General features: G+C 36.4%; 3 protein-coding genes across 3 annotated transcripts; 2 read left to right on the top strand and 1 right to left on the bottom strand.

The window, feature by feature from the left end:
- Nucleotides 1-8,721: 8,721 nt before the first annotated feature.
- LOC136224377 (uncharacterized CRM domain-containing protein At3g25440, chloroplastic) lies at nt 8,722-24,013 on the bottom strand. Its single transcript, XM_066012707.1, has 4 exons — nt 23,621-24,013; nt 23,185-23,518; nt 19,112-19,513; nt 8,722-9,223 (listed from the first exon to the last, which is right to left on the bottom strand). The coding sequence occupies exons 1-4, from the start codon at nt 23,704-23,706 to the stop codon at nt 8,825-8,827; spliced, it is 1,221 nt and encodes a 406-aa protein (XP_065868779.1). The 5' UTR covers nt 23,707-24,013; the 3' UTR covers nt 8,722-8,824.
- A 9,257-nt stretch (nt 24,014-33,270) lies between these two features.
- On the top strand, nt 33,271-39,375 carry LOC136221606 (protein FAR1-RELATED SEQUENCE 5). Its single transcript, XM_066008991.1, has 3 exons — nt 33,271-33,371; nt 34,008-34,453; nt 38,397-39,375. Coding segments are annotated over exons 1-3 (651 nt in total). The 5' UTR covers nt 33,271-33,370; the 3' UTR covers nt 38,601-39,375.
- Nucleotides 39,376-43,455: 4,080 nt separating this feature from the next.
- Nucleotides 43,456-47,376, top strand: LOC136224912 (protein FAR1-RELATED SEQUENCE 12-like). Its single transcript, XM_066013341.1, has 3 exons — nt 43,456-43,862; nt 45,595-46,135; nt 46,238-47,376. The coding sequence occupies exons 2-3, from the start codon at nt 45,602-45,604 to the stop codon at nt 46,439-46,441; spliced, it is 738 nt and encodes a 245-aa protein (XP_065869413.1). The 5' UTR covers nt 43,456-43,862; nt 45,595-45,601; the 3' UTR covers nt 46,442-47,376.
- Nucleotides 47,377-72,089: the final 24,713 nt, after the last annotated feature.

Here is a 72,089-nt window from a genome sequence, read left to right as displayed (position 1 = left end):
TCATTTCTTCTATGTTGAGCTCTATAGTGTTGTCGCTGGCTTCTTTGGATTCCTCTTTGTAACATTTCCATATCTTCTTGTTCCATGTTTTCTCTTGTCTTTCTCTTTGTCTCGACAAGCTTAAAATCCATCTCTCTAAATTTGGCTTGCCATTCTTTAGGCTATTGGCTGCAAATTCCCTTAATGCTTGTGAAAAACTCGGTTGGACCATTGCCAAAAGAACTCTCTGGGAAGGAAAACGATCGACTCTGATACCAACTGATACAGATTATTGACGAGTGAGTTAGTTTTGATCGTAAACTAACAAAGAGGTTATTCTCTAGCTAAACTAGAAGGAGAAAATCCCAATATTCACGAGCCAAAACCCGTAGGAATCAAAGATCCCCATTGATAAAAGGGATGAACCTTAATACTTCTCAAAGAGAAAGACAATAATTTGATTGATAAAGAGTTAAACATTACAAATGAAAGAGATGAATTTATATTATCTCAAATCCTAAAGAACAAATCATATAAAAGCCCAATTTACATAAATAATTAAAGGGGTAAGGTTAATGTTAAAATTGGGTAAGGGTAAAGGGGTGGCAAACTTGTAAATAGGGTGGTGGCATGAGTTGTAAATAAGGAGTGACAAACTACTAATAAGGAGAAATCTAGAGTGAGGGTTAAATATGATCTACAAGGCTTTTTTAAAGAGCCCACACAACATGTGAGATTCCTTTCGAAAGTACACACGACATGTGGGCTTGGTGTTGAGTCTCTGATGTTGAATTTTAAAATTCACACACGGTATGTGGGTTTTCCATAAAGTTTTCCACACGGCGTGTGGACCTGTTTTTCAGCAAAGGGTCTTCTATTTGCTTTGGTGTGTTGCCCCTTTGACCCGACTTCATCTACTACTCGTCTCCTCACATATTGTCGACTAAGTGTTGCATCAAATAGAATCAGATCAAACCCATTTTAGAAGGATAGAGAATTAGTAAGGTTTTATTTGTAGACAATACAACTGATGCAGAGCATCTCCCTCAAGGGTCGAGTCCAGGCGAGGCAAGTCGATGGAGGAATGAAGCATGGATGATCAAGCGAGAAAATGGACAAAACAGCCCCACACGGCGTGCCAAACATTCCACACGCTGTGTGGAATATGATCTTATCCGGGAGAGCTGGGACGAAGAAAATACACTCATAGAGTCAAAAACTGACCCACACGGTGTGCCACTTAAGTGACACGGCGTGTGCGAGTGCTCCTTCCAAAATGGCTGAGTTCTGAGCTCTCTACGGCATGACTCCATCTTTGGTGACGATACGATTCTTTTCAGCCACGGAATGTTGATTTTCAACGACATAATATTGATCTTTAGCGACGACGAATCAGCTTTTCATCCAACAAGAAAAAGACGCACAAAGTTAGGGGACAATGGGACCAAGGCTGTCAATTACTTACGCCCCTTAATTACAACTATGTCATTTAACCTTATTGTTTATACTTTTGATTTAATTTTCTAAATGCTATTTTGACATTTTTCTTCCTACTCTACCCCTTACCATTCTTTATTAATTGTAACCCTAGTTAGGCTTTTTGGTCTTTTGACATTTACCTTTTTTTTTTGGTACATCTTTTGACATTTACTTTGATGAGCTATATAAGCTCCTATTATTGTAAGAATATTTAACTTTTATCAAATCAAATTATCATCTTCTTCATTGAAGTTTTGTTAAGGTTCCTAACCTTCAACAAAGAGAGATCTTTGATTTCCTACGGATTTAGACCGTAAAACTCGGGATTCACTCCTTCTAGTTTAGCTAAAGAAGAACATCTTTGTTAGTTTACGATTAAAACTAACACGTCCCGAAACCAGTATAAATGTTCTTCATTTGTAATGTCTTTCTCCAGAAGGAGTGAATCCCGGGTTTTACGGCCCAAAGATCAATATTCTGTTATTCAAAATCAACCTTCCGTCGCCGAAAAGAATCGCATTGTCGTCAAAGATGGAGCCATGCCGCAGAGAGCTCACAACTTAGCCATTTTGGGAAGGAGCACCCTCACAAGCTGTGTTACTTAAATAACACGCCGTGTGGGTCAGTTTCTAACTTTATGAGTTTATTTTTTTCCGTATCACTCCCCCGGATAAGATCATACTCCACACGGCGTGTGGAATGTTTGGTACGTCATGTGAGGCTATTTTGCCTCTTTCCTTGCTTGATCATTCATTCGTGCTTCATTCCTCATCTGACTTCCCTCATCCGGACTCTATCCTTGACAACAATACAAAATAAATTTTGTAAAAAGAAGAAAACTTAAATCCATATCTACAAACTTTTAAATCACAAAATTCATTTTTATATTTTGCCCCGTAATTATTATTTATTTATTTCTCTGATACAGTGGGTCACTTTCGCTCATGGTTTTATCTTACTGGCTATATTATTACATATACACCTACCATCTTTTCATTAATATAATATTTTTCATTATAAAATATTTTTCTTTTTCTGTTACGTCATTAATAAAATATATAGCTGGCAATAATTAATATATATTAAAAAATAAAACATATTGCAGAGAGCTAACAGTCAAAAACATGGGAAGATCCCAACTGATACATGAGCCAAAAAACACCGATCTTGAAATATTTATATTAATATCACTAGTTGCAATATTAAATATTAAGCTTATGACTATTATATTTATTATTTATATACCATGTTATTTATTTATTTATTATTATATATTTATATATTAGGTCATTTAGCATGAGCATTATATTAAAAAAGAGTATTCCATGTCATCATTAGATGGCAATGTGCGTCCCTTTGCATATCTCCAACTTTGTCTAATTCTTTCTATAAAAAAAAGTTTGTCTAATTCTTTATGTTCAATTAATAATTTAATAATTATGTTTTTGTCATTTTTTATTCTCATAGAAGGATCCAACATATTACTTAAAAACACAAAGATATGTCTAAATAGAACTTTTGCAATAATTCTGAATTTTGTGGGAAAAATTTCGAGTTACATTTCTATTAAATAGGTCTATATATAAAGAGAAATAAGGAAGATGAAGATATGAATATCACGTATTCAAATCGGGTTATCAGATTACCTCTTATAATACGAATAATCTCTTATGTGATTTGCCGCAAAAAAAATACGGATTACTACGAATTTAGTATTACCGGTCACAACAAATCCATAAACTAAGAGTGATTGTATCTGTGTGAGAGAGGGTGGCGCAACACTCGGAGAAGAGTGAGGAGACTTTTCTATTTCTCAACTTAATTGTACTGTATCTTTTGTACATTAGGATTAGACATCTCACCATCTATTTATAAGTATAAATACAACGTACTACTATATTATAAGATAATGGTAGAAGTAAAATAATTAAAAAAATTAACAATTTAATGCAATTATTAATATGTCTCAAATCAAATAAAACATAACAACATAGACATAGTGATTACCAACAACTCAAATTAATTTGTAATGTAGTTTATTTAAACGAAAATAAAAACAAATAATATAGATTTAAACAACATATAGAAATTAAATATAATTTATAGAATTTTAAATAAATTAATTAATTGGCCAACCAGTCAGTCCATTGGCCAAAATATATACATTTAAATATTAATATCACAATAGAAATTGTGCAAACATATAAAAACAGTGTACCCTTTGAACTTATGAAAAGAACCCATTTTTTTTAATGAAAGAATGAATGGAATTAACGAACGGTAAGACTGTTACAAAGGAAAGGAGGTGGGATTGAGTACCACACACCCAAGTGATCACTGTCTATTACATTCTTGGCAAGAATATGCGCTGAAACATTGGTAAAGCGCCTGGTAAAAACTAACGAGCACCCCGAGAGGTTATCGAGAGCCTGCTTACAATCTCTGATTATGACAAAGAAAGGCGATACTGCCTTCGATGCGTGGACCATTGATTGAGTTACTATTTGGGCATCAGACTCGACAATTACCTTACTCCAGTTATTGTCTTTAATCCAGCTAAGTGCTTCGCGGATTGACAAAGCTTCGGCAAAAGTGGCATCCGGTGTATGTGGTAGGAAGCCGTTACAGGCCGCAACGAATACACCCTCATCGTTGCGAACAACACAGCCGTAGCTTGCCTTATTCGTTTCTGCTGACCACGCAGCATCAACGTTCAGCTTAAGGAAACCTGAAGCCGGTTTAGACCACTTACTTGTCCCAGCGGGGGTAGTCGATGGATTCCCGAATGCCGATAGCCTATTCTGAACTTCCTTCCATGCCTTCAGATATGCTACAGCTCCTTCGAACACGATTGCTGCAGGTGCTAGTTTCTGTTGCCAAACAAGCTCGTTTCTATTGAGCCAGATCTTCCAACAAAGCATTACCGCCACCTCCAGCTGCTGTCTCGGTTTTGCAGACACCGCCAGCCAAAAGTCCATTACGTCCGCCCGTGATCTTCCGATTTCTCCAACAGAGAAACGGCGCCAGACCTGTCGAACCCACAAACAACCAAATAATGCATGATGGATATTTTCCTCAGCAGTAGCACAAATGGGACAGATATCAGACACCGGCACATGTCTGTGTCGTAGTTCAGCCATAACCGGAAGACAGTTGGTTAGAGCCCTCCACATCAAATTTTTTGCTTTTGGTGGAATATGAAGCCCCCATAATAGGTTCCATACCTTAGCTTGCGTGGGTGACGGGTATGAAAAGAACCCATTTAAAATTGACATAATAGTTAATATTTAGTAGTGTTCAAATGTGTGTGACCAAATTTATATTTGAACTTTATTTCTTTCCTTAATAGTTTTGCATGTTGCTTTTTTAATTTTTAATGAGATAAAATTCAAATTTATTTTATTGTTTTCAAAGAAATGCATAATTTATCGGTATTATTATACCGATAAATTTATTTTATATTTAGCTCTCATTTTTTTAAAAGTATTAATTTTGCTCCTATTTACCATGGATTTACTTTAACTTTTTGATGATTTTACTGTTATACTTCTATGGGATCTTATCGAATATATAAATCCAAAACTTTTTGAATCTTATAGGACAAAAATAATTGTTGATTTGCTCTCTTTAAGGGTCATTTTCGACATTGTAACTAAAAGAAGCAAATAGAGATTACATACGAAGAATTTCAGAATCCTTGAAGTTATCAAATAGAAAAAGAAACAAAAAGAGTGCAAATTGAATATAAAAGAGAAAATAAACTTTTATTGTTACTAAAAAGGATGAAAATACAAATAATTCTTTTACATAAAAAAAAAAGGACATTGGGATGGGAAAAGTAGATAAAATAAAGACATTAAGATTTGAAATGTAACCAAATTTAGAAGCAAAAACAGCTAAGCATAAAAGCTTTTCAATGGATAATACAATATAAATATATGTTTGGTGTAATTAACATTCATGAAAATTGAGTAGCTTGGCTTGGCTTGGCTTTGAAGGGAAGATGCCTATGATACACTACCTAGTACTAGTGTGAGACCTCTATCTAAATGTTTGTTTGGTTTTCCTATAATAAGTCAACTCTTTTATATATCAAAAACAACTACTTATAAATATCACCAACTTTTAAAAAAATTTCCACACATGTAGAAATTGTCACAATTTAAGGAAAAATGGTTCTATCTAGAAGATATATTGTTTCTATAATTTGATGTAAACCTTTAGTTAACTAGAAGAGTTTTACAACAACAAGCAACACACAATTAAAACTATTAACTTTATTGGCATCGGTTCAGATTTCATTAATTTTAATAGATTATGAGGTCAATGTTATCTAATAATATGAGAGTTAATATTAGTACACGTGTCTCTATATTAGGTAATCAATGGCGTTCAGAGCACTAGGAGTCGTTAGATTCAACGAAACATGAATATTGACATTCCTCTAACACGTGGACCAATAAGGGAGTCTCTAAATCCGACTCAGACTTCATTTGCTAGATTCACCTAGAATCAAGATAGTTCAAAACGAGTAGGATATGATTTGCCTCAATTACGTCCAGCTGTCTTTTGATAAATCTAAGGACAATGATTCCCTATAAATACGCCTCGAAATCACACCATGAAGGTAAATATACGTATTATGTGCAATTACCCTCAATTGTTAATACTTCATCTTATACATCACTAACTTAGACATTGAAGTGTTATCGTCAATTCGCCCTGGCCAATTTTCTGTCTTATCTTAGGCACCAGAAATATCCATTCAGTTACCAAAGTATTACTTCACAAAATCTCGAATATCAAATTGGTGCAGTGAGCGTGGATCAAATTAAAAATGGTCATGACTTAAAATAATTCAAACCCTGCATCTTCATATCAACCTGGTACTTTCCTCGACGCTAGTAATAACCCTGTACCTTTTTTACAAATCACGCCAGAAATAGACCAGCGCATGAGCGCAACTTTGGGCTCCCTAGAGCTAGTGGACATAGAATTCATGGACTACGTCACAAAGCAGCTCCTCTACAATATGAGCATCATCCAGAAGGCCATGAACGAGCAAACCTCCACAATGGTTGAACTACAGGATAAACTAGTTGCGGCAGAAGAGGCCATTAGATTAGAAAAAGACCAAAATTGCTCCACGATGCGACCCACATATCATAGATGTTCAATAAAGAAAAATATCTCTCAGGATTATTTTAGAGAGGGTGTGGGAGGAAGAGCTCATAGTAAACACAATCGGCTAAAAAAAACAGAGTCAACCGATTCTTATCATGCTCTTCCTCAAACTTTGAAATTAGTTGGAAAGAATCCTTCAGGGAAGATTACTCCCCCATCACCTTCAACGGAATAAGGAGGAACAAACTAAATCCCCTATCCGAAGGAGCCAGATATCACGACTACCATGAGAGGATATATCTGACATCTTCAAATACTTAGAGAGCAACTCTGTATCTAGTAAGACTTGTCGGTATCCTGAAAAATTGTGGATTGTGGAAAAGGAAGAGGGAAAGGTACCTCAACATCTTCATCACTATTATTTTGTCGATTCTACCTCTGATCTACCAACAGTCGCCTTCACATATTCTTTGGTTGAAATATATTTTTATTGTTGTTTGTCAGGTGAATCTTTTCAGTTTTGATTTTGGATGCGTCTATAGAGATAATTAGTTTGGTTCAAACGTGCTATTTGGATTTGTTTTCCTAAACTTGTGATCAATGAGTTTACCATCAGAGTTTACAATCAAGAGTATTTTTTATAGATCATAGTTTGTTTATTTCAATACTTTCAAGTGCACTGTGTAGCTCTTTTTGTTGATTGGATGTCCGACTGTCAATCTGACCGTCATCTGTGGGTAACATCCTCTTTCATTTATCAATAATATACTCTATTTTGATTAGTAATGAATTCGGTAATTTTATTTTCATCAACTAAAATAAAAAATAAAATTATAAATATAATAAATAAAAGTGAGTAGCTCACTAATTAAATAATATATACTCCCTCCATTCCATTATATAGGTCATTTTAGCAAATTGGTTTTTTCCCTAAATATAAGTCATTCTAGGATTCCAATGCTTATTGTCCAATAGTGACATGAGAGAGAATTTTTTTTAGTTAATCAATATATTTTTTAATTTGTGTGAAATACCCTAAAATGACTTATATAATGGAATGGAGGGAGTATAACATTTCTAATTTTTGTAAGATAAAACGAATAGCATAACAAGTAACAAGTATTCGAGAAATATACTTGTACCCGGTTTATCTCACGGATAACTTTGTAAATGTCATTTTTATCTCAAACTTTTTATATAAGTTTGGATAACCTTCTTAAACTTGAATAGTATCCGATAGCCGCAACATCTTATTTTATCCGTTGTAATTTCTAGGGATGGCAACGGGTAGGATACCCGTGAGTAATGCCAATCTCAAACCCTTACCCTTTTATTTTTTAATTATCCGTACCCGTCTCATTACTCTAATGGGTATACGTTTTGCATCCCATACTCGTCCCATTTAATTCGCGGGTACCCTTACCCGTTAAGAATCAATAAATAAAACAAAAATATTACAAATTTAACAAAGTATAAATTTAATAAATCATCTATCTAAAAATTGAACAAATTGAACCTTAATTAATAAGAATAAAATAGTTTAGTGGTATCACTCAATGGTTAAAAAACATAAAGATTGGAGTTCAAATCTCACGTCTTACATCTAAAAAACAATTATATTTATTAATATATAAAAAAATTATGACGGGTAACGGGTACCCTAGTAGGTATTCTCATACCCGTCCCATTACCCCAACGGGTAATGGTTTTGATCTCATACCCCAGTTAGTCCCATTAGGATCGGATAGTGCCGGGTACCCGCAGATATACTACCCGTTGCCATCCCTAGTAATTCATACTCTTTACCATCAAATGAAACAATAAAAATAAATTTGAGTGAACAAAATAACCCTTTATTCCTTGATAAGTACATTTTGTTTAATAATGAGTTTTGGAAATTGTGAAATAAATAAGAACGGACGAAGATGATTCACGTGCTTCATCTGGAAACTTGTGTAACACACACCCTTACGTTATTGTTGTTCACTTTGATTTTGTTTGGTAAAAGGTCAAATTACATGTGATATACTCATCTAAACCTGCTCTCCTTTTCAGACGGAAACGCCTCACCCCTTGGCGTTTTCTTCTCACACTAAAATACAAATAACAGCATAAACTTCCAATTTTTCATGTCAGCTCTTTCATAACCATCAGACCTTAAATTTTCTTAAAAGTAATCATTTTTACATGGATATTATAGGATCAACATTAACTTTAATACTAATTAGAGAGCATTAATTAATTAATATCCACACTTTATTTCTCTTTGACAATCTTGATCTTCAGTAAAGTTTTTCTTGATACCTTCACTTTCTGTATCAGTTATGGTATCCATACATTCTGATTCACTTGTGTACAACTCCTCGTCTTCAGTTTCCGATTCTTCGTCATTCTCGCTGGAATCTACTTCCGTCTCTCCTCGAGAAAACGTGGTAGATGACAAATCATTTTTCTCCTTTTTATGATTCTCATATTCCCTCAACGCATTGCTGGGTTTCTCCAAGATGGAAAGGGGATTCCTATCATTTGGATCACCATAAAGTGCAATGTGCCGGTAATACAGCTCTAGTTCCTTCTCTGCAATGGCGATGAAACGCCTAACGGACTCGAGCGATTGTTCATACTTAGATTTCTCCAGTGCCTGCAAGGAAAGGATGAGTAATAAATAATAATCGATTAGGCACCGGACAAGTTCGTTAGTGCTATGTGAAAACACATCATCTATCTTCAATGGCAGCAACACTATAGCATATAAAAGCAATAACAACAGTAAGAAAAGACACCATAATGGCATAATAATGGATAGGTTTTCCCATCAAAAGCAATAACAACAGATACCAGACAGATCAGCTCCCGTGCTTCACGTTGATCTTAGATAAACAAAGCAATGGAATACTATGTTGCACGGATACTGAAATGGAAACTGAAATGGAAACGGATACCGAGAAACATTATTTCTAGAACATAACCTTCGAATGAAAATTGAAATGGAAACGGAAATTGAAACAGGCATGAAACACAAGAATGCTACTAAAGAGTGGAGAAATTTTACAACACTTCGGGAGTAACTCCCGACCAATGAAAATCGTTTTGAATCCCACTACATGGAGATGATTGGTGGAAAAAAAAAAACTATATATGGATGTGTCGTGAATTCATTGGTGGGGAGTATTACTCCAAGAATGGCTAACAAAACACAATCATTAACCAATTAAATCCGAATGGCTAACAAAACACAAGAAGACAACTTGGTGCACCGTGCATTATCTTTCGATAAATCAAATCGAAATTATCACACACAAGAACTAGCAATTGTAGGAGACCACATAAAATGAATCAGTTTTCGTTCATAGGAATCTAAGGAAACATTGAATATATGAGCAATAAGTCATTGCATAATTATTAAATAGCTAAACCAGAAAGGCTAATCAAAGAGGAAATAATGCCAGAGGAGAACTTGAAGCACTCTGCATTGTCTTATCTATATATAACTAAATAAAATATTATCATTAGGGCTGTAATCGAGCCGAGCCGATCCGAGCTTTGGCCTGCTCAAGCTCGGCTCGCTATAAAATTAACGAGCTCGAGCCCGAGCCCGAGCCCGAGCCGAGCCGAGCTTTGGCTTGCTCAACGAGCTTGAGCCGAGCTTCGAGCTTGTTTCGAGCCCAAAATCCTCTTTGGACTTGGTTATTACAAAAATTTATCTAATCATGAATTGTTTGTGAGTAAATTGTTAATTATATTTGTGAAGTTTGCTCGCAAATAACTCTTTAATTGTGTACATAAACAAGCTCACAAGCAAAATTCGTGAATAAATAAACAAGATGCTTACAAATAGTTCGTCTATTACTTATTTATTATGTTTGTGAACAAACTCATCTAATAGAAAATGAAATAGTATCAAGTTTAGATATTTGTGAACTAACACAAAATTATATAGTTTTCTACAAAACTAAAATTTGTTCATAAATGTTCTAATCGAGCCTGCTCGCGAGCTTTCGAGCCGAGCTTTGGCCTGTTCAAGCTCGGCTCGTTTACAAATCGAACCGAGTCGAACCGAGCTTTTATCGAGCCGATCACCGAGCGGCTCGACTCGTTTACAGCCCTAATTATCATATACAAAAAGCAATAGCTACAGTAAGAAAACATGTTGCATATCTGTGATAAAAGTCTTTGTATGATGATTAAATCATGAAACCAAAAAGGATAACAAAAAAAAGAGAGCAAGAGTAGAATCTGATGCAATCTGCATTATCTCTCTACAACAACAACAAAGCCTTAGTCCCGAAATGATTCGGGGTCGGCTAACATGAACCATCATATAAAACCGTGAAAATCAAGTCGTGTCAGCGACACAGATTCGCTCCCTCCACTCCGTCCTATCCACTACCATATTTTCCTCAATTCCCAATAAACTCATATCACTCTCGATCACCCTCCTCCAAGTTTGCTTAGGTCTTCCCCTACCCCTCACCACTACATCCCTTTGCCACTCTTCGGTTCTCCTAACCGGCGCATCAAGCGCTCTACGTCTCACATGGCCAAACCACCTTAGTCGGTTTTCTCTCATTTTATTCTCAATAGATGTGACCCCTACTTTTGTCCGAATTATTTCATTACGCACCCGGTCCTTTCTCGTGTGACCACACATCCATCTCAACATACGCATCTCCGCCACCGACATCTTATGGATGTGGCAGTGTTTCACTGCCCAACACTCCGTACCATATAACAATGCTGGTCTAATTGCCGTCCGGTAGAATTTTCCCTTCAATCTATTAGTCATGCCGGGATCACAAAGGAAACCCGTAGCACTCTTCCACTTCGACCAACCAGCTTTAATCCTATGAGCAACATCTCCATCTACTTCTCCATCCGTTTGGATAATAGATCCTAAATACCGGAAGCAATCCGAGGCCTGAACAACTCTCCCATCTAGGATGATTGTCCCTGCCTCCCTACTCCTACGGCTGCTAAACTTACACTCCAAATATTCTGTCTTACTTCGACTCAACTTAAAGCCTCTAGATTCTAGAGTTTGCCTCCATAGTTCCAACTTCATCTCCACTCCTTCTTTCGTCTCCTCAACCAACACAATATCATCTGCAAACAGCATGCACCATGGTATACCATCTTGAAGTGAACTTGTTAGTTCATCCATAACGATGGCAAAAAGAAATGGGCTTAGTGCGGAACCTTGATGCACTCCAATCGTAATAGGAAACTCTACAAAATTAATTCATATAAGTTGGTTGATTTTTTAGAACAAACAAAAGTTTGAAGCAAAAAATAAGAAATCTAATAACTTCTTAATTGGTCAGCTGCTTTCTACTTTTTTTTAACAAAATTTCATTTCATCTTATCTTGTTATAGAATTTATTGCCACTTCAATACGGCATCAATCCATATAATCCAATTCGGATAGAAAAAGTAACAAGAAAGAAGAATATTCAAATGTGATACTTTTTTATTAAGCATGAATCCCTATCACTTATATTAGGGGTAAATTACACCCATGGGCACTTCACTTTTCCCTTGCTAACACTATAGCTACTCAACTTCAAAACCTGACATAAAACTCTCTCAACTTTGACCACTCCAATAACAAGTAACCCTCAATTGTAAAGCTTTATAGAAATGATATTCTAGATAACTTTAATTCTTGAACTTTTTGGTGTTGAGATTATTTAAATGTTGTTTGATTAGGAGAGAGTAGAGTAAGCGACTGTTTAGAGAGAGAAAGCTCAAAATAGTGATTTGGAAAATGGAAAAAGTGGTTCCATGGTAAATATGGTTCTAAACAATTTTAATTCTTGAACTTTTCCAATTTGAGGTCGCCAACGGTCATGTCATTTTGAGGCCGTTCACTTTCATAAGGGGCCATAAATGTTAGTAAAGCGAAAAGTTGAGTATGTAAGGTTTTGAAGTTGTGCGTCCATAATGTTAGTAAGGGCAAAGTTGAGTGGCCATGGTTGTGATTTATCCCTTATATTAGTAAAGAAACTTAAAATGGATATTTTAACTAGTAGGCTATTTAGAAGTAAATATACCTCTATAAGAATATTTGGCTTTTGGGAGACCTTGAATATTTTAGGTGAATGAACCTTATCATGGTTGTTGGTTAGCTATATTAAAATTGATTAACCACCAATCATTTAACCATTTTTTGGAGGTGTCCGCTATGGTTACTTTGTTTTTTACAAAGTACCGTTACTTGGTGCTCATTTTCACCATTGGATTAATTTTATGCTCCATCATCCAATGGTGAAAACCACACCAAGTAACGGTATTTTGTAAAAAACAAAGTAACCATAGCGGGCACCTTTTTTGGAATATAACTTTTAACAAATTTATATAATTAAGGAAAGTGTACGTAAAACTAAAAATTTAAAAATTCTGTTATCTTTACCATGGGTATATATATGAATATATGCACATATATGCATTTTTTTATTTCAGTTAATCATCAATATTTAAAATTAAAAACCTATACCTAGTTCATCGTTTTTTTTGTCAACACCTATTCTTTGTTTTGGTTACGGTTAAGTTTTCCAAAATTTCTTCAGCAGTCTTATCTGTAAATAACTGCTGATACTATCCAAATAGTTGAATGGCCTCTATATATCACATAAACACAGTACAGGGTTACAAACAGCACTGACATCTTAGATTGCTACAAATGTTCCACCAGCAGATTACGGTGGTTGTTATCAAAATCAGCAAAGAGAAGTTTTAATTTATTAGGCAGTCAGTCTATATGGCCTAATAATTAATTAAGAAACGGATAAGGGTGAAGTTGTAACATAAAAAAGACAAGTAGAAACTTTTTCTTTTTTTTTAAATAACAAGATCATCAGGCAGAAACCCAAGACTAGAGCTGTCAATTTCTGATAGGATAACATGATTTATAGAAACAACCCACTGGACATGATGGGTTTGGCACGATTATCATTTTTGTTGCATTTATATCATATATCATAACTCCGCCTGTGAGGGTCACTTGGTGGCCTTTACAGCCGGTCCCAAGCCCGGACAAAGGAGGAGGGTTGCGGTAGGTTTGTGGCGGCCAGCGTAAAACTTAGTCACATCTTATGACATGGTACCATAATATAAATACCATTGGGGCGTTCCCTATTCAGCGACGCGCTGCACTTCCTAGACCCGGGTGTAGTGATAAATGTGCAAGGGTTGCTAGGTCGTCGCCCCGAAGCGGCGCGCCACCCCAGGACCCGGGGGTGGTGTCAAATATGCAAGGGTTGCGGGTAAATAAGCTAGTCCACGGTAATGGTAGGGGTAGGGGTAAGGGTAGTAGGTTACGCTTTGGGACATGGAACATAGGTTCTTTGACAGGAAGATTAGCTGAAATTGTAGATGTTATGAAGAGGAGGAGAATAAATATATTATGCCTACAAGAAACCAAGTGGGTTGGAGCTAAGGCTAGAGAGATAGCTCCTTGGGGTTATAAGCTTTGGTACTCAGGAAAGGATAAGGGTAGAAATGGAGTAGGTATTCTTATTGATAGGGAGTATATTGATGAGGTAGTAGCGGTGTCTAGGAAGAGCGATAGAATTATTAGTGTTAAGCTAGTGATAGGGGATGAGGTTGTGAATGTCATTAGTGCATATGCGCCACAAATAGGATTAGATGTGTCTATAAGACAAGCTTTTTGGGATGACTTAGAGGAAGTGGTGCAACAGGTTCCTAGGGATGAAAAAATGGTACTAGGGGGTGATCTCAATGGACACGTGGGTTCTAGGCGAGATGGGTTTGAGAGTGTTCATGGAGGGTATGGTTTTGGAGATAAGAATGAAGCAGGAAATGATATTTTGGAATTCGCATCAGCCTATGACTTGAGTATCATGAACACATGGTTTATGAAGAGAACATCCCACTTAGTGACTTATCGGAGTGGCGGTAATGCGAGCCAAATTGACTTCTTCTTAGTAAGGAGTGCTTGGAGAAAGAGTTATATTGATTGTAAGGTGATCCCTGGTGAGAGTACGACAACCCAACATAGAGTAGTGGTGCTAGATTTTCGAAGTAGGAAATGTATAAGAAAACAAACACCTCAAGTAGAGACTAAGATTAAGTGGTGGAAATTGCAAGGGGAGAATCAACAAAAATTTGTGGATGAGATGACCAAAAAAGATATTTGGACTTGCAATATGGATTCAGATATAGATTCGATATGGAATAAGATGGAGCATAGTATAAGGGAAGTAGCGAAGGAAGTTCTAGGGGAATCTAAAGGTAGCATGCCACCGGGTAAGGACACATCTTGGTGGACAGAAGAAGTACGACAAGCAGTAAAGAGTAAGAGAGAATCCTATAAACTATTGGGGAAATGTAGGAGTGACGAGAACTACGAAAAATACAAAGAGGCTAAAAGGGAAGTAAAGAAGGTCATACGAGATGCTAGAGCAAAGGTGAATCGGGATCTGTATACAAGATTGGATACGAAAGAAGGAGAAAGAGACATATATAGAATTGCTCGGATGAGAGATAGGAAGACGCGAGATCTCGGAAAAGTTAAATGTGTGAAGGATGTGGACCAGAAAGTCCTAGTTGGAGATAAGGATATCAAGGAACGATGGAGGTCCTATTTTGATGACTTATTTAATGGAGATCGCCAACAAGATGTTGGAGATATAAGTATCCATCACGATATGATAAATCATGAATGCCTGCGGAGAATTCAAAAGGGTGAAGTCAAAATGGCATTAAGTAAGATGAAGTTGAAGAAAGCAGTAGGACCTGATGGCATCCCTATTGAGATTTGGAGATGTTTGGGAGAAAGAGGAATCGAATGGTTGACGACATTCTTCAACAAAATTTGGAGAAACAATAAGATGCCATCAGAATGGAGGAAAAGTACCTTAATCCCTTTGTATAAGAACAAAGGCGATGTCCAAGATTGTGCCAACTATCGGGCAATCAAATTAATGAGTCACACTATGAAACTTTGGGAGCGAGTGATTGAACAAAGGCTAAGGAGGACGGTGAAGATCTCGGAAAACCAGTTTGGCTTTATGCCGGGAAGATCAACTATGGAAGCCATCCATCTAATGAGACAATTAATGGAGCACTATCGAAATAAGAAGAAAGACTTGCATATGGTTTTCATTGACTTGGAGAAAGCATATGATAAGGTACCAAGGGAAGTACTTTGGTGGGCCTTGATAAGGAAAGGCATTTCGCGGAAATATATTGACATCATAAAGGACATGTATGAGGGAGTATGCACGAGTGTACGTACTAGTGTTGGGAAGACTGAAGAGTTTCCTATTACGATTGGAGTGCATCAAGGTTCCGCACTAAGCCCATTTCTTTTTGCCATCGTTATGGATGAACTAACAAGTTCACTTCAAGATGGTATACCATGGTGCATGCTGTTTGCAGATGATATTGTGTTGGTTGAGGAGACGAAAGAAGGAGTGGAGATGAAGTTGGAACTATGGAGGCAAACTCTAGAATCTAGAGGCTTTAAGTTGAGTCGAAGTAAGACAGAATATTTGGAGTGTAAGTTTAGCGGCCGTAGGAGTAGGGAGGCAGGGACAATCATCCTAGATGGGAGAGTTGTTCAGGCCTCGGATTGCTTCCGGTATTTAGGATCTATTATCCAAACGGATGGAGAAGTAGATGGAGATGTTGCTCATAGGATTAAAGCTGGTTGGTCGAAGTGGAAGAGTGCTACGGGTTTCCTTTGTGATCCCGGCATGACTAATAGATTGAAGGGAAAATTCTACCGGACGGCAATTAGACCAGCATTGTTATATGGTACGGAGTGTTGGGCAGTGAAACACTGCCACATCCATAAGATGTCGGTGGCGGAGATGCGTATGTTGAGATGGATGTGTGGTCACACGAGAAAGGACCGGGTGCGTAATGAAATAATTCGGACAAAAGTAGGGGTCACATCTATTGAGAATAAAATGAGAGAAAACCGACTAAGGTGGTTTGGCCATGTGAGACGTAGAGCGCTTGATGCGCCGGTTAGGAGAACCGAAGAGTGGCAAAGGGATGTAGTGGTGAGGGGTAGGGGAAGACCTAAGCAAACTTGGAGGAGGGTGATCGAGAGTGATATGAGTTTATTGGGAATTGAGGAAAATATGGTAGTGGATAGGACGGAGTGGAGGGAGCGAATCTGTATCGCCGACACGACTTGATTTTCACGGTTTTATATGATGGTTCATGTTAGCCGACCCCGAATCATTTCGGGACTAAGGCTTTGTTGTTGTTGTTGTTATATCATATATCATCATGTCAAACATTAGATCACATAACACAATTATGGTACGACAACCTATTTTGACACCCTACCCAAGACTTTATCCATTGTCCATTTGACTTTAAGAGGGAAAAGAAAATCACAGAAAACTAAAAGCAACAATCATCACATGCTTTCAACCATATCCACATATATTAACCACTATGCTAGTTCCTTGTTGAGTGCGAATTTGATAAGCATCTAGCATAAAGTGAAATGATAAACATATTTGACTGATATGAATGCATGCACAGGGAAACTAACATTGCAGGCGTATTGCAGTTTAGTGCTGTGACTGTAGGCACATATTCACAAATGAGATAATGACAGGAATTGGACAGCTTTAGAATCTTAATCAGATTGATATTCTGATTATTTAATAAGTTTTATTTCTAGAGGTGTTCATGGGTCAATCCAATGGTTATTGGATAAAAAAACCAAACCAATCCAATTAAGGAAGGAATTCACTGATGGGTTGTAAATAACGAATCCAATCCATGAATACTTCGTAGAGTTGGATTGGATTGGTTATTAATAACCAATCCATGGATTAATTTCACCAAACCCATTACATATTAGCTTCATTCAATCAATTTTATTCAAATTCAAACCATGTCCAAATTTTTCAATATGTCAAATTTAGGAAGAAAAAAATAAATACGAAAAAACGTGAAAAATAGGAAAACAGTAAAAACAATGAAAAATGAAAAAAATGGGAAATGAATTCATGATAACATAAAAAAAACTTATGGATAAGTCGAGGTCGGAAGTATGAAAAATTGAATTCCATGTACAAAAATCCTCTTTTGATGTTATTTTGGATTATTATTTTTTGGGTTTTTTTACAACTTATTTATGTACGGGGATAAGGGTCAAATTTGATCCTAATGTTTTCGGTGAAGTGCAGATTTGACCTAACGTACAAAATGGTCAAATTTAACCCTTACGTTTCCAAGCAAGATCAATTTTAAAGGTAGGTTACCAAAAACTTGAAAACGCTGATTTGACGGTTATTTAACTGTCATATCGGATCTTCTAAATATAAATTCTGTGTAAGATATTTAATGTGTTACTGACACAGTTACAAAAAATCAATAGAAAAAAATTTCCATACAAATAAATGAAACCAAAAACAAAATCAGGCTTTCTCCACCCATTTCTTCTCATATATTTTTTTTTTAATTTAGTTTTAAAACACTTTAATATCGATTCGTGAATTGCAAAGATAAATTTGAATCAGGTTTTTCATTATTGACATTTTTTAATAGTTTTTCACGTTTTTTTTACCACTTCTTGTTTTACACATTTTCACATTTTTTATGTTTAAACTTTTTTTCATGTTTTCCTGTTTTCGTTTTTCACATTTTTCTCGTTTTCACGTTTTTTCACGAATTATTTATTGAGTCATTTCTCCACCCATAAAATTTGCACTATTTTATTCTCTAGGGATTTGGGTTGGATTGGTTAATAACTGGTTAAATTAACCAATCCATAATCAATCCAATAGAATAAAATAACTGAACACCCCTACTAAACAGAATTAGGAATTAATTTGATTCCGCAATAGTTAGTAACCATTTAGGATAGGATTTGATTTCCGAAATACTTCTATTTTCTATTCCGAATTAGTTGCTGCCTATGCAGCCTTAGCTGGCATTAGTTTATTCCTAATTAGTTGCTGCCTACACAACCCTAGCGCATTATTCCTATTTTGTAATTCTGTCTCTTCTATTTAAAGAGGAGATCATTAATAAAATAGATATGCCTTGAAAATCCAATTGAGCCTTAAGAGATCGTGGAGTTCTCTCTTAACAAGCTCCTAACAATTCTGAGATCGTAGGGTTCTCTCTTAACGAGCTCCTAACCGTTTCAACAAGATAGGTAAGAGAAGCAAGACTTTTAAGCATTCTCTCCTAGAAGATTTAAGGGTACAAGGTTCCGTAACTAGATCCCAAACCCATGTTCATAATAGATAATCTAGAGCATATGAGCTTAAAATGTGCAAAAAGTGTGATGACAGAATCAGATTAGTATACTGATGCTAGACTATAAATGCGGTGACTTGCCTGACAACCAGAACGGAAATTAAGATAGTGGTGAAGTCCTATATCTACAAAGACATTTTTCAGTTTTCAACGGAACAGTTTCGAGATATTTTCATCTTAAAAATGGCATGAACAAGCATTGCATCCTCACGAAAATGCCATTCAGCACATCAATATTTGACAAGAGGATAATTTGAACTGTTGGAAGAATACGCACCCTTTTTTTGGATAATGTATCTATTGGGGACATGACTTCTGGCTGCACATAGTCCTTCCCTCGATAAAATACAATGGTGTCGTCTCCAATAATCTGTATCGGAATCCCACCACTCAACCGGGCAATATCCTGAGCATATTCTTGCACTAGGCCAGGTTTGACAGAATTGCAGATTACCTTTACGGTTTCATGTTTTTTCCAATGCATGTGCATATTAAGAATGACACCTCCAAATACTCCTCTTCTACCAATTGGCACATAGTTGGACATTTTCTGAGCCATCTTTTTCATGAAAAACCGTTCTTCGCCTGTCAGATAATGTGGTTTGACCTCAGGACCTTGAACTTTAGAAACTTCATAACGCTTAAGTCTTTCAATCAGTAAGGCTTCCTTGACTTTGGCCTGCAATTTAAGGAAATGAAACATACTCCCTCAGGATAATGAAAGTTTCAGTTGCAAAAAGAAAAAATATCCTTAGCTTTATGAGAAAACTAGGAGAAATTCCTCGTCCATTGGCCTCATTAAAGAAAAACTAATAAAGAGGGAGAAAATAAAGGATTCATTACAGGAACATTTTTCAGACAATACTGGCTCATTGAATATTTTGGTTAATTAGTAATTTTATTTTTTCAAATTACTTCATTTAGTATTTCCAAGAAAAATGCAAGTAACAAAATTGCACAATATGTATCTGCTTAGAAAAGAAGGAAACAAATGAACCAGAAAAAGACTAAAAGAATTATGTTGCAATTACTAAGTAAGCCATTATATTTATATAGCCTAATTGAAAGGAAAATGTGAAAAATTATCCATTCACATATATCCTCTGAACAACATAACAACACAAGGAAATATATAGAAAAGGTTAAATTGATCTTTTTCCCCTTTCAAACTGTGAGAACCAAGCATAAGAAAATATGAGGTTGACTATGTTTGTTGATGAAGAAAAAAGTGATAGGATCAGATTATTGTTTTGAAAAAATAGTCTCGACTCATGATTATCAACACTTATGCCACAAAACGTACTTTACCCAAATATAAATTTTTAATTCTCATGATAACTCTTCAGTTTTTATTCTGTTAACTTATTGTTCTCTATTGTCACGAATCTAACAGTCAAAAGAACTGAATGACGAGGATCAAAAGGTTAATACATGCATCGAACCCTATAAAGAGCTTGGACTTTGAAAAGGACTGATAAACTTGCAAGCAAGTTGCAACAAGGAATATGCAAATCTACCGACAAGCTCTGAAGAAGAATTTGTACAAAAAGAATGTCTATTGTCTAGTTTATTCTTTAAGTTCTTTGGTAAGAAAATTCACAAGGAACATTTTCACCCCTGACACCACCAGAAGGAATGAGGATGCATGATTCCTCATATTATTGAGTCAATATACAAAAGCTAACATTTCAATTAAAATAATTCCATACTTGGTTGAGATCTCCGCTATAGGGTCTACATGAAAAATAATTCAACTATTTATCTTACCATACGATCTCATAGGATCCAATTTCTGAGGTTGAACAAGAAGAAAATTCAAGCAAGCAAAGAAATATAGTATTAAATATGAGAGTTTAGGCTAGGAATACATTTGATGTAGTTAAAGCTATTCACAACCAATTGGGGACTAAACTTGTGCAGTAATATAATTTGCTAAACTTTTTGCCACAGAAATGCAATACAAGAAAAAGTTTCCTAGTCCCAAATCCTGATAAAGATATTGGCTAACAAATGAAAGTGCGTTTACAAACATTAATTTCCGAGGAAGAAAAAACCTAAAATCTCCAAAGCTAATGATATGCTAACACCTTTTCTTTTGATAAAATCCACTAGAGACTGTCTTGCTTTTACAATGCAATTGAATCCACAAAAATGGTTCGTTCTCTATAGTTTCATCGGTATCTTAACAGTTTCATCAAGTCCACTAATACATAAACCTAACCCAATACCAACTTCCACCAATCTAGTCTAATAACAGCTGCATAATTTAATCCTTTTCCAATGAGTGACAAAACTAAATTAAGAGAAAGGTAGGTATAAGTTGATATCAACAGAGGTCCTAAAATTTTGAGATGGTGAAATTCCTTAATTCAACAACAACAACATCAAACCTTAGTCCCGAAACGATTCGGGGTCGGCTAACATGAACCATCATATAAAACCGTGAAATCAAGTCGTGTCAGCGACACGAATTCACTCCCTCCACTCCGCCCTATCCACTACCATATTTTCCTCAATTCCCAGTAAACTCATATCACTCTCGATCACCCTCCTCCAAGTTTGCTTAGGTCTTCCCCTACCCCTCACCACTACATCCTTTTGCCACTCTTCCGTCCTCCTAACCGGTGCATCAAGCGCTCTACGTCTCACATGGCCAAACCACCTTAGTCGGTTTTCTCTCATTTTATTCTCAATTGATGTAACCCCTACTTTTGTCCTAATTATTTCATTACTCACCCGATCCTTTCTCGTATGACCACACATCCATCTCAACATACGCATCTCCGCCACCGACATCTTATGGATGTGACAGTGTTTCACTGCCCAACACTCCGTACCATATAACAATGCTGGTGTAATTGCCGTGCGGTAGAATTTTCCCTTCAATCTATTAGGCATGCCGGGGTCACAAAGGAAACCCGTAGCACTCTTCCACTTCGACCAACCAGATTTAATCCTATGAGCAACATCTCCATCTACTTCTCCATCCGTTTGGATAATAGATCCTAAGTACCGGAAGCAATCCGAGGCCTGAACAACTCTCCCATCTAGGGTGATTGTCCTACCTCCCTACTCCTATGGCCGCTAAACTTACACTCCAAATATTCTGTCTTACTTCGGCTCAACTTAAAGCCTCTAGATTCTAGAGTTTGTCTCCATAGTTCCAACTTCCTCTCCACTCCTTTCGTCTCATCAACCAACACAAAATCATCTGCAAACAACATGCACCATGGTATACCATCTTGAAGTGAACTTGTTAGTTCATCCATAACGATGGCAAAAAGAAATGGGCTTAGTGCGGAACCTTGATGCACTCCAATCGTAATAGGGAACTCTTCAGTCTTCCCAACACTGGTACGTACACTCGTGCATGCTCCCTCATACATGTCCTTTATGATGTCAATATGTTTCCGCGAAATGCCTTTCCTTATCAAGGCCCACCAAAGTACTTCCCTTGGTACCTTATCATATGCTTTCTCCAAGTCAATGAAAACCATATGCAAGTCTTTCTTCTTATTTCGATAGTGCTCCATTAATTGTCTCATTAGATGGGGATGGCTTCCATAGTTGATCTTCCCGGCATAAAGCCAATTAATTCATCATCAATAAATAGTAGTCATAGTTATTAAAGGTGCAAGGCATACTAAAGCGCAAAGGGGTCCTAGAGCCTAGGTGCAACTCAGGCGTGTGCTTGCGCGACACAAGGCGCACTACAGAAATATAATATATAAAATTATAAATAACCAACAATTAACATTTCTGGAATGCAACAAATAGTCAAATACTAAATCATATCCGGTTATCCATAATTTTAAACATAAAATGCATGAAATAAATTCCAAATAAACTACTAACTCTTCCATAATCTTAATTCATAATATAAATTCTAAATCTAAAGACTAAAGTTCAACCAAATCTTAAGTTAATTAACTAATAGTCTAATAACTACTTTTCATCAAGACTAAAAGTCTTCATTTGCTACATTTCTAAACACTTTAAAGTGGAACAACATTTTTTGTATTGTTCTTTGTGTTATTTCTGTCGTCCAAATCTTCTTTTTTTACTTATTTCCTTCTATTCTAATTTAATTTCAATCATAAACCATATAGATAGAAAAGAACTAAGATTAAAACATCCTTTAACTTGGAAAACACTATGTAGCTTCTAAATTTGAGCTTAGGCAGGCCTTGCCGGAGGCGCTCCCTCGCGGCCTAGAGCCTTTTAAGCCTGAGGTGTGCCTTTAATAACTATGATAGTGGCAATATGATATAGAATCAACTAAAAGTGAAGGGCAGCCAAGAAAAATAACAAAAACTAAGATATAAAAAAACACAGTTGAAGCACACTAACCCTCTCAAGCTTGGACTTAATTCTCTCTTCTGCATTTGCAAATTTTGGTTTCCTCTTCCTCTTAACAGTGAGGCAACGAGGGTCTCTCCTATTAGCAGCTTTTCGCTTCTCCTTCTCTCTTTTTCTTTGCATTTTCAGCCTCTTTTTCGTCTGCCATTTCTCCTTCTTTGGAGGATCAAGCTCATGGATCTCAAACTTAGGTTTCCCCTCAGATATCACCAGGTTTACATTCCCATGGCTAAAATTTCTAAACGCCCCCCAGGTGTTTGATAAATTAAACGGAATAGTGAGTCTGGAAGGAGGTAAGACTGATTCTGGGTAATTAAAAATTGGCCTATTAGGCAGAAAAAAAAGAGAGAACATAACTCAATTTCCAACATCCAAGAAGCGATATTTCTTGAATAATCAGAAGTTATAAACGAGCACGAGAAAATACCTGGTTGAGAAGGAGTTGAGAGATGATGATGGCGGCTTGATAAGTGAGGTAGCCATTCTCAGGCTTCGAAACAGAGTTTTTGCCATTCTTGTACGAGGAAGAAAATTACATATACTGATACTATAGCTTCGTTATCAAAGATGATGGCCCTGTTCAAGTTTGAAAGAGTTTTTGAAAAATGTACAAGTTTGATGAGTTTCTCGATAGTAAAATTACAAAATTGGGCGAAATTGTGGACTCATTTAGCAATTACCGGACATACTATATACGTAGACTATATTATAATTTTTCTAAAATATCTTAAACCTTTCAACTTCCTTTTCCTCTCCACGGTTCCTCTTTCTCTTCCAATCTATCCTTTCATCTTCTCCCTTCTTTTACATTTAATTCATCACCCTCCATTTTCTTCATCATTGTGGTTGTCTCTTGCTCCTCTCTTGATTCTTCATCATGTTTCTAGAAAATTAAATCATGGTTCTTTTATGTTTCTGTTTCTTTTCGTCTCTTGGTTTCTTTCTTCTTGTACGAATCGAATGCATCGTTATTCGACGTTATTCTGCGTGTTTTTCTGTGTCTATTATATGGTTATTGTCGGTTCCAATGGTAAAAGACGGAAATAATGTTAGTATCTATTGTTTCATCTTCGTCTTTTTTTAGAAAATGGCTTCGCGAAATGAGTTTTGTGAAGTCTGGCTAGAAATGACGATTTGGCTTTGCAGAAAACGATTACGTGAAGTCTACGAAGAGAAAATCATCGATTTTTTCACTTCACAGACATTGCATAATCGCTTTCTGTGAAGCAAAATCGTGCTTCTGAGCTAATTTTCTCTTTGCAAACTTCACATTTTCTCTTTCTGCGAAGCAAAATCATCATTTTTTTTTGTTAAATTTCGCTAACACGACTTAGTTTTTAGGAAGGTGGTTGAATACAAAACATCAAATTCAAGTATCCATTTAGCTTGAATATAAAAGCATCAATCACAGTAGGCAATGTTCTTGGGATGTCGGAGAGGTGGTGTTCTAGGATGTAGGGAATGAAAAGAAAAATCATCATTATCGTCCCAAAAGACTATCTATTCCACCGATTTTTCTTGCTTCTGTAAAGTCTGGAAGCACCCCGATTTTTCTTGCTTCTAGTTCTTTCTGCTTCTGGGATTTAGGGTTTAGGGTTTGAATTATTGTTGCAATCTTGTTATATTTTGATAATGTTATGATTTTAAGGTTAGAGTTATTGTTGCAATCTTGTTGTAAATTTTGATAATGTTATGATTTTAATGTTAGAATTATTGTTACAATCTTGTTGTTATGATTTGAATGTTATATACCACTTCGTATTTTTTGCAATTTGCAAAGGTTGCGAAGATAAATATTGTTTAAGAACATGACTTTTACTTCGCATATTGCGAAATCTGCGAACTAAAAGTCATTCTGCGAATTAGTTTTACCTTCGAGCTTCGCATATTGTGAAAAATGCGAAGTACATTTCATGATTTTAAGCAATATTATCTTCACAAGTTTCGCAAATTGTAAAATTTGCGAAGTCAATTTCATGTTCTTAATCAATATTGTCTTTACATATTGCGAAAAATGGGAAGTCAGACGGAAAGGAGAAAGAAGAAAGACTAAGAAATTTTTAAGTATTATATATATATGAAAGGTATTTTAGGAAAGTCACAAAAATATAGTCTAGATAGGTAATGAGTTGGATAATTGGTCTAAATATGTAAATGGATCTCCTATTTGATCCAGTTTTGTAATTTTTCCTTCTCAATAATGAAAATAAATTAATAACACAATTAACAGATGAATATTATTAGAACTCTGATAAAAAAAATATAAAAATATTAATTTTTTGTTTTAATAAAATGTTAAATTATAAAAATAATAATTAATTAATGCTTTTATTAGATAATATCAGCAAAAATCACATCGGAAAGAAATGGAGGGCCCTATCCCACGCTCCACGAACAGAACTAGAGACTACAGTCCGAGTAAGACTATGAGCTGCAGAATTCGTTGTTCGTTTTACAAAAGAAATTGAGACATTTACTAAGTCTCACAGTAAGGAAAATCATTCGGAAATAATATCTTTCAAGTATGAAAGTTGAAACGAAAATTCGTTGATTGTTTAAACCACCGAAAGATACTCTGATCGCGCCTCCAAATTTCTGACTTCCCGAACTTTTAACCAAGACAGAACTTCACGAATTGCAATAGCTTCAGCCACTATTGGTTCATATAACCCCTTGAGTCGAGCACGAAACGCGTAGGTGCAGTAACCCGCAGAATTTCTGAGCAGAAAGCCATACAAACAGTAGCCACTATCAGTGAAAACTCTGCCATCGGGCTTCTCGTCGAGTAGCTACCGTTTGTTGTACCCTACAGATACTATGAGTTCCACCTCAGTTTTCCATCTCCTGTTTCGCTACAGAAACAATCCCCTCAACCTATTCTGATTGCCCCTGCTAAACTGTTTGGTTTCTATTACGCTATAAAGCCCACATTATGCATACCATCTCAACTAGCCTCGATCCTTCATTCCCATTTAGGGCCGTGACCACCCAATCAAATCCAGAACTGACCCGAGCCATACGATTTATCTCCAAAATGTGTTTGCCATGACAATGCCGCAATGCCACATGTACAGAAAGCATGAGCCTCATTTTCACCTGGTAACTTGCATATTGGGCAGAAATTAGCCAAGGTGCTATGTCTCCATTCTAGGTTTGTCATCATGGGTAAACAACGGGATACTAATCTCCATAAGAAGTTTTTCAACTTAGGCACCATCAACAAGTTCCATATTGCCTTTCAATTGATAGTCGTAGAGGGGACATAAGCATCAAGTGCCGACATTGCTATTCTGTAACCACTGCGAACCGAGTAACTTCCATTTATCTCCCAGTACCACGTCCAAGCATCTGTTCAAGACATATCCCATCATGGTATTGAGCCAATTAACCGTAAGTCACACGGATTGAAAGCCGTAGCCTGTAACTCCATCTTCCACCGACCCTCGCTATTCAATAAAGAGTGAACGAAACCATTACCAGTAGTTAAGTCTGACATGCTTTCAGGGAACAGATTAGTAGGATCAGGAAGCCACGGGTCACTCCAAATTGTCGTTGCTGTTCCATCCCCAATCTTTTTTCTAAGCCCCTGTAAAAGTAGTTCCCTGCCTCGAATAATACTCCGCCAAATGTAAGACGGATTATGCCCCACTTCCGCTGAAAGAAATTGAGCTGATGGGTAATACCTCGCCTTAAGGACACGAGCCACTAGTGAAGACTGATATTGAAAAATCCGCCATCCCTGCTTAGCCAGAAGCATCAAATTGAAGCCCTTTAGATCACGAAACCCCATACCACCATAGTTTTCGACGTACACATCTACTTCCAATTAATCCAAAAGATGCCTCTACCAGTACTGTTTGAATTTTTCCACCAGAACCGACTAGTCATATTGTTGACCTCCAAGCAGAACTGATCTGGCATGAAAAATACTCTCATTATTAAAATTGGGATAGATTGTATTACAGCTTTAATCAGGACTTCCTTCTCAGCTCGTGAGAGGAATTTCTCTTTTTAGTTTTCTATCCGGAATCTAATTCTTTCTTTAAGATAACCAAATGTGTGCATACTTCTCTCCACCACAATCGGTGCTCCAAAATAAAGGCCATGATCACTCACTTCTTGGACCCCAATACCCCAGTCACCTGATCCCGTAATGCATGTGTAGTATTTCTGCTAAAGAGAACAACTAATTTTTGGAAGTTTACCTTCTGACCCGATGCCTACTCTTGAAAAACAGCATACATGCATCAGCAAAAAAAAGATGGGAGACTTGTGGCGCCGTCCATGCAATCTGGCATCCGTGAATATGACATGCTCTCTTTTGTACCGCTAATAAGACTGACATGCCTTCAGCACAAATAAGAAAGAGAAAAGGGGACAGTGGATCACTTTGATATAGTCCTCGGGATGGTATAATTGGTCCAATTTCTCTCCCGCCATGTGTAATTGTATATTTAACTGATGTTACCCCACCATAAGCCACTCCACCCATCTAACAGGGAACCCCAATGCCTAAAGCATAGAACGTAGAAACCCCATTCGACCCTGTGATAAGCTTTACTCATATTCATCTTTAGTGCAGCCAGCATATTGTTGAAACACCTTTCCACATGATTTTGATCTGACAAAATTATTTAAGTTAATCCTATGATTAAACAATTAAATTTAAGTGCTTTGATTTAATTGTACTAATGAGTTTGTTCAATGTTGAGTAAGTTAACTAATGAGAACAGGAACTGAAAGTCTATAAAAGAAAGACAAAACAAAGTCAGCAAGAGCAAGTCACACGGCTGAAGCTGAGTAGAATGCAACTCAGCTTTGCTAAAGAAATGTCTTCAGAAAAGCTTGAAGGCGAAGCCGCTGAGTCAAGCTGAGTAGTCGTCAGGTCAGCGTCAATGATCCGTCAACTTGGAAGACAAGGTCTGACAAATTTCTGAAACAAATCAGAAGCCTCGAAAATCTGTCCTGAAGACCGTTTCGAGAAAGAGCATGGACCATCTGACTTTTGCTAGAAGACAAACCTGACGTATGAAGACAAATATGGCATAAGAAGACAAACCTGGCACCTGTCTAAAATAGAAGACAGGATTGGCCTGCAGCACTAACTGCTAACCAAGTGATGACGAAGAAGACCGTTTTCCCACAACGGCTATGTCGGATTCAAATCATTGAAGCCTCAAGATTACTATAAAAAGGCCAATTCATCACTTGGATCAAAAATGCATACAAGAGATACATACAGACAAGCAAAAATCCTCACAAAGTCAAAAATCCAAAATAGAAGCTGTCTGAAAAGAAAAAGGAAGCTCTTACACCAAACTCCAATCATTGTGTAAAAGTCTAGAGTGATTTTATTCATCTAAAAGTGTTCTTCATTAAGTGAGAACAATTCTTGTATCATTTGTAAAAGGTTAGAGAGAAGCTGAGTACTCGGTTATAGTACTCAGTGGTAGAGTGAAGCTGAGTACTCGGTTATAGTACTCAGTGGTAGATAGGATTGAGTAAACGAATAGAGGACGGTACTCTTGCATACTCAGTTGCTATTGTAAAAGGTTTGTGCTCTACCTTTAAAGAGCTCAGTAGATGATTGAAAAAGCTCGGAAGGATTCCGGGGACTGGACGTAGACGGAGAGGCCGAACCAGGATAAGTCTGTTGAGTAACTTCTAACCCTTTCTCTTGATATATATGTATATGTGTTGCTTGCTTAAAATTACTCAGTAAATAATCTGTACAAGCTGACGCTGAGTAATTTGAGTGCTGAGTTGGAAACCAACTTGACTGTTACTTCCCAACTCATAATTGAAACAGCTCTAGTCAGTATCTGATTACAGCTGTCTCACACCACACTCAGCCTTGCTGACCAAAAAACTGAGTTAAAATATCAAACATTCAATTAAGTCAGCATTACTAAGCGAAAAAGTTATATTAGTTCTTAACCCCCCCTTGGAACTAATCCTATTACGTTACACGGGACCAACACATATGTCTATTATGTCGAAGACTCTTCAACTTATAGATTTTCTCGTATGCTATTATGATGTTGTCAGTAATTAGCCTGTCCGAGAGAAATGCACTTTAGGACTATGAAATGATAGATGGTAAGACTCGTTTGAGTCGATGCGCTAACATTTTTTATATTATCTTGAACAGTACGTTGCATAATGAAATAGGGCGTAAGATAGTAACTACCTCAACCTCCTTCTTCTCTGGGATAAGTATGATGAACGTATCATTCAAATTTGGAGGTATACACGAAGAATTCAGAATTGACAGACAAACATCAGACACATATGACCCAACAATACTCCAGAAATGTTGATAGAAGGCTGGATTTAACCTGTTAGTGCCCGGGCTCTTATCCGGGTGCATCAAAAAACAAGTTGTCTTGATCTTCTCACTATCGAAGGGCGTCATTAAACCTGCCTGATCCTCCACAGAAATCTGAGTATTGACCCGGGATAACACATCATCAACTTGGATGCTAGAACTAGTGAAGATACCCTGAAAGTACCGCAATAATAGTCCCTCCAACCCGTCCCCCCATCTCTGCCATTCCCATTGGCCATCCTTCAATGTCGTAATCGAATTGTTTCGTTTCTTGACCGAAGTTTGAGCATGAAAGTACCTGATATTTGAATCAGCATCACACAACCAAAATAGTTTGGCTCGTTGACTCTAGAATTCTGTCTGCTGTTGAAGTGTGCGACTATACTTTGATGATAATGTTCTGAATAGCGCTATGCTATAAGCATATGTCAATCCACAAAGACGACTCAACTCGGATCGAATCCCTGCCAGTATTCTACTAAAATTGACCTCCAAGGTCTCGCTCTAGTCATTTAGCGTTGATGAGCATCGTACTAGTTTATTTGAAATAATGTATGTCGCGTTACAACCTTATGCCTGTTGCGCGACAAAACTACACCCATTCCTCTATGACCCAATAATTTTCGAATCGAAAATGTCTAATCCCCGGACTCTTCACCCAAACTTTAAACTTGAGTAATAACGCCGAGTGGTCCGAGCACACTATTACAAGATTACATAGAACCGCATTCTGGAAGTATTTCCTTCCATTTTGAATTGACCAATGCTCGATCAAGCTGCTCTTCAATCCACTTTATCGATCCTCTACACACCTCCCATGTAAAACGGTGCCCTTGCATAAAAAGACTAGTCAATTTCGCAATCTTTAATGGTCGTCTAAAAGCCTTTCAATAACTAATTAGGATGATGGTTACCACCTCTCGTCTCTGACTGATTGAGAAGGTCGTTAAAATCTCCAATACAACAACAAGCCATATCCATTGTCCCTCGCAATGAACGAAGCATATCCCAAGACTCGCGACATCTACTCCTCTCAGAAAAACCGTATAAACTAGTTAAACGCCAAAGTTCCAGATGATTAAGTGATACAATACACCAATATAGTTTAATGATGTGCAACAGATAAAAACCGAAACCAAATTCTTCCATAGCAGTGTCAATCCCCCTCCATGTCCCTGTCGGTCCACAATGACATGACCTTCAAATCCCAAACTTTTACTAATTTCCACAACTTTCTCTTCAATAGCCATTGTTTCCATGAGAAATATAAACATAGGTTTATAGGCTCGAACCAAGTCCCGAAGGACATTAACCGTCCGAGGGTTGGCCAGACCTCTGCAATTCCAACTTAGAATACTCATAATCTCTGGTGGGCTTGGTTCACAGTTCATGCTGCTCCTCCATTTTTTACCTAAATAGTACATTTATTAAAGTTGTATTTTAACGGTGGAAAACAAAATAAAACACATAAATCATTTTTGTCAAAGGTCACTAAACTAGATTAAGGTTAAAGTTGTGTATAATTTGGTAAAATATGTTGTAATGGATTTAAAATTATAAATGGACCTCATCAGACCAATTTTGTTGAAGAAAATCAGTTTCAACATTTTTACAAGGGCTAATACATTACCAGCTCCCTGAACTTGTCCAAAATAGTAGATTGGCTTCTTAAACTTTGCCAGTGTCTCACCAGCTCCCTAAACTTGCTTATTTCGTATCACTAGCTCCTTAAATCAGTCCATAAAAATGTATTAGCTCCCTGAACTTTGCAAGTGTCTCACTAACTCCTCAAACTTGCTTATTCTGTAACAACTAAATACAAAAACCATTATACTAACTCTCGATCCTCACTCATTCATTCTCTCAAATCTGCAACACTAACTCTTATAATAGGTTGAAAGGTAGGAGAAGCAAAAAAAATACCTATCAAATAGATGAAGAAGTATTTTTAGAATTTAGGTTTAATAAGTTTTTGTATTTAGTTGTTACGGAATAAGCAAGTTTAGGGAGTTGATGAGACACTTGTAAAGTTCAGGGAGCTAATCTACTTTTATGGACAAGTTTAGGGAGCTGGTGATACGAAATAAGCAAGTTTAGGGAGCTGGTGAGACACTTGTAAAGTTCAGGGAGCCAATCTACTATTTTAGACAAGTTCAGGGAGCTGGTAATGTATTAGACATTTCTACAATTATGTAAAGTAATGATTTGAATTATATCAAACTAAATAAATTTTTATTTGGCCTAATACATCACCAGCTCCCTGAACTTGTCCAAAATAGTATATTGGCTCTCTGAACTTTGCAAGTGTCTCACCAGCTCCCTAAACTTGCTTATTTCGTATCACCAGCTCCCTAAACTTGTCCATAAAAGTAGATTAGCTCCCTGAACTTTGCAAGTGTCTTACCAACTCCCCAAACTTGCTTATTCTGTAACAACTAAATACAAAAACCATAATACTAACTCTCGATTCTCATCCATTCAATCTCTCAAACCTACAACACTAACTCTTATAATATGTTGAAAGGTAGGAGAAGCGAAAAAATTATCTCTCGAATAGATGAAGACGTATTTTTAGAATTTAGGTTTAATAAATTTTTGTATTTAGTTGTTGCAGAATAAGCAAGTTTAGGGAGTTGGTGAGACACTTGCAAAGTTCATGGAGCTAATCTACTTTTATGGACAAGTTTAGGGAGCCGCTGGTATGAAATAAGCAAGTTTAGGGAGCTGATGAAACACTTGCAAAGTTCAAGGAGCCAATCTACTATTTTGGACAAGTTCAGAGAGCTGGTAATGTATTAGGCCTTTTTATTTTTAATATATTTTAAAAACTAGTGTTCATAAATTAGGAGTCTAAATATATTTTTTAGGGTCTACGTTTATGGAATGGGGTCAAAAATTTATAAATTAGGATTTAAAAGTATACTTTATTTATGATATATAAAAAATGATGATATATTGTAAGTTATTTTTTAAAGTATAACTTAATTGTAATTTTTATAATAATTCTAGGATTCGAACTCGAGTTCTAGTTTAAGCGATATGAAACCTTTCACCATCTAAGCAGGGCTTAATTGGTTTAATTTTGTTTTTTTGAGGTTAAGGTGCAAAAATACCCCTAATGTTTTGTGTCAGGAGCAATTTACCCCTAACGTCTAAAATGGTGCAATTTTACCCCTAATGTTTGTAGCCAATAACAATTTTTTTTTTTGATAATAAGAGCAAATTTACCTCTAATATTGATAATTTGGGTCAATTTCAGAAACTATTATAAAACACAAATATTTTTGTTCCTTATTTTGACCAATTGCATATCAATTCATTCTAAAAAAGGATTTCATGTTTTTTGTAATTTAATAATAAAATTGGAGATTAATATTTATAAATTCAGTGAATTTTTTTGTCTAATTCATACAAAAAAGTATATTTTTTTTTTCACGTCCCAATATATGTTTATGAGTTATTACTGATAAATTGACGCATGTATAAAGTGTAAATGACAAAATTCATGACTGAGAAACTAAATTAATCAAATTCATTAACATTAAGAGTAAAATTGTATAATTTTAGACGTTAGGATAAAATTATTTCCACCCATAACTTTTTTTTTTTTAAGCGTAGCTTCACTTTCACAGACTCCAGTCCGTATACCGATCCAACCCGATACATTGGCCCGAAAACGTGGCAGAAAAATAGTGGACATTCACACTCACGTAACAGTAGGCCCGTATGTATATTATCACCACCGACCAAAGCGCAGAAATAGTTTCTCCAATCTCCGCCATTTTAAACTCTGCAACATAACTCTCCGGCTACTCCCCTCAGGACTCGTCAATTCTGATCATTGGATCAAGTAAGACACTAATCTTTTTATAGTTCTACTTTTTCCCATTTGTTCATCTTTTATTGCATTTTTTGTTCTCTTTTCTTTTCCTTTTCGCGCTCAATGTCGTGAATTCAACTAGGCTTTATGTTTGCGCGCTGTCCTTTTGCTAGTCTGTGATTTTTTGTTTTGTTGTTATTTACAGATAAAGAATTCCAATCTCTTTCTTCTGTTGAATATTCAATTTGCATATACTTGGTTTTTAGTTACTGTTTTTAGTTCCCTGTCATTTGGCGTTGCAGTTCGTCGGATTTTTTTTCAAGTTTGAGTAGATACTGATGTTTTTGGCCACTTGGAGGTGAAGACAAAATTTGAATCTATTGTGTATTGACGTTTACTTGTTTATGTGTGGTCTGAATCTGTGGTAACTGAAATCAGAGAACTGTCATGCCAGAAATTGGGGGAAAGGATAGGCAAAATATTCTTGATGTAGTGTTATGAATTTTGAGATTGAAACATAACTTGTTCATTTATTCGATGGAGAAAGTAGGGTGGGTTTGTGAGATTAGTACAACAACTTGAAATGGAAGTTTTTCATATTTAATTTTACTTGATTTTATTTAAAATTGAATGTGTTATATGATTGTATATGATGCTTCCTGGCAGTGGATTTAGATGAGGGAGTTGTAATAGCAGAGGGCTCTGCTGGTCACGATTTGGTTGGAAATGAAGGGGACTCAGTTATGCAGGAAGGTGATTCAATTGTAGAACCATATGAAGGTATGGAATTTGAATCTGAAGATGCTGCAAAGATATTTTACGATGAATATGCTCGAAAGATAGGGTTTGTAATGCGTGTGATGTCTTGTCGTCGTTCTGAAAGAGATGGAAGAATTCTTGCCCGTCGACTTGGCTGTAACAAGGAGGGTTATTGTGTTAGTATTCGAGGCAAATTTGGAAATGTTCGAAAGCCACGTGCTAGTACTAGAGAAGGTTGCAAGGCAATGATCCATGTTAAGTTTGATAAATCTGGGAAGTGGGTGATAACAAAATTTGTGAAAGACCACAATCATCATCTTGTAGTAGCTCCACGTGAAGCTCGTCAAACAATGGTGAGTTCTTCTGTCCTATTTAATTATATAGTACCCTGCATCATCATTCACCATCATCCATTTTTTCTACTAGTTCGATGGGTAATAACTTGCCTGTTTTCATTGGAATGAATTTAACTCCTTATATGCTTAATTATTTAAGAAGTGTATGATTTCGTTTTGCACAAAGTTTGTGTTTTCTCTTTTTAACTTGGCTTGACAATTATTGTCAGTTTAAATGAAAAATGGTTAAAAAAGAATTTGATGGAGCATGCTTCTTAAGCAAATCAGAACCAACAAACTTGATGCTACAACAAACATATTTTGGAGAGGAAGGCTCCTACATAGGTTTAAATGCTGTCAGTGCACTCAACTAGAGAAGTATTTTTCTTAGATGATCAGGCAGTATAAATAAAGAACAGCTGAATAAAATGCTCTTATTTTAAAAAAAAAAAAGAACTGTTTTTTTTTGCCAACTCAAGCTGTTTCAATCAACCCATGGATATTTTCAGTGAAATTTTCTAGCGTGATAAGAATTGTAAATAAAGTAGAACAAACCACGGATAAATTAGATCACAAACATTTTCAGGTTTGCAGCAAAATTAGGAGACCTATGGCATTTCAGTTGCCATCTAAGATATGTTGAGAGTAGTATACACAACGTGGTTGCTTGTATGGAAACACTCTAATGAAAGTTTAGGTTTGATGAACAGTCAACTATATGTCTACATGTAAATGAACTTATAAAATAATTAATAGACCCCAATCACATGTGTATCTTTTGAAAGTGAACTTTTATTTTTATTTTTATACTGAAAACCACCCCAACTTTACTTATTCGGTAATCACAATCTTAGCATGTGAAGAAGGGGCATGTGCTAAATCAATGTGTAATTAATTTTCAACCATGACAAATTTTAACTTTTTACATAGAAACCCTGATTCTTACCTCTTTAAATGGAATAAGTAAACCTCAGTACAGATCCTTGACAGTGTGAAATCAGTAATAGACTCAACCTGAAGTTGATTTGCCTTGAATTGTTGTAGTTAGATGGCACTCTTAATTATGCCAATTCCGAATCTTCTAGCTTTCTTTTTTCTGCTTCAGAGTGACCAATTTTATTATCCTGGAATTGAAACCTTTATCATAGGTTGCTTGGATTCTTAATTAATTAGAGAAAGGGCTTTATTTCCTAGTTCCACAATTACATTGTTTCCTCAAAATTATATCATTTCCTTAAGTCTTAGCCATACTGCATTTATGTTAGAAAGGTCAACTGCTATGCCAATTTCAGTTAGATGATTATGCTCATCGGATTAAGTCTGGTTGGTTGAAGTGGAATAGTGCTATGGGTTTCCTTTGCGATCCCGGTATGCCTAATAGATTGAAGGGAAAATTCTACCGCATGACAATTAGACTGCATTGTTATATGGTATGTAATGTTGGGCAGTGAAATAATGTCACATTCATAAAATGTTGGTGGTGGAGATACATATGTTGCGATGGATGTGTGGCCATACGAGAAAGGATCGGGTGAGAAATGAAATAATTAGGACGAAAGTAGGGTTACATCTATTGAGAATAAAATGAGGGAAAATCGACTAAGGTGGTTTGGCCATGTAAGACGAAGAGCGCTTGATGCGCCGGTTAGAAGGATTGAAGAGTGGCAAAGAGATGCAATGGTAAGGGGTAGGGGAAGGCCTAAGCAAACTTGGAAGAGGGTGATTGAGAGTAATATGAGTTTATTGGGGTTTGAGGAAAATATGAGTGGAGGGAGAGAATATATGTCGCTGACTGACACGACTTGATTTACGGTTTCGTATGACGGTTCATGTTAGCTGACTCCGAACCATTTCGGGACTAAGACTGTGTTGTTGTTGTTGTTAGAAGATCACTTCAAGAAGAAAAAAACTCTTCTTGAAAACATTTACAATGTCTATATAATTGAGGAAGAAAGTATGTTATTGTCTGTGGAATCCCATTGGTGGACACTATAGTTTTTTGGTTGGAACGTAAACATGGATGTCTGCTTTTCAAGAAGCAAAATTAGATTCTGCAAAGATGCTGTCAAGACTATACCAACATTAAGGAGTAACCTTGAACTATGTCATGATTTGTTTGACAGAGATGGTACTATTGATGATTCATCTTGTGATACATTTCAATTGGTCTGGAAGTATTAAAATCTTGGTGAATATAATGATTCTCTTTGAAGGTGAACTTTCATCGAGTAACCATAAAAATGTTTATAGACGGTTTCTATCTAAAGGAAGTGGTGTCCATGAAACAATTATGAAATGAATGTGGAGAACTTGTTAGATTTAGAATTTTGCCATTCCAATATTGAGATACTATGCTTTTTTCTTATATTCACTGTTTTTCATTTTATTGCCTCGTAGTTGTTGAGCACCTAGTCCTCATGGGAGGAACTAGAGGGGGTCAGTGAGGATCCATCGACCCCCGGACTTTGGGGAGAAAATAATAAAATTGCATTTACATTGAAAATTCGCTAAACATAAAAATACGTAATTCCGTTAATCCCAAAAAATAATCTGTGTTTCTTGCTTAATTTTTGTCCATCGACCCTCCAAGTATTTGGCTCGGGTGCCACTGGTAGTTGTTGATACTTGATAATACATTTCTTAGTTAGTGCCCTGAACCATTCAACGAAGAAGCTTAAACTTAAATATGAGAAGCCCGGATAGGGTTTTAGAATCTGTCTTATTACTTATAACTCACAACGAACATGTCCTGGTTTTTCAAACATGGTGAGCATGAGGTAATTGAAGAAAAAGGGATAAACAAGTCTGTTTAGTTGCAGTGGTTTCAAATATGAAATGCCTTTTGCTTATATTATTGTGCTTAAATTATAGCTGCTGCTATTTTCAACAGCGACGCTTTTCGGTTACATGTAAAAGTTATGTTATTTTATATGGTTGATATCATAGTTGTTAAAGACGTGCCTTACTCAAGGCTCAAGGTCTTGAGCCTTGAATGTAGAAAGTGAGGCTCAGCCTGGATCAAGGCGCGTCTGAGGGTTTTCACTAGGATTTTATTTTTTATTTTTTACTGTTTTCTGTAAAATAACTATTTGATTAATCTCAGTCACTAATCTAATAAGAATATTAAGAGTCATAACTAAATATAGAAAGAACAGAGAAGGATTAAGAGCAGTCAGGTAATGAAAGAAGAGTCTCCTCCACTCCACGTAAAAATAAACTGCGATAGACACGGTGAAGAACAAACAGAGAACGTGCGGTCTGGAATTATGTGTACTTTTTTTTATTGACAATGAATGGTTATTAGTTTAGTAGCATTAGTTATAATTAGGCACTTAGGTTAAGACCTTAAGTATGTGTTATAAGTGTGTTTTTTTGCTTTATGCTTAACTAGTAAAAGAGTATATATTTTTATTTTATTTTATGCACTGCGTATTCCTATGGCGCTCGCCTGGCCTTGCGCTTTGAGCCTAGGCTCCAGGACCCCTTAGCGCGCCTTGTGCCTTTAACAACTATGGTTGGTATTAAATATTATCCCATTTGCCCTCATAAAACCCATGCCTCTTCTACTTCAAAGTACAAATTCTGCTCTTGCATATTCTTTTATCTATAAATGTTTTTTTTTTCTCCTTACTATTTTATCTCCTTGAGGAAAATTGCCTGTTACTGCACCTTAATGTAAAAATCAACACTTTTATGTGGTTCACAGAAAGACTGAACTCTAAACTTTCTAACCTACTACTTTTCATATCTTTCTAGTTTGGTTTTTCATGTTTCATCTGTTTGCCATTCCTTAAAATTGCTTACTTGTGTGGATATTTCTTTTCGCCCTGTAATGACTGCTCTCAAACAAGCCGTCTTTCTTGTTGGATGTGCAAATGATACCATTGCATGGTTCTTTTACTTAAATCAGCAGCAAATGAGATACTCAATTCAAATATGAAATGTGTTATTCATTTGATAGGATGAGAAGGACAAGAGAATTCAAGAACTAACCATGGAGCTGAGGAACAAGAAGCGCCTATGTGCCACATATCAAGAACAATTAAATGCATTCATGAAAATTGTTGAAGATCACAGCGAGCAGTTATCCAAGAAAATCCAAAATGTCGTAAAAAATCTAAAAGAATTTGAGTCTATAGACCAGGCGCTTCTACAGCATCGATAGCCGGGTAGTCTCCACATTTACAGTAAGTTTTTCCATATGCAAGATACCAAGAACAATTAACTGCGTTCATGAAAATTGTTGAAGCTCATAGCGAGCAGTTATCCAAGAAAATTCAAAACGTCGTAAAAAGTCTAAAAGAATTCGAGTCTATAGACCAGGCTCTTCTACATAGATGCTCCTCGGTAGTCTCCAGATTTACAGTAAGTTTTTCAATATTGTTCTTCAAGTTATTTAGCTGTGCAGTATAATTTTTTTCCCCTTAAATTTTCACTTGAGTTCTAGTTCTAGCCGTGCTTATAAGGAAGAGAAGTAGCTATACTAATTACAAATGTAATTATACCATTTTACTGATTTGTAATTGATGTGAACACAGCATAAGTTAGCAGAGAAAATTAGTGAATTAGTCTGTCCAGTTGTATATCATATAGAAGTGCTAATTAACCATGATAGTGAACTTTTTTTTCTAAAATTGCTTATGGATGCAGAGATTGATAATTGGCTGGATCAAAGTGTCTCGATAGTCCCTCAACTTACGTAAAATGTAATTAGTTAATCACTTGGTTGCAAAAAAAAGTAAGTTACACGCGGAAGGTGTGTTACACGTGTCTTGGAAAAGTAAAACAACCAAGTTCGGGTTTCCGGTTCTAAGATAAGTTTTACTCTTGAGCGGGTAAGAACTTCCTTTTTTATATGTTTTAATCCATTTTGTAGATTATGTAATACCATTTTAAGGCTCATGGAACACATCTTTCATATATAACTTACTTTTTTGCAATCGAGTGATTAATTAATTACATTTTACGCAAGTTGATGAGGTTATCTGGACATTTTATACAAGTTCAGAGCTATCGTATTAAGACATTTTGAAAGTTCAGGAGCAAATTAAGCTTTTTGGACAAGTTTAGGGATAAATGATGTATAAAACCTTTTATGGTAGACACTATGGTTACTTTGTTTTTTCTACCATTGGATTGGATGATGATTTTGTTTTTTCCACTATTGGATTAATTTTCTATCTCATCATCCGATAGTGAAAAAAACAAAGTAACGGTTACTTTATAAAGAACAAATTAACCATAGCTTACACCATCCCTTTATATTTAAAACAGGGTAAATTAACACATGGCATTGGCTTCTCCACTTCGGCTTTGGCTTTCTATGGCCTTTAACTTTAAAAACTCTCATGAAAGTCCTTGAACTTTATCTTTTACTCACACAAGGGTCCCTTAACTTTTACTCACTCCAATAGCAGAGTTACCTTTCATTTCATTTCATTGTAGGTAATGATATTTTAAGAAATTTTAATTTTTAAATTTTTGGTTTTGAGGTCATTAAATATTGTTTGGTTTGGAGAGAAAAAACTCCAAAAACTATGATTTAGAAAATTGAAAACGTAGTTTAATGAGAAATATGGTTCTAAACAAATTTAATTTTTTTAACTTTTCTATTTTGAGATTGTCAATGATTGTTTTGAAGTCTTTTACTTTAATAAAGGATTTTTATGTTAGTAAGGTAAACTTTAGGGGTAAACTTTAGGGTCTTTCATATCAAATTTTAAGTTTATGGATCATAAAAAAAAAGTGAGGTAGGTTGATGGACCATGTATGTAACATATCCCATTATGGCAAAAAGCATTACGGGGCTTTCATCATTTTGATTTTGGTGGATTGAGTTTTTAACCTTTCATTTCATTTCATCGCATAGACCAGACCTTGATCATTTAATCACTCGTTGTCATTTTGATTTTTAGAAGCAAAGTGCAGATTTAGCTCTAACGTATGATATGGAAAAATTTAATTCTAACGTCAATTTTAGTTTTGCGCTATTGAAGATTTGAAAAGTCTGGTTTGACTGTTATTTAACTGTGACATCGTGCCTTTCAAACAATTTTGCCGATAAATTGAAGTAGTTTTATACGTTTTTTGTTGCTTTTTTTTAAACTATATTAATAGCACGTTAAATATTTTAGATAGTTTGATAAAAAAAAATGTGAATAATTTTAGGCAAAAAGCATAATCAAGCCTCTGAATTTTGCATGTTGTAAGGATCAAGCTCTTGATCAATTGTTTTTTCACATTGAACCATTGATTATTGATTCTGTTATGGATCAGGTTCTTATTTAACTTTTTCGTTGCGTTTGGGTTGCCTACATTGTTCCAGCGAATCAGTTTTTGACATGGACAAATAAAAATAAGAGTTTCTTGATTAAGAGATAAAAAAAATTAAAAATTAAATATAAAATATAAAAATTAATTTCCAGTAGATTCTTCCGAGGTCAATCTTTTCCTTTCCAATTTTACGATTTCTAACATCATAATCGTCAAATTGATATTCTCCCCTAACACCAAATCCATTTTTAGCATGTTCTTCCAAACTTGATTTTCAGCTTAGAAAAACTTACTCGAAATCGATTTCTGTAATTTGTTTTTATTTTTTACTCTCTCCTCTAGTTAAGAAAATTATTTTTATTTATTTGTCTATGTGGAAGTAAAAAATTTCATGTCAGCAGGCTGAATCCCTTAATGGTGCTTGTTGTCCAAACTCGATGGAAAAGTTAAATAAGGGTTCAATCCATAACAAAAATGTAGAAAAATAATTGATTAGAGGCTTGATCTTTAAAACATGCAAAGTTCAGGAGTTTAATTATGTTTTTTTAGAAAAGTTTATCAGTTGACTCGACAATTTTTAATAGTTTCACACTCCCTAGTAGTAGCTTGAAAGAACATGTAACAGTCATCGATAAATCACAAATGGCAAATACGGGGAACCCCATTTAAAGTGATGAATATCACCTGAAGCTTCTAAAAAAGAAAGAGCTGTTGACAAACCCTTTGCACAGGTAAAAAAAAAAAGTAAAGAGAGATTAGAAGTCCTCTTTGACGGATGATCAGGTCAACCGAGTGAAGCGTCATTAATAATGCAATCATCTACCACTTCTTCTCATTTTCACTATTTTGGAAATAACAATCACTCACTATTTCTTCTCATTTTTTGATATTGTAAACAAACACCTAGAAAATATATTTTTTTCAATATTTTATTTATTTATTTAATATTTACCACAATATTTTTCAACAAATAAATGACGCCTACAATGTTATTTTTTTTGGATTTCTTATTCAAAAAGAATCTTTTATCTTTTCTTTAACCATAAAAAATATTGTTTTATTTTTCATTTTTTAAACAACTTTATTCTTTCGATATTTAAATCGATGGAGCCAAAATCGAAGGATAGTTAAACAATGGAAGAATTTTTTTTAGTAGCGACAACTTTAGCTTTTAAACTCGGTTCATCTACACGTTATGTCTTAACAAAAGAATACGAGGCTGTAGGCATCGGCTCTAGGCCAAATTGTATAATGGTGGCCAATCCCAGCACATCGTAGTCAAGTAAATGTTCTTTACATTTACCATTTTCACCACCTATCATCGTAACTATATTAACGACACAGTAAAAGATTTTACAAAAAAAAAATGTATGAAACTGTTTCAATTTATCGACAAACTGGTTTAGAAGGTCCGATGTGGTTAAATAACAGTCAAACAAATCTTTTCAGATTTTTAGTAGCGTATGGTTAAAATTGATCTTGTTTGAAAACATTAAGGTTAAATTTACACAATTTCATACGTTAGGGTTAAATCTGCACGTCGCTTGAAACTGTCTAAAATATTTTAATGTGTTATTAACGCACTAAATATTTTTTTTGTTAGTAATGCACTAAATATTTAACCTTAACGTTCAAACAAAGTACATATTTAGTTCTAACTTATGAAATTGTGCAAATTTGACCCTTAACGTTTAAGATCAAATTTAAATTTTAATCAAAATTTTATAAAACAAAAATTCAATCAACATATAATTTATAATAATTTTATTTTTATTTTTATAATATAATAAATAGAAAAATATTATACATTTGTTTGGGTAGTGGTGTGAAGCCACTATCTATAGTTGACAGGAATTCCAATCAACATACTCATTATAGTTAGGACTGTAAATGAACAGAGCCGTTTATGATCGGCTCGATAAAAGCTCGGCTCGACTTAGCTCGATTTGTAAACGAGCCGCTCGTGAACACGATTTACTGGCTCGGTTCGTAAACGAGCCAAGCTTGAGCAGACCAAAGCTCGGCTCGAAAGCTCGTGAGCAGGCTCGATTAGAACATTTATGAACAAATTTTAATTTTGTAGAAAACTATATAGTTTTGTGTTAGTTCACAAATATCTAAACTTAATATTATTTCATTTGCAATTAGATGAGTTCGTTCACAAACATAATAAATGAGTAATAGACGAACTATTTGTAAGCATCTTGTTTATTTAGTCATGAACTTTGCTTGTGAGTTTGTTTATGTACACAATTAAAGAGTTATTTGCGAGCAAACTTCACAAATATAATTAACAATTTACTCACAAACAATTCATGGTTAGATAATTTTTTTAATGAACCAAATCCAAAAGAGGATTTTGGGCTCGGCTCAAGCTCGTTGAGCAAGCCAAAGCTCGGCTCGATTACAGCCCTAATTATAGTGTCTATGATGCCGTAATGAGTAATTGAATTTTAAACAAAATAATTTTTTAATTCCAGTTGAAAAACAACCCTTTTAAGGAAATATTTCCCAATAAAAAAATTACCTTAAATAAAGAATTAACCCATAAATTTCTCTAACTTTGTTACTCATTTTTTTTTATGGTAACTCATTTTTATTTTTATAATCTAAATATTATTTAATTTTAAAACATTTTACAATTATAAAAAAAATTAGTTCTAAATCACTTGGATTTAGAAAACAAAAAGAATCATGGATGTAAAATTGGTCTTCCAAAGCAGTCAAGTTATGGATTCAATCGCCACAAATTTTAATTATTCGCAAAAAGAACCCCAAATTTATTGAAAAAAAAAAGTTCCGGTGTTGTAACATAAAATTAGAATTCAATAAAAATAATAAAGCAGCTTGCCTGCCTGGCTGCCTCTGCTCATCGCAACTTACTATCTTCTGGTTTCTGTTATTTGTACAAATAACTTCCTTCCCAAATAAACTCAGCCTAGGGTTTTGATTTCCCTTATTGCTCAACCTTGGGCTGGGGTTTTCTCTCTCTCAACTTTTCCTGCTATTTTTCGCCGATCTTCTTTCAACTTTATGTGCATGTTTCATTGGTGTTGTGTTGAGAAGCTGAAGATGAATTCAGTAAATGAAAGGTCTTGTTGAAGAATTGGTTTCACCCAAATGTAGCACATGTAGTTCTGGAATCTTTTCTCGGGTAAGAAATTTGTGTTCCTCTTAGCAATTTAAGCTTCAATTTGATTCTATCTTTAAAAATTGGGTTCATTTACTTATCATTATGACTTTTCTCTTAATTGAGAGCTGAATTTATTTGCTTCGAAGTGATTTCTAGCTTGAATTATTATTCTATATAGAATTTTGAACTTGAATAGGTGTTAATGGTAATTAAAGTGAAGTAATTGAATTGGAGATAGCTAAGGTATAATAGAGACTTTGCTGTCCATTTTGGGGGTGGCTGGATGAGGGATATACGAACTCGATTAAGAACCTGTTGCTTGTTTGGAAAGTGAGCCTGGGTTTGTATATGATGGGGCGTACTATATAATTCACTCTGTTATAGATATTATCATTGTTATTTGGAGATTGAAGTTGGGATCTTGTCCCTGGATTGTGTGCTTTAGGGAATTGTGAATCTAGGGTCGATGTTTTTGGTAATTGGGGATTTACTACATGCATTTATGCTGGAAGTTTGTAGCGCTGACACGACTTGATTTCACGGTTTTATACGATGGTTCATGTTAGCCGACCCCGAATCATTTCGGGACTAAGGCTTTGTTGTTGTTGTTGTTGTATTTATGCTGTAAGTTTAGCTGCTCTAACTTCTAAGAATCAAATAGTAATTGAATGTGTCCATCTTCATATTTCTCCATGAATACTATGTCAAATAGAAAGGAAAAAAAAAGTTTCTTCCATCTATTTTTGGATTCATATATTAGAATTTAATTTTTTGGGGTTTATTTGTTGGGGAGAGCATATATTTCAGATCAAATTATGGTAATAGTTGTGGTGCTGATCACTTCTTTCTGGCTATAAAGCATTTCCTTGTTTTCTTATACTAAGCTAATTAATTAAGGTCATACAGCATTTCCTTGTTGTGGTGCTCCAAACTCCTCTTTGGTAGCATTTTCACTTTTCGTGTCCGTTTTCGTTCCAGCTTTGTTTTCATTTACATTTCCGTTTTGAAGACTATGTTCTAGTAATAACGTTTCCGGTGTCCGTTTTCATTTCTGTTTCAGTTCCCATTTCTGTTTCCGTGCAACATAGGTCTGTCTTTCATTCCAACAAATCATGATTTTCTAGTTTCGCCTTCTAGTGAAATATATTGAGTCTTTTTTTGATTTTCTTCACTGGCTTCCCAACTTTATCACTGCTTGTGCTTTCCCCTTTCTGGAAAAATTCATTTGATTGATGATATTCGTCTTCTGGGTATGTATCTGAATGGTTTATAGTTCATCTCTCCTTTTTAAACTTCTGGAAGCACCAAACTAAAACCCCTGTATTTTTTACTAAAGGAGCTTGAAACTGATTTAAATACTAGATGTAAATGCATAGTTAAGCATCAATTATCATAGGGCTGGAAAATCAATCCTCCCTCGTAGTAGCTATAAGCATGCTTCATCAGGTACGGATCTAGGGGAGTCGGGAGGGGGTGGAGCACCCACTGGTTGCAGGAGAACTCCATTGAACCTGTGTGTGGAGCTTAAATTTTGTAGGATAGCCATCTAAAATATTTTAACTAAGCACCCATAGTCATTGGAGCACCCCCAGTCACCGAATCTTGGATCCGTTACTGTGCTTTTGATGACTGTGAGGGGTCAGTTTGTTGGTGATGACATTTCCTTATGTTTCAGAAGAAAAATGCTTAATGTTGTATCTTCTGTTCTTCATACTCTATTATTGAACTTGATAAAAGTCTTAATTTCTCATAGGTTTGAGATGGCAAGTACCTCTGACCAACAATTCCATTCAAATGGGAATTATAGGGGTTGGCTAGCAGAAACTTTTGATGGCCTTGAAACTACAGACGATGAGCTATCAGACAATTTGGATGGCAAGGACAATATCATTCAACCCATTATTAATAATTTTTCTACAGACTTGGAACCATTTGAACCATTTATTGGAAGGGAGTTTGAATCGGCAGAGGATGCTAGGGAATTCTATGAAATGTATGGCAGGCGCATGGGCTTTACTATACGGAATAATCGTACACGTAGGTCACTTAAAGATAACTCTATAATTGGTAGAGAATTTGTTTGCTCAAAAGAAGGTTTTCGTGGTGTTACAAAAAGAAAAAATGGAGCTTTTTCATCAAGGCCTGCTACCAGAGCGGGATGTAATGCAATGTTGAGGATAGCTTCAAAAGATGGAGGAAAATGGGTCATTTATGGTTTCACTAAGGAACACAGCCATGAACTCAGCCCTACCAAAATACTACCTAGACGTTCACACAGAATCGCATTCAATGAGGTATACTTCGGGATTACTTTTTGTATTCCGTTGTTCAAGTTCTGGGAAGTGCATAAATACAAAAAATGTTGGTTTTTATATATAACTGATGTCTCTATGCAGGATGAGAAAGATCTGAAAATTCGGGAGCTATCGACTGAACTGCACCGTGAGAAAAAGAGATCTGCTGCTTATCAAAAGCAGCTAAATACCGTCTTGAATTACATTGAGGAGCATACACAAAAATTATCACTTCAGATTGATGCAGTATCTAACAAAATGAGGCAACTTGAGAGTGGAGAGACTGACAGTTCATATTCTGAGTAGAATATGATCAAAATTTTCTACTATTATCTTTCTGGTTTTCTTCATAAACTGGAAATCGGAATACAAGTTTTGAAGCTTAGAGTTCGCTGATGGAAACTCGTATGGAAATATGATACAAAGATCCTCAATGGCTTCAGCAACATGTAACCTTCAACAATGGTTGCCTTTGTAATTCCACAGTTACAGAGGTATGTAGACAGACTATTATAAGGCTATTTTTGGAGGCTGATGTATTTAAGTAGAGCATGTTGTAATATCTGTGAATAATAGATAGAGATGGAACAATATATTCATAGGTTTAATACATCCTGAACTTATCCAAAAAGGTTGATTGGCTCCTGAACTTTCGAAGTGTCTAGATAGCCCGCTCAACTTGCTTAAAATATAGTCAATTAACCATTCAGTTGTAAAGTAGGAAGGTGTGTTGCACACGCCCTTGGGATGTTATTACATAATTCACATAATATATGAAACATATTAAAATGAAAGTTCTTAACTGTAACACGTCCTCTGTGATATTAGAACCCTATACCCCGATCTTAGTCATTTGACTTTTTCATGGCGCGTTTACTTCTTTACAACCAAGTGATTGATTGACTATATTTTAAGCAAGTTGGGAGACTATGGGGACATTTTAAGCAAGTTGAGAGGGCTACAGGTGCTTTGAAAGTTCAGTGGAGCCAATCAAGCTTTCTGGACAAGTTCAGGGCAGATGTCTTATGTATTAAGTGATTTTCCTATTACAAAATCCCTATTTACATATTCACATGTGAAAATACTTCCCAACATCCCAAATATGAAAGTAACTTCATCTTTGTAGTATCCACATGTTGAGAAAGTCTTTGGTTTCTCTTACATATATTTTGAAGCAATATATTGTTCATAGAATTTTCTGATATAAAATTATGTGTTTTTCTATTTATTTGATATATAATTCTGATATGGTTGATTTGAATGGAAAGATTGTATTTTTAAAATCAATGATGTGAACTACACATATTTTAAATCTATCTAATTGTAATTTTTTTTATTTTTTTTTTATTTTTTATGGAGGGAGATAGCAAGCAGTCTAATCTTACTTAACAGTTTCTCTTTTCATTATTCTCATTCATTAATTTAGTAGAAAGTTGGAATTCTGAAGTTATTGATAAAGACATCTATTTATCACAAGATTCTAGTAATGCATTTGTCTTTGTCTGTCACCCTATATTTAAAAAAAAAATAACTTTTGTATTATTATTATTTTATATGAAAATGTTTATATCTTCATTAGATTGGAAAAGAACACGTGCAACAAGAAATGAGTAAGGAAAAAAACCTTATAAAATCCACAAAGGGACGAAAATGACTACAAAGAGCATAAAAATCTATAAAAAATATAATCACACAAAAAAACAAAAAAACATATACTTTATAGAAATCCAAATCCGCAGAAAAACAGTTGCAATCGAATTTTCATCATTTAGGTCATTCCAAACATTCAGATCTGTATCATTTCTTTTATTGCAACCACGTAGATATAAAAATATAGACTGCATATCTTCGCATTTCGCTCTATGTTTTCTTTATATACTCCTCCCTCCTATCATTTAGGTTTTAATTTGATGGAAAAGTTTTGGTGGGTCAGTAAAGAAAATTTCCATTGGATCAGGTTAAGTCATTTGAAATGGGGAATCAAATTTCATGATGGACACATGAGGTGGTTGCAACTATAATAGACAATGTCAATTGTAGTTTTTAGATTAGCTTTATCGTCATCCTAATCACTATCATAATATCCAACAAATTTGAAATTTTAAACTTTTGAATAAATTAAATCGAAATTAATTGTAGCTTTAACATAATGAAAAATCTTTTTAGTTGCGTTACAGTGTGACAATGTTGATGCTTCCATGTATCGGCTCATCAAAACTGCATAAAAAATGTCTAGCCTTGTATAAGTTATTATACTTCATCAAGTTTCGAAACATTAACTCTTTCTCCACCTTCACCTTTGGATAGTTTGGTTCCATATTCAACTGATGTGTTGACAAAATTATAATTTTCATCTTGAACTTTTTCAACATCTCTTTTACGAACCACTTTAATATTCCATTTTCATTCTACTTCAAGATAATATGATATAAGATCAATGTTGGTCATTTCAGAAACATTTCAAATTCATGAGTCATTGTCTTCTTAAAATTGTCAAACATTTTAGGGTTATTCCTGGTGAAAATAAGACCGTCCACGTACAAGCAAACAACCAACATATCTCTATCTTTCACTTTTGCATACATGCATATTTATACGGGAATTTAACGAAACCATTTTCTTAAAAGTATTTATCAATGCAGTTGTTACAGGCTCTTGGTGCTTGCTTGACACCATATAATATCTTCTTTAGTTTTAGTACTTTATCTTCATGGTCTTTGACAATATAGATGGGTGATTGTTGAACCTAAATTTTTTCCTTTAAGAATTCATTTAAGAAAGCTGATTTGACACTCGTTTGATGGATCTTCCACTAATCTTGAGCAGCAACTGAGATCGCCAATTTGATGTTGTTCATTCTTGCAATATGAGCAAATCCTTCATTATAGTTAATGTCGGGTCGTTGACTGAATACCTTCGCTACATGTCTTACTTTATATCTCACATCTTCACATTTTGCATCATTTTTTTTTTTGCCTTGAAAGCCATTTAACACCAATGGTTTTAATGAGCTTAAAGTGGTGTCAGTTCGTCTTATTCTTTTTTATCGCTTGAATCTCCTCCTCTATGGCGTTTGTCCATTGTTCAACTTTCATGTCTTCTGCACATGTTGATTAACTATCAACAAAATGACAATAAAAATATTAGTTCATCATTAATATTTCTTGTTACATCACAAAGATCTTTAACACGTCTACCTTGTGAATGGATGTGTTTCTTGTTGAAACACCTTTCCACATGATTTTGATTTGACAAAATTATTTATGTGAATGATAAAAATATTCCAACACATTAAATTTAAATGCTTTGATTTATTCACACTAATGTGTTTGTTCAATGTTGAGTTAATTGAATTATAAGACATTAAGATAAAAAGCCTAAAGGTCCATAAGAGGAAGTCAAGCCCAAGTCAACAGATCAAGACCTCACGGCCCAGGAAGACAAAACGCAGTCGTTCTAAGCAAAGCACTAGCTCAGCATGAAGAAGGATTGAGAAGCCTTCTATCAATTGCTTCAAGATGAAGCTGCTGAGTTAAACGACAAGAAGTACAAGTCAGCGGCAGAACAGAACCAACTTAAAGACAAAGTATTTCTACTTTGGGTAAAGCTCAGAAGACGCAGTAAGCTGTCTGGAAGACTTTACTATAAATGTCGAAACATTCTGTTCATCTGACGAAAAGCTGCTGAGCACTGCCATAGACAGAAGATACAAGAATCTCATTGGCCAACGACACTGAGCACGTCCTGAGTGAAAGCGACAGGAAGCCGTTAGCCTCCAACGGTTATTTCGAAATTCGAAATCACCGGTGCTTGAAGTGTCACTATAAATAGGCCTTTCAAATGCTTCATTCGATGCAGATCTTCAATCAAGTCGAAACGCTGACCAAATTCATACTTGAAGTTCTGTGAGAAAAGCAAAGCAAATCTTACACCAATTTCAATCATTATGTAAAAGTCTAGAATGATTTCATTCATCTAAGGTGTCTTAGCAATTGTTGTTTAGGACAAACACTTATCATTTCTAGAAGAATAGAAAGGAGAAGCTGAGTACTCGGTTATAGTACTCAGCGGTAGTTATAGGAGTGAGTAGAGGAATAGAGGAAGGTACTCTTGTATACTCAGCTTCTGTTGTAAAGGGTTTCGTGCTCTACCTTTAAAGAGCTCAGTAGATGATTCAAAAAGCTCGGAATGAGTTTCGAGGACTGGACATAGGCGGAGAGGCCGAACCAGGATATGTCTGCTGAGTAACATATTTCTAACCTTTAAACTCCTTTATATATTGCTTGCTATAAAACTGACTAAGTAACGAACTCACGTTGAGTTGAGTGCACTAAGAAGCTGAGTTCAGGAATAGACTTAAGTGCTATCTCCTGACTCAAGGAAAGAAACAAACTTAGTCACCAGTTGACTAAGCTTGTGTCTTAAAACTACTTAGCGCCGCTGTGTAAACCTTTTCTTAAAGAAAAGAAGTCAGCCTTAATGGACAAAATTTTAAATAGTTCCTATCCCCCCCCCATTGGAACTAACCTTGTCACGTTATACGGGACCAACAAGTGGTATCAGAGCCTAAAAGCTCACTGAGCAAGATATAACTATCTTGAGCTAATCCCCACAATGGCTGAGAACAGCACTCGTTTCCTCCCAGGAAATCAGACAACTCAGATTCTTCCTGAGGGACTATCCATTACTCGGCCTCCTCTGTTCTTCGGGTCTAACTACACCTTTTGGAAGAACAGAATGAAAAATTTCATTCAGGCAACAAATATGAGTGCATGGCTTTCTATAGTCCAAGGCCCATTTGTTCCTGTTGAAACTGTTGACGGTCAAACGGTTGTCAAAGCTGAGGTTAAGTGGACAGAAGATGACCTCAAGAAGCTACAAAATCGTGCTTCGGCTATAAACATGCTTCACTGTGCGTTAGATGCTGCAGAGTACAACAAAATTTCAGGTTGTGAGTCAGCACATGAAATCTGGAAGAAACTGGAGGTCACCTATGAAGGAACCAACAAAGTTAAGGAGTCCAAGGTGAACCAGCACATGAGGTTGTACGAGCTGTTTGAAATGAATGATGATGAAGGAATCTCTGAAATGAACTCAAGATTCACAAACATAATCAACGAGCTCAAAAGACTTGGCAAGATCTTTACTGAGGAAGAGCAAGTCAAGAAGATATTGAGGAGCCTTCCCAAAAGCTGGCAAGCCAAGAAAACTGCTGTTGAGGAAGCTCAAGACTTGACCACCTACAAGTATGATGAACTCATTGGATCTCTGCTGACCCATGAGATCTCAATGAAGAATTTTGAGGTGAAGGAGAAGTTTGAGGACAATAAGCAAAAGTCTCTTGTCATGAAAGCTGACTCCACTGATGGGAGCTCAAATGACGATGAAGAGATGGCCATGTTCACTAGAAAAATGAAAAGGCTGTTCAGAAAGAATGATAAATATTCTAAGAAGCCTTACAAGAAGTTTGACAAGTACAAAGCTGAGTCTAGTGACAGCAAGTACAAGAAGGACAACTCAAAGCTCATCACATGCTTTGAATGTCATCAAACTGGCCATATCAAATCAAGCTGTCCTACCTTGAGGAAGGAAAAGAAGAACAGCAAGAAGGCAATGGTGGCAACCTGGAGTGATAGTGATGAGTCATCATCATCAAGAGCTGATGCCACTGAGTCAGCAAAGATCTGCTTCATGGCAGATGAGCTTGCTGAGCCTTGTGTTTCTGAGCATGCTGACCCCTCCATTGCATCTGACGATGAGGCACACTCAACTGAGGTAATATCACTACCCCTGCGCAGAAATGAAATGATAAATGCCCTGAGTGACCTCTACACACTTATCAAAAAGTGTAACAAGAAGGTTAGAGCACTCAGCAGGCGATGTGACGAGATTGAAGAGGTCAAACTAAGTGACCTTCGATATCTTCTCTAAGACAACTCAACTTTGCATAGCAACGTAGAAACTATGCACAAGTTTGTCTCAGAGGTCCAATCAGATTCTAAGAAACTGAGAAAGGACATCACATCTATTCAGAATCAACTCAAGATTCCGAATAGAAGAAATATTCCTCTGAACACTCAGTACCGAAGTACTGGTCAACAGAGATGGAATCCTGAGCGGAATGTCCAGTGTGACTTCTGTGGGAAGAAAGGACACACCACAAAGGTGTGCTGGCATGCTCAGCACTAGGGTGCTGACCAGTCAGTGAGATATCCCAAACGGAAGGTCAGCTGTGACTGCTGTGGGAAAAACGGACACACTGTCCAAGTGTGTCGTCATAAGATTAAATATGATGCTTTACCAGCTGAGCCTAACAAACAAGGACCCAAAAAGACTTGGGTACCTAAAGATAACTAGCTATATTGCAGGTAAGCCTGAGGTGTGCTGAGAAGTAAAAAATGTGGTACATTGACAGCGCATGCTCGAGGCATATGACTGGTGATGAAACTCAGTTCATCACACTTGTGCGTAAACGAGGTGGAAGCGTAAGTTTCGGAGACAACAAAAAGGGTAAGATAGTAGGCTCAGGAACCGTTGGTGGTAATCCTACTATTGAGTCAGTCTCCCTAGTCAGTGGACTTAAATATAACTTACTCAGCGTAGCTCAACTATGTGATAACGGGAGAAAAGTTATATTTGATAACACTGGATGTAAAATACTCAAGGGAAAAACAAATGAATTGATTTTAACTGCCCCTCGTATTGATAATGTCTTTATGCTGAATTTGGAAAAGAAATTTTCGAAAAATGTATGCTTAGTGTCAAAGGAAGAAAATTCCTAGCTATGGCACAGGAGACTTGGTCGTGTAAGCATGGACCTCCTGGCCAAATTAGTAAGAAAGAAATTAGTTGAGGGACTGCCAGAACTTAAGTTCGAAAAGGATCAATTGTGCAATGCTTGTCAGGCTGGAAAACAAACTAAAACATCTTTTCATAGGAAAAACATTGTCTCAACCAAGCGTCCACTCGAGTTGCTACACTTGGATCTCTTCGGACCAGTCCAGCCGCTGAGCTTGGGTGGTAGGAGATTTTCCTTGGTCATTGTAGATGACTTTTCTCGGTACACTTGGATCATCTTGCTGAGTAGCAAGGATGAAACCTTTGAGACGTTTTCAACATTAGTAAGAAAACTTGAAAATGATAAAGACCTAAAGTTGGCTCACATCCGAAGTGATAATGATGGAGAATTCAAAAACCAACAGTTTGTTGAATTCTGTGAAGCCAGCGGCATTGACCATAATTTTTCCGCTCCTAGAACGCCTCAACAAAATGGGGTGGTTGAGAGGAAAAACAGAACCTTGGTTGAAATAGCCAGGACAATGCTGAGTGAGCATAGGCTTCCAAAGTACTTTTGGGGAGAAGCTGTGAACACAGCTTGCTACATACTTAATAGGGCTCTAGTCAGACCCATATTAAAGAAGACTCCCTACGAACTTTAGAAAGGACGAAAACCCAACATTGGATACTTTCGTGCCTTCGGCTGCAAATGTTTTATTCTAAATACTAAAGACAGCCTTGCTAAGTTTGATTCAAAAGCTGATGAAGCTATCTTTTTAGGCTACTCAACAAACAGCAAAGCATATAGAGTTTTCAATAAACGAACTCAGGTCTTAGAAGAGTCAATACACGTTGAGTTCGATGAAACTAACCCTACAGGAAAATACAAGCAGCTGACCGAGGATGATCCATACTCAGCACCTGCTGACCAAGAAATAGCCGTTGAGTCACTACCTCAAGGGCTAACCAAAGGTAAAAGCGAAACTCAGATTGTTTTCACTGACCAATCTATACCTGCAGAGGTTGTTGAAACACAACCAGCTCAAGACATCACTCTACCAAAAGAGATCAGAATACCTAGAGGACACTCAGAGAGTGCCATTCTTGATGCTGCTGAAAACACCCTGATGACAAGAAATCAACTCAGGAGATACCTCAGCAACGTAGCATTCGTCTCAGTTCAGGAACCAAAGAACTTCTCTGAAGCTGAGCACGATGAGTTCTGGATGAGTGCAATGCAAGAAGAACTTGATCAGTTCAGAAGAAATGAAGTATGGGACTTAGTGCCAAATCCAAGAAGCCAGAAGACCATAGGAACAAGATGGGTCTTCCGCAACAAGCTAGATGAACAAGGGAACGTGGTCAGGAACAAAGCAAGACTAGTAGCTCAGGGCTATAGTCAGCAAGAAGGTATTGACTATGGTGAGACCTTCACCCCAGTGGCAAGGCTAGAGGCTATAAGAATTTTATGTGCATATGCAAGTTATATGAACTTTAAATTATTTCAAATGGATGTTAAGAGTGCATTCCTTAATGGAGTTATAAACGAGGAAGTCTATGTTAATCAGCCTCTAGGGTTTGAGGATCCCAAGTTCCCAAACCATGTTTATAAACTCAAAAAGGCTATGTATGGTCTCAAGCAAGCACCACGTGCTTGGTATGAGAGGCTGACCAGTTTCCTGCTGACTAGAAATTATGTTAGAGGTAAAGCTGATACAACCTTATTCATTAAGAGGAAGGGTAAAGATACCCTACTGGCTCAGATATATGTTGATGACATTATTTTTGGTGCCACTAATGAGTCCATGTGCAAGGAATTTAGTAAGCAGATGTATACTGAGTTTGAAATGTCAAAGATGGGAGAACTCAACTTCTTCCTTGGACTTCAAATCAAACAAGGGAAAAATGGCATCTTCATCAGTCAAACTAAGTATGCTAAGGAGATATTGAAGAAGTATGAACTTGAGAACTGCAAGTCAATATCTACCCCTATGGGCACTGACACTGTCCTCTGCGCTGACGAAAATGGTAAGTCAGTAGACAGTAAACTGTACCGAGGTATGATTGGATCTCTACTATACTTAACTGCTAGTAGGCCGGACATTCAGTTCTCAGTATGTTATTGTGCTAGATATCAATCTAACCCTAAGGAATCTCATTACATAGCTGTGAAAAGAATCCTTAGATATTTGCAAGGCTAAGTGAATGCAGGTTTATGGTATCCCAATACTTATGATTTCACACTCATTGGATATACTGACGCTGACTACGGACGAGACAAGCTTGAACGAAAGAGCACCTCAGGAGGATGTCACTTCCTTGGAAGCTGTCTTGTGTCTTGGTTCAGTAAGAAGCAATCGTCAGTAGCCCTGTCAACCACTGAAGCTGAGTACATTGCTGCTGGAAGCTGTGTTGCTCAAGTCCTCTGGATTAAGCAACAACTAGAAGATTATGGCATTCAGACTAAAATAATTGAAGTCAAATGTGACAACAAGAGTGCCATTGACCTATCAAAGAACCCAATCCAGCATAGCAGGATGAAGCACATCAGCATAAGACATCACTTCATCAGAGATCATGTACTCAAGGGAGAGATCAAGCTGACCTATGTCCCAACGGATGAGCAGCTTGCTGATATCTTCACAAAGCCACTGGCTCGTGAGCAATTCAACATACTTAGAGAAGCCATTGGTATGTTTAATCCTCTTCAATAAATTCCAAGTATAATATGTGATATATGCATGCTGAGTTGATTACCATGCTGAGTGATTTGTGCTAAATCAATAACTATTACATGCTGAGTAGATACATACGCTGAGTGGTTATCTTAAGCTGAGTTACTAAGCACACGAATAATTCCTTTGCATAAAACTGACTACTCAGAACATTAAACGTTTAGAATTCTTAACACTGAGTAAAAGATCCGTTGCACAAATTAATGCTAAACACGCGAATTAAATAGCCACCTAGGATGACGTAAGCGCAATAATTAGAAAATACATGCGCAGATTGTGTCATAAATGTCAGAATCATTGTCGGTTGAGTATCTCGAGGTCAAACTGCCACCTTAACGCTTTAGATCAACTCGACATCCCTATAAATAGCGGGTGATTTCCCACTTCTACCTCTTTACACTTAGAAATTCTGGAAATCAAATTCTATTTCTCTAAAAATCCCAAAACTCTCAAAAATCTCTAGAATCATGTCTAACGATTCTCAGAATGTCTCCGGCGCCGGTTACGATGATAACCGCTCCGATGAAAACCCTCCATCTCCTGCTCAGCAGGAATATAGCGAGACTCCCACGAAGTCTCAAGAACCTGGTCAGCGTGACCATTCTAAGGTCACTACCCCGAGCAAGAAACCCCAGGCTAACCAAGCTACATCGTCAAAGAAACAGAAGGACAAGGGAAAGAAACCGATGGAACGTACCTGCTCCCTAGTTTACAACAGCGTAAGGGGATATAAGGTTAACCACTCCCGCTGGTTCTCGAAGGGATTTGTGGAAGCTGAGCAACCCTTCTGTGAGTGGATCTCAAAGAACGGCTGGACCGAGTTGTTCTCGACTTGAGAAGCCACCTATCCTGAGTTAGTGAAGAAGTTCTACACTAACCTAAGAGCCGCTGATGATAACCGGGACTACATGGTCACCAAGGTTCAAGGGAAAGATATCTTCATCAACCTCCTTACCTTGCCAAACTGCTAAAACTGAAAACCGAAGGAGCTAAACTTCGAAAAACTGGTGACCACGAAAAAATTGACTATCCCGCTGAGTTTTACAAACCTGCCGGTCATGTCGGGGAAATCTCGAGTACCTCCATGGGTCAGAATCAAAAGATGGCCCATTACATACTGACCAACTTCCTCTTTCCAAAGGTCAACTCCACTTCTTCAGCGTCTAACTTCGAGCAGTGCTTCATCTGGCACATGCTGACCTACCAGCCGATCAACATTCCAGTCTTTCTAATCGGTGGTTTTCAAAAAAGTACTGGAACCCTTAGGTTAGGCTCCTTTATTACCAGAATCCTCAAAGATCACCAGGTGAATTTGGTTGAGAAAATTAATGTCTGGGGGACTGAAATTACCGCAACTGCATTGTTTGGCTTGGTCTATGACCAACCGATTGTGCCCAAGAAAGGAAAAGGGGCCGCTGTTCAGGAAACAGAGGGGATACTGACCAGAGAAGGAAAGAAAGTGAGGAAAGCTCAAGCTGACAAGCAGGACAGAAAGAGGAAAGCTGTTCAAACCTCTTCTAAAGACGCTGACGCTCCACCGAAAAAGATTCGGTTTGTGTCCAAGGGAACTAAGCCTCAAGTTCAACAAGGTCAGGTTGGACCTAAATCAGCAGAAAACCTCAAAAGGCAAGCTGATCCTGAGGAAGAAGAAAAAGAGGACACTCCTGAGCAACCACTGAGAAAGAAGAAGAAGATCCCTTCTAGGTTAAGTCCTATCGATGCACCCCCACTCGGCGTCGTTATCTCTGAAAAGTCTTATTTTGTGAGAAGTCAGGGCATTGATCTTGAGAAAATCCCACTGACCAAGATGAAGAAGAATTGGGAGGTCAGTTTGATGTTGAGGAGACAGTAGATGTTGAGCAACATGAGACAGCAGATGTTGAGCAATATGAAACAACCAACACTGAGCTGGTTGAAGAACAAGCTGAGCCAACAGCAAAGGGCCATGCTGAGCAAGGGACACCTTCACCTACTAACTCACTTGAGTCTATTCCAGCTGACCCCACTCCTCTAAAGACTCAGAGATTATGGAGACTTAAAAAGAAGGCTCATAAATCCCTAGTGATTGACCTTATGGATGACTCACCACTACGGGATCCGATCACTAATCTCTCTGATATGCAGTTCAAATTCTTCACCAATCCCACTGAGTCTCCTCCAAGAGAGCACCAGGAAAAGCAAGCCTCTGTTTCTCAACCTAAGGAACATGCTGACTCAATTGCTACTCTAAGTCAAGGTGATACCGAGGAAGTGCCCGAAGTTCCTGCTCCTCAATATACTGAGCTAGCTAAGGAAACACCTGCTCAGGTCAGTGCTGAAACTCCTCAACCTCCTCAAACCAGTCAGCTTCAGCCTGACTCTGAGCAAGTAGATAATTCTGCCGATCACCCTCTTCCACATCCTCAAGTGCAGAATATCAACCAGTCAGCTTCTGCTGGTAATCTAAACTCAAGTCCAGCCGCTGATCATGCTGGCACTTCAAATAATGAAAGGAACCACACACCTCCACCTTCCGGTTCTACTCGTATTCCGGCAACTGGGCCAAACAATGATGGATCCTACACTTATCTGAATGCCACTGAGTCTGGTCGATGAATCATTGACTCAGCTCAAGCCCTACTCCAGGACCTTCATCAAACCAATGCCGACATCGCTGGGTCTATTCCTGTTGAGCCAACTCAACTTTCCTCTGTCACTCAGCTTCTCACAGAAATCAAAGGTCTAAAGGATCTTCTGAGTGTCATGACATCACTCCAGTCTCAACATCCCAAGCAGGAATCAATAGTAAAGCTGGCCGAACTCCAGCTGACAATGGTCAATCACATGAACTCTCTCCAGGGTCAATTTCAAAACCTGTCAGCTGCGAACTCTATGTATGCAACTTCTGCTGAAGTTCATCAACTCTTTACCCAGCTTCACTCTGAGCAAGCCAGAACCAATGCTCAACTCTCTTCCTCCTCCCAATGCTCCATTGAGCAAATTAGTGAGGCTGTTCGTCTACTCAACTTGAGTAAGGAAGAGATGGGAACTGACCAACTCAAGACAAATGAGCTTCTGCAATACTCCCAATCCATCTTCAAACATGCGCGTCACTCAAATATTCAGCGTTAGTATTATGATTCGGCTCTGCTTAAGATGTTTCATCAAGCCTATGTCATGCTAACTGATAGTATAACCTGGGTTGGGAAGTCTCAAGAATACATTCTGAGTATGCTCAGTGCATCAGTCAAGGTTCCCCGTTCTGTCTTGGATGATGGTGTTCCTGTGTTTGATGGTCTCAATGAAAGCACGCGGAAGCTTAAGGCATTCTCTGTACGGATAACTCGTGCTGCCCTCAACGACACCTTCATTCCTCCTCCACCTGATGCTGGCAAAACGGGGGAGAAAGAACAAGCTGGTAGAACTCAGCATACAGGAGAAGCATCTGGCAGTCATCAGAAACAAAAGGGAAAAGCCAAAGAGCATTCTGCCCAAATCAACTACAAGAAAAAATAGCTTGACTAGAATTGCTAGATTTAACTTTTAAAACTTGTATTCTTTTCCTAAAACTTGTATTCTTTTCCTAATGTATTTTGTTGTGCTGACCATTAATCCAAAACTATGCATGCATCTACTTTTTTCAAATTGACTAATCTTATGTGATGCTTACTTATGTTTTGTGCTAAACATTTAACGTATCTTCATTAAATCAACTGTGCTATTTGTTTACATTGCTTCATGATTGTCTGTTGTGTTGATCTATACGTTGACCTCTTTTATATGTCTTCTTAACTAAAACTCATTGAACAAAGATATACTCAGCGTACTCTGATATCTAAATCTTCCGCATAACTTAACTGAGTTAAATAGAGTATGTTCCATGAGCTGACCTAATTCTGAAAACTGACCTTAGACTTACTTGATTAAACCTTGAAATGTTTAAAGTAAAACTAAGAAAAGTAGCTCAACCCTTACGGGGGAGTATCTTGAGAAAAACAAGGTCAACTATCATGGGGGAGCTCAACACTGAGTTCCTTACTGAATATTTTTGCCAACATCAAAATGGGGGAGTTTGTTGACACATTTCCACATGATTTTGATTTGACAAAATTATTTATGTGAATGATAAAAATATTCCAACACATTAAATTTAAATGCTTTGATTTATTCACACTAATGTGTTTGTTCAATGTTGAGTTAATTGAATTATAAGACATTAAGATAAAAAGCCTAAAGGCCCATAAGAGGAAGTCAAGCCCAAGTCAATAGATCAAGACCTCACGGCCCAGGAAGACAAAACGCAGTCGTTCTAAGAAAAGCACTAGCTCAGCATGAAGAAGGATCGAGAAGCCTTCTATCAATTGCTTCAAGATGAAGCTGCTGAGTTAAACGACAAGAGGTACAAGTCAGCGGCAGAACAAAACCAACTTAGAGACAAAGTATTTCTACTTTGGGTAAAGCTCAGAAGATGTAGTAAGCTGTCTGGAAGACTTTACTATAAATGTCGAAACATTTTGTTCATTTGACGAAAAGCTGCTGAGCACTGCCGTAGACAGAAGATACAAGAATCTGATTAGCCAACGACATTGAGCACGTCCTGAGTGAAAGCGACAGGAAGCCGTTAGCCTCCAACGGTTATTTCGAAATTCGAAATCACCGGTGCTTGAAGTGTCACTATAAATAGGCCTTTCAAATGCTTCATTCGATGCAGATCTTCAATCAAGTCGAAACGCTGACCAAATTCATACTTGAAGTTCTGTGAGAAAAGCAAAGCAAATCTTACACCAATTCCAATCATTGTGTAAAAGTCTAGAGTGATTTCATTCATCTAAGGTGTCTTAGCAATTGTTGTTTAGGACAAACACTTATCATTTCTAGAAGAATAGAAAGGAGAAGCTGAGTACTTGGTTATAGTACTCAGCGGTAGTTATAAGAGTGAGTAGAGGAATAGAGGAAGGTACTCTTGTATACTCAGCTTCTGTTGTAAAGGGTTTCGTGCTCTACCTTTAAAGAGCTCAGTAGAGGATTCAAAAAGCTCGGAACGAGTTCCGGGGACTGGACGTAGGCGGAGAGGCCGAACCAGGATATGTCTGCTGAGTAACATATTTCTAACCTTTAAACTCCTTTATATATTGCTTGCTATAAAACTGACTAAGTAACGAACTCACGCTGAGTTGAGTGCACTAAGAAGCTGAGTTCAGGAATAGACTTAAGTGCTATCTCATGACTCAAGGAAAGAAACAAACTTAGTCACCAGTTGACTAAGCTTGTGTCTTAAAACTACTTAGCGCCGCTGTGTAAACCTTTTCTTAAAGAAAAGAAGTCAGCCTTAACGGACAAAATTTTAAATAGTTCCTATCCCCCCTTGGAACTAACCTTGTCACGTTATACGGGACCAATATTTCTCAGTGTCGTAGTTGGTTCCTCAAGATCATTATTTTCAGTGTCGTCGTTGGCTCGCGAAATGGATGTGTTTCTCTATTCAAATAAGAATGGGTCTTTTACTTGTAATGTTTAAGAAATCTCTAAATACAACTATCACTAACAAATTCATCAAGCTTCGCAAGCTCTCTACACATATGATTACTTGCTGTTAGGGGTGCACTCGAGCCGAACCGAGACAGAACAAGAGCAGGCTTGGCTCGGCTCGAGAAGTGTTGAGATCGGGCTTGAAATTTTGGAGCTCAGCTCGAACTCGATATGAGTTCGGCTCGAGCTCAAAGCTCGTTTTGATTTTTTTTTATAAAAAAAATTTAAAATATACTTAATTAACTTGCAAGCTCCCTGATCCAAGTTATACATGCAACGAACCAACTTCGGATCCAAAACCCGCGGTTCACTTAACTAGTGTGACTCTGGTTTGAATAAAACAGATTTCAGAGCAAGCAATTACTGCTCACCTTACTTTTCCCACCAGTTAAAGGCAATATTTTTTTTATTTGTGTTTATGCTTTATTTATAGCATCTTGTTTAAATTGGTTTGCCTTAGGTTTTCGATGTGGGATAAATAGGATTTGAAAAATCCCAAACATCACAGCCAAAACCCATGTGGGACCATACTTGTCTCCATATTGCGTAATTGTGGTGGTGAATTTCAAATTCTAATTTTCTAATTAATAATATAATAATTTATTTAATTTAATATTTATAAAATTTTATTTAATTTTCATATTCGTAATTGTGGTGGTAGAGACTGTTATAATATTATTATAATATTTAATAAGACAAAATCTTTAAAATGGTTAAAACATGATTAGATTTAATCTTATATTATTATTATTATACATATATAAGATATTATACTTATATTTTCATTTAAATGTACGTATATACTTATTATCTTTTAAATATACTTGTATACTCATTATACAAACCATGTTAATTATTGGATTATATATATAATTTATAAATTAAATATTAATATATATAGTAATTAAAAAACCATATTAATATTAATATATATATTAATATATATTAATATATATATTAATATATATTAATATATATATATTAATATATATTAATATATATAGTTTACCAGAGTTGAGGATTACAATACTGTGATCAAGGGGGGCCCGTATATTATTTCCAACCATGTTTTGGCTTTACGGCCTTGGGTTCCAAATTTTAATCCTCATGATTCTACTGTTAACAGGATATTGACTTGGGTTAGATTTTCAGGCCTTCCCATTGAGTATTACAGCGAGAAATTTCTCAGCAAAATAGGAGGTATGGATGGGAAGGTCCACCATGTGGATAAAACTACTATTGGTGCCATTAGGGGCAAGTTTGCTAGGGTTTGTGTGGATGTTGATCTTGCGAAACCCTTATTATCTAAATTCTGTGTTCAAAACAAGGTGTTCTTTATCGAGTATGAAGGCTTACATAACATCTGTTATGATTGTGGCATGTATGGTCATTCTCAGGAAGGTTGCCCCAAAAGGGAAAGTGTTTTGAAGGAGACTGTTGTGGAGAGTGGGAGTAAAACTGTAGGAAGCCAAGGGAATGGAGGGAACTTCGGTCCCTGGATGGTGGCTAAAAGGACTGCTCGTCGTAGAACTCAACCTCCTATTGTGCAGAATCTTCCTCCTGATATTATCAGTAAGAGGAATTCCTCTCTTTCTAAGCCTATTGTTGTTCCTAGTGTGAAGGAGAAGCCTATCCCCAAAGCTAGGGAGGAGGCTGGAACCAGCTTAGCTATGAGGTCTGGATCTAGGTTTGGTGCCTTGTCTATTGAGGACGTTCATGAGCCTGTCCAGGGAGATGAGCATATGGAGCACAGCATGCCGGGTCTGGAGTCTGTTGAGCCTTCTGAGTTAGTGGTTGATTCTGTTAATCCCCTCTTTGTTTTCAAGAATGAAGCTCAGGGGGACCCCCTGGTTCTGGTGGCCCGAAAGATGAAGGAGACTAATGAGGTTAGTATTCCTATTCTTAGTGGTGATCCTGGGATTGGGAAATCAATGTGGGTTATTAAACCTAGCTTGAAAAAGCCAAAGGGTAAACAAAAAAGAATCCAGAATTCTTTGGCTCTTTCAGAGAAGAGGGGACCTGCGGGTACCTCGGTGAGGCTCTCAGGAGCCCCTGGTAAATACCTGGCTTATGTAGGTTGGTGCGGTCAGTTTCCTCCTTTCGATGGACTTGTTATGTTGGAATGTTAGGGGAGCGGCTAGCAAAGCTACCCGTATCCATATTAATGACCTTATTAAACAGTTTAACCCTTCGTGTTTTGCTTTACTAGAAACTAAGATTAGTGGAAAGAAAGCAGATGAGGTGGTTAATAAGTTTAAGAACTGGAGGTGTGTTAGATCGGAGGCAACTGGCCGGGCTGGTGGGATTTGGCTTTTCTGGAGGCCAGATCGGATTCATTTTGATATTATTAGTTTCGATAAGCAGTTCATTCACTGTAAAGTGAGTATTTCTAGTAATACACCCTTCTTGACTACCCTTGTGTATGTTGACCGTATCTTAGCTAATCGAAAATGGCTTTGGGAGGTTCTCTTTTCTATGAGTGTCAGCATCTCTGAACCCTGGTTTATTGCGGGTGACTTTAATGATATCGCCTTTATGAGTGACCAGAGAGGGGGTTCCAATCATTATGTTAATTGATGCCTCCACCACAAGAATAATATGGATTTATGTGGGCTTTCCGATCTGGGGGCTTTTGGTCATAGATTCACTTGGAAACGTAATAGTACCTTTGTTCGTTTGGACAAGGTCTATGCTAATGTGTCTGCCCAGACTTCTTTCCCTGAGAGTTCTGTTTTAAATCTCCCGTTCCGTCATTCGGATCATTGTCCTATTTTGTTTAGACTTTTGAGAGGCAACCGCCCTAGGGGAAAGAGACTGTTCCGGTATCAGTTGGCTTGGGAGTCCCATCCTAAGTTCAAGGAGTTCGTCAGAGAGAATTGGAAACCTCATTCGAATGTCCTGCAAGCTGCTGAAGGGTTCAGGAATAATGTGCTGGGGTGGAATAGGAATGTCTTTGGGCATATTATTAGAAGAAAGAATAAGTTGTTAAACAAGATGGAGGGCATTCAGCGTAGGTTGGAGGTGAGGTTTGATCACAGTTTGGATGGCCTCCTCAGAACCCTTCAGAAGGAGCTGGAAGCTGTGCTTAGGCAGGAGGAGCTTCTCTGGTTTCAGAAGTCTAGGAAATCCTGGATTAGAAATGGGGATCGTAATACCAGGTACTTCCATCTGTCTACTATGATCAGAAGGCAGAGGAATAGAATTGAGGCCATTAAGGATTCTAATGGTGAGTGGGTGTATGAAGATGAGGTGATTCGGAATTTGGCTCTGGAGTTCTATAAGGATCTGTTCAAAGAGGATCATGTCCAGCTGGAGAGGGCTCACTCTGTTGCTACCTTTCCTTTGATTAGTGAGGATATCAGTCAGAGTGCCTTTCTTCCTATTTCCCGAAAAGAGATTGACCAAGCCATCTTCAGCATTGGGGCGTCTAAAGCTCCGGGGATTGATGGTCTTCCTGTTGGCTTCTACCACAAGCATTGGGATGTTGTGAAGGAGGGTATCTATGATTTTATCATAGGAGTGTTCAATGGTTCTAAGGATATTGAGCTGGTTAATAGAACCCTCCTGGTTCTTATTCCAAAAATTGATAAGCCTTCTTCCTTTTTGCATATAAGACCCATCAGTCTTTGTAATGTTCTTTATAAGACGGTTACAAAGATTGTGGCTAATAGAATCCGGGGCATTCTTCCGGAGATCATTTGTCAGAATCAGGGTAGTTTTGTACCCGGTAGACAAATGATGGATAATGTGGTGATTGCCCAAAAAATGGTGCACACAATGAAGATTAGGAAAGGGAAGAAAGGCATTGTGGCTCTAAAGCTGGATTTAGAGAAGGCCTATGATCGCATCAACTGGAATTTCCTGATGGAGAGTCTGGAGAGAGCTAGGATCCCGGACAGTTGGAGAAAGCTTATTAAGGTTTGTATTACTTCTCCTGTGTTTCAAGTTATGGTGAATGGGGATATGTCGGAGGAGTTCTCTCCGGGCCGGGGCATCCGTCAGGGTGATCCTATGAGTCCCTTCCTTTTCGTTATTGCTATGGAGAGGCTATCCCACCTGATTCAAGATGCCATTGATATTGGGAGTTTCCACCCGGTGGCCATCAATAGCTTATATCCCCAGGTGACTCACTTATTCTTTGCAGACGATGTCCTTATCTTTCTTGAAGGTAATGAGGAGCAGTTGAGTGTCATTATGGATATTCTGGATTGTTTTTGTTCGGCCTCTGGTCAGAGACTTAATATCCAGAAATCTAGGATGATGTGCTCTAAGAATATGAATCCGAGAATTTGTAAAAGATTAAGTGATTTGTCTGGTATTCCTCTTACTAATTCTCTTGGGAAGTATCTGGGTATTCCCCTCCACAGTGAGAGAGTGTCTAAATTTTACTTTAAAGATACTTTGGACAAAGCCAATACGAAGTGTGCCACGTGGAAAGCCAAGACTCTTTCCCTCGCTGGCCACCTGACTTTAATTCAATCTGTGAATTGTGCAGCTCCCAACCACATCATGCAGGCTTGTCAGCTTCCGGATCCTATGCTTAATGATCTTGATAAGATTAACCGGAGGTTCCTGTGGGGGGAAGCTGCGGAGGGAAGAAAGATCCATCTGGTGCCTTGGAGTGAGGTTTGTCAGCCCAAAGATTCAGGTGGTTTGGGCATTAGGAGAGCTAAGGACAATAATAAAGTTTTATTAATGAAACTCCTTTGGCGTATGTGGCAATGCCCCTCCTCTCTCTGGGTTCGCCTTCTTTGTGGTAAGTATCGGAAAGATAAGATCTTCGGGGGCCCTAAGGAGAGAGTTATCAATTGTTCCTTCCTCTGGAAAAGGCTTAGCGCCGTGTTTGCTGAGTTCTGCTCGGGGGTTGGTCTGGAGGTGGGTAATGGTAAGTCCATTAGTTTCTGGTTCGACACCTGGATTGGGGATAAACCTTTAGTGGATGTGTGTACTTCCCCCCCCCCCCCCCCCCCCGCCTAGTGATATCCGTAACTGGAGGATTGCCGATGTGGTGGACTCTGAAGGGGACTGGATCTGGCCTAAGTTTGATACTTTCTTTAGCCTTGAGACTCTCCTTAGAATTCGGGGAGTGAAGGTGAGTAATCAAGAGGAAGACATGGATAGGCATTGCTGGGCGCTGACTAATAATGGAGTTTATTCTTGCAAATCTGCCTTTGAAGCTTTTTCCCTCAATAGGTCTGATCATCCCTCGGATATTTGGAAGACCATTTGGGCCCTTAAAGTCCCCTACCGTATTAGGAGCTTCGTGTGGCTGGGCGTTAAGGACAAGTTACTTACTAACTCGGATAGGCACAGAAGGCATTTGGCGAACTCTGGAGCTTGCGGTAGATGTAGAGGCCATGTTGAATCTTTGTGCCATGCTCTTAGGGATTGCCCTTAGAGTAAAGAGGTTTGGAAGAAAATTCTCCCACACCACATTTTCTCTTCCTTCATGGCCCATTCAGTGGACAACTGGTTCTCTGTTGGTATTAGTGGAAAGTTACTGTCTTATATGGAGCATGGTGACATTTTCTTTGCCATTATCTGTCACCAAGTTTGGAAATGGAGAAACGAGGAGATTTTTGGTAATAAAGCTGTGCTTATGCCAAACTTAGATGGTTTCTTCTCGAAGAAACTCTCCTCTATTATTGATAGTTTCAAAGGAGAGTCTCTTGCCAGATCTTCCCAGAGTAGTGATGTCCACCTCGTGAGTTGGAGCAGGCCAAGAGAGGGAGTTGTGAAGCTGAATACTGATGGCTCCTGCCTCAGTAATGGTAAGATTGCTGTCGGAGGTGTTCTTAGAGATGCGGGGGGCGCCTGGCTTTCTGGGTTTACCCAGAACTTGGGGTTGGGTTCTTCCTTCTCAGCGGAGCTCTGGGGAATTCTCTCTGGTATCCAGCTTGCTAAAAGGCTGGGTGTTAAGAGGCTTTCTGTGGAGTCGGATAACATGGAGGCCATCAAAATGATTTCGGATAATCATGCTATGGGTCTTAATAGTCGCAACCTTATCAGAGCGATTAAAAGGCTTAGCTCCTCCTTTGAGATCTTAGAGTTCAGCCACATTTTCAGAGAGCAGAACCGTGTTGCGGATCACTTGGCGGCGGCTGGCCATGAGGGGGTGTTAGGTGTTTCTACCCTTACCGTTCCCCCTATCGTTCTCTCTCCTCTTATTTTAGAGGATAGGATTGGGGTTAGCTTCCCTAGGCTAATCCCTGTGTAGTTGTTTTCTGTTCGTTTTTTCCTTTCCTTTTCTACCAAAAAAAAAATCAATCGAGCTCGCTCACGAGTTTTCGAACCGAACATAAGGAAGTTCGGCTTGGCTCATGAATGTCTCGAACCGATCCCGAACTCGAACCGAACTCTATCGAGTCGAGCTTTGATCGAGTTTTGAACGAGCCGAGCTCGGACAGTTTGCGAACCACCCTGGCTCGTTTGCACCCCTACTTGCTGCCTTATTAAGATATCTTGTAAGTGATATTGTGTATTTTAGTTCCTCGTTTTGAATATTGTTAGTCTTCTCCTTCACCTTTTTAGGAGGACTCTAATATTTTGATCCTTAGTGATCGTACAAGGAGCAATTGTATCATTGAATGTCAGATTTGTCGCGTTCTTCATTCAGTCCCCAGTTTCCTCTTTCACATCAACGTCCTCGACCTCTGCCTCTTATGAATTTAGTTACCTTCGTTGTTGTTGTAGATGTTGTCAATTCTTCCGGTTTATTAACTTATGCCACATCCTCTTTCTCTTTAATTTCCTCCACTTTTACCACGTTCTCTCTTGAATTGGCTTCTTTCTTGATTGTTGTCTTTTTCTTTGAACGAAGTATTTGTTTTTCCAAGATTTGCTTTGTTGACTCTTCTTTTTGCTCCTCGAATATTTCTCCATGTTCATATAATGACCCTATAACTTCATCCATGATAATCACATTTATATTTTTTATTTTTTTATGGCCACCACTACATAGTCAAATTTTGAGTGTAGTGATTGCAAAATATTTTCAACAATCCTAGACTCTTAAATTATTTTACCATATTATCACATTTTATTTATGATTGATTTTACTCGAGTCATGAAGGAGATTTAGACGGTGCTTGGAATGAGCCCGATAATGCATAATCTCTTGTTTTCGGGGGGTTTTGTTTAATCACTATGTTGCAACCGACCAAATTGAGGGCCTGTTTGTTTCACCTGCTCCTGTTTACTGCTACTGTTAGCTTTTTGATGTTTGATGGTACTGATAAGTAGCAGATTTTAGTTGATTTTTCTGTAAAAAGCAGCTGTTTCGAATTTTTACCAAACGTTTTTTTTATCTCCTGTTTAGACTTAAAATGCAAACGGTAGTTTCGAAAATTGAAAACAAACGGCCACTGAGAATGTTTTATCATTTGCCGATAATAATAATATGTTGATGAAGATTGAAAAAGGATGCGGTTGAAGAATTGGTTTACAAATTAATGGAGCAATTTGATAAATTATAATGCAATGACAATTTTATAATTTCTGCTAAATTTTGAGTTTTGGTTTTTTACGTTTTCAAGACCTTATTTTGTAATTTTTGTCAAATTTTGAGTTTCACTTCGCGGTGACGTTCATGATTTTTTTTTGTCTAAATTCATTCATTTATACCTACAAAATTGCAAATTACTATTTTTGTGGCTTTTATATAATTTTCCTTTTAAAATTTTTTCTTATTCCGTTTAGGAATCAGTTTTAGGGTTTTCTTTTTACTATTTAAAAAACAATTTCGAATATTCCATGTAGTTTTTGATATTCAATAAGAATTTTTTTTTCTAAAGTTATCTTAAATTTTGAAGGTTTCAATAGGTATTCATACGTGAATTAACTATTTATAACGTATTTATGTTCTTGCTACTTCCCGCTATGTAAAAGGATGGGAAGAGACAACTAAGGATTCAAATTATTTCAAGATTCCTAAGTTCCATTTTGAGTTTGATATTGGGTTGGCCGGAGAAAAGGTTTCTAACTTATGATTGTTTTGGACAAAAATCTTCCTGCCACGTTAACTAAACTGATGAAGTTAACCAAACGTTTTTAAGGATAAAAAAAACTACAAGGACTTAATTGTGAATTGGACAAACTATAAATGTTTTTTTTTTCTAAATAATCATTCATAATTATTTTTGTTACTTAATTTCAATATTAGTAATTTCAATCCAGGTCATTCAGTTTAGTTTAGTTCGTTTCAGTAATTTATCATTATTTATTATAATTATATATATATATATATATATATATATATATATTATTTATAATTTATTATAAAATAATTCATCATTATTTATTATACTTATAATTATTTATATATAATATATAATTTCTTATATATATAATTTATTATAATTATAATTATTTATATATAAAATTTATCATTTCAGTTTAGTAGTATTCAGTTTAGCTCAGTAATATTCAGTTCAGTTTATTTAATTTCAGTCAAAAAAAGGTAAGGCCTTAGACCCTCATCTTTGTTACTTAATTTCAGTATTAATCAGTTCAGTTCAGTAACTTATTATTACTTATTATAATTATAATTATTTTTTTATTTTTTTATTATTATTAGAACCATTATTATTTTTATAAGCTTTTTATTTAATTATTGCTATTTTTAAAAGATTATATTATTATCAGTTCAATTTCTTTCGGTTAAAAAGGACAAAACCTAGTCTTTGTTTTGTGTCATATATATTTTTTTTTAATATTGTGAGATAGAATTCGTGGATTTGTTAATGTTTCGAACTACTAAAAAGAAAAGAAAAACAGTTAGTGTAATGAAATAGGAGTATCAAAATGAATTTTGATATTATAACTATATTAATTTATACATTTTACGGATAAAGTGTAAAAATATATATAATATTTATAGTTATGGATAATTTTACTCCTAACATCTAACATGATGCAATTGTATTCTTAATGTTAACAACCAAGAGCAATTTTACTCCTAACGTTATTAAGCTAGGTCAATTTAATAAATAATTCATCAAATTGTCTTATCGGTCATGAATCTTGTCATCTAGACTCCACGTGTGAGTCATTTTATCACTTATTAGTAATTGATAATAAACATATGGTTAGACGTGATTTTTTTAAATTAAAAAAATATTGTCTATTGTATAAATATTAATCTTCAATTCTATCATTAAATCACAGAAAATATGATTTTTTTAAGCGAACTGATATGCAATTGATGTAAAATAAAAAACAAAATATATGTGTTTTATAATAATGTCTGAAATTGAACCAATTTCCAATGTTAGGGGTAAAAAAATTGCACCATTTTAGAGGTTAGGAAAAAAATTGTTTCTAGTTATAAATGTTTGAGCTATTTTTGCACTTTATCCCTATATTTTATAGGGTCAATGTCACGTCCGTGTCAAAAAAAAATTAATACTTATTTAAAAAATAGATATTGTTAATTAATTATTAATTTAAATATATTATTGGGTTTAATTTAATGTTTTTAAGTGTAAATTAATAGTTATGAGTAAGTTTTATAAAACATTATAAATTAGAGGATCTCACTTAATATTTTCCTAAATAATAATATATAACTAGTCGAAAACCCGTGCGATGCACGGGGTATGAAACTTTTATATAATTTAGATAAATAAATAAATTGACATATTTACTTTTAAATAATTTTATATCATGTTATGAAAAAAATTTATATTATGTATATTTGAAATTAATATATATTTTTTAATGATAATTCAAATTAAAAATAATTGACTATTTTTTTTATAGAATTTTAACTAAAATGAATGATTTATTTATTTTTACAAAATTCAATTATTTGTACTAAAATTTTAATACATTTTTCATATTCCAAATATTCTGTGAAACAATAATAATAAAATAGCAGATTAATTAAAAAATATATTAGAATATAATAAAAAAATCAAAAATTGAATTAAACTATAATTAAAATTAAATATTATATTTACGATACAAAAGAATTACAATATAGGTTAAACAAAAATTGAATTAAACTACAATTAAAATTAAATATTATATCTACGATACAAAAGAATTACAATTTATGTTAAAATGGAAGCAACATTAATATATTATTCTATAAACTATTACAATCAATACTTTTCTAATGTTGCATATGAAGAAACTTTATCAATTCAATATGTTACATATAAAAAAGTAAAATTCGTAAGAATTAGTCACAAATTCATCTTGATGATAATTATTTTGGTTGATGGAATTTCATGATCACCAAGTATTCGAATTCAATTATTCATTCTGCTACAATAACCCAATATATCTAATTGAATCAGTTTAAGATGATGATTTCTCATATTTTCATCTCGTAATATCTCATCAAGACATTCGATCAATTTGTTCTTCATTCTTTCACTATATAGAATATCAGTCATACTCGCAGATATCACTTATTTGACTTCATTAATATTTTCTAATAATTATATATTCTTGAATTTTGTAAGTAAGAAAAACAAACAAAAGAATTGAAAAAAAATGAAGGGATGAAAAAGATAATTAGGAGAGAACCATCTTCCTCTCGGGTTTTTTTTTTTTTTTGAAAATAAGAGAGAATGTCGAGACATAAGCGTATAAAGAGGACAATGAAAATATTTTTTGCCCATTAATTAATCATTTTATTTTTTCTTAATAAAGTATTAAGTCCATAAATTAATTTTAGTTAAATAGAATTAAATCGCAATTGTAACCACTCAGTATAAAAAAACGTTTTATAATTAATATGTGAAATTAATTATATTAAGGGTAAATTCTAAAAAAAAACCCCTGTGGTTTGATGTTCTCCCAAAAAAACCCTCGTGGTTTGTTATTACAAAAAAAAAGACTGTGGTTTGCGTCGTTAACCAAAAAACGGAAAATGGCTTAACGGTGTTAAAATGCTGACGTGGCACAGGGGTAAGGTTGGAAATTCG

This window comes from Euphorbia lathyris, chromosome 3 (assembly GCF_963576675.1).
Source record: "Euphorbia lathyris chromosome 3, ddEupLath1.1, whole genome shotgun sequence".
In the NCBI taxonomy this organism is placed as follows: Eukaryota; Viridiplantae; Streptophyta; class Magnoliopsida; order Malpighiales; family Euphorbiaceae; genus Euphorbia; species Euphorbia lathyris.
Note: the sequence above shows the minus strand (reverse complement) of the source record. Positions and strands in the feature narration are given on the sequence as shown.

Bases quoted from the DNA above. Each gene is read 5' to 3' on its own strand.
- LOC136224377 (XM_066012707.1), bottom strand. From the start codon at position 23,706: ATGGCAAAAACTCTGTTTCGAAGCCTGAGAATGGCTACCTCACTTATC. The intron at 23,519-23,620 runs GTATTTTCTCGT...TCTGCCTAATAG, and splicing joins CTCAACTCCTTCTCAACCAG to GCCAATTTTTAATTACCCAG. The intron at 19,514-23,184 runs GTTAGTGTGCTT...CTTAAATTGCAG, and splicing joins TTAAGTCCAAGCTTGAGAGG to GCCAAAGTCAAGGAAGCCTT.
- LOC136221606 (XM_066008991.1), top strand. The intron at 34,454-38,396 runs GTGAGTTCTTCT...TTCATTTGATAG, and splicing joins GTGAAGCTCGTCAAACAATG to GATGAGAAGGACAAGAGAAT.
- LOC136224912 (XM_066013341.1), top strand. From the start codon at position 45,602: ATGGCAAGTACCTCTGACCAACAATTCCATTCAAATGGGAATTATAGG. The intron at 46,136-46,237 runs GTATACTTCGGG...GTCTCTATGCAG, and splicing joins ACAGAATCGCATTCAATGAG to GATGAGAAAGATCTGAAAAT.